This window comes from Onychomys torridus, chromosome 2 (genome assembly GCF_903995425.1).
Source record: "Onychomys torridus chromosome 2, mOncTor1.1, whole genome shotgun sequence".
Taxonomy (NCBI): domain Eukaryota; kingdom Metazoa; phylum Chordata; class Mammalia; order Rodentia; family Cricetidae; genus Onychomys; species Onychomys torridus.
In genome coordinates this window covers 149,196,326-149,267,784 of record NC_050444.1, presented here as the reverse complement: position 1 = coordinate 149,267,784, position 71,459 = coordinate 149,196,326, and the positions used below count along the sequence as shown (strand labels likewise).

General features: G+C 47.8%; 2 protein-coding genes across 2 annotated transcripts in view; both read right to left on the bottom strand.

The window, feature by feature from the left end:
- The window catches only part of Il22ra1 (interleukin 22 receptor subunit alpha 1), a 23,153-nt gene extending 9,939 nt beyond the window's left edge, over positions 1–13,214 (bottom strand). The window contains exons 1-4 of the mRNA XM_036177415.1: positions 13,172–13,214; positions 9,334–9,466; positions 8,252–8,430; positions 4,744–4,919 (exon numbers count right to left, since the gene is read on the bottom strand). Of these exons, the coding sequence (XP_036033308.1) occupies positions 4,744–4,919; positions 8,252–8,430; positions 9,334–9,466; positions 13,172–13,214 (531 nt within the window). The remainder of the gene's footprint in view (positions 1–4,743; positions 4,920–8,251; positions 8,431–9,333; positions 9,467–13,171) is intronic.
- Positions 13,215–31,434: 18,220 nt separating this feature from the next.
- Positions 31,435–57,915, bottom strand: Ifnlr1 (interferon lambda receptor 1). Its single transcript, XM_036177232.1, has 7 exons — positions 57,837–57,915; positions 54,144–54,267; positions 45,173–45,357; positions 42,659–42,801; positions 34,709–34,868; positions 34,302–34,432; positions 31,435–33,350 (listed from the first exon to the last, which is right to left on the bottom strand). The coding sequence occupies exons 1-7, from the start codon at positions 57,892–57,894 to the stop codon at positions 32,562–32,564; spliced, it is 1,590 nt and encodes a 529-aa protein (XP_036033125.1). The 5' UTR covers positions 57,895–57,915; the 3' UTR covers positions 31,435–32,561.
- Positions 57,916–71,459: the final 13,544 nt, after the last annotated feature.

Genomic DNA, 71,459 nt, shown 5'->3' with positions numbered 1-71,459 from the left:
CAAACAACAAAATCCACCCCCCCCCCAACAAAAACTAATCTATACCCTTGGAGGTGTTAACACAATCCAGAGTCGCTACAATATGGCATTCATAATACTTAGGATACATTATATAACACACAAGGAAAGCAAAAACTGTGACCCCCAACATGACCAGAATGTTGGGCTTAACATACAATACTTTTGAATCTGTCAAATTGTGTGCAAGGAAGTAAAAGAAAATATGTTCATAATGAATAAATGAGGGTAGGTGAGATGGCTCAGAGATAAAGGTTTGTTGCTAAGCTTGGGGATCTGAGTTCAATCCCGCACGGAGGAAGGAGAGAACTGACCCCTGCACGTCCTCTGACCTTGTCCTCTGACCTTGTGCCATGGCACCTGTGCCCCTTTACACACATACAAAATGCAGCGCATAAAGAAATCTCAAAGCTGGGCGGTGGTGGCACATGCCTTTAATCCCAGCACTTGGGAGGCAGAGGCAGGTGGATCTCTGTGAGTTCGAGGCCAGCCTGGTCTACAGAGTGAGATCCAAGACAGGCACCAAAACTACACAGAGAAATATTGTCTCGGAAAAAAGGAAGAAAGAAGTCTCAGTAGTGTCTGGTAAATAGAAATATTGGTAACCAGAACTGAACAATATCTTATTTTTAAAAAGTGCAGAGTGTCCTTAACAATGGGTTGGGAAGGAGAGAAGACAGAAACCGAAGACAAATTGACAGGATGAATCGCAGTAAGTAGGAGGGGTGGTGGGGCCCCTCTGTGGTGTGCTGAAAACCTCGGGACTCTGTACCTCAAAAGGGTGACTTTAGGTCTGGAAATGTGGCCAGGGTGTTCACCTAGCACTTACAAGGCTCTGAGTTCTAGTCCACATGTTACAAAAATGGTAAGAAGAATGTGTTTTTATGGCATATGAGTTGCCTGTCAGTGAAAAGGGCCTTCGAGGTGGCTCAGTGGGTAAAGGCACTTGTCGCCAGGGCTGATGGCCTGAGTTCAAACCTAAGTGGTAAAAGGAGAGAATCAGCTCCTGCAAGATGTCTTCTGACCTCCACACATGCACCGTGACACACACATGCTCCTACACGTGCACCAATGCACAAAATAAACCTCAAAAGGGAAACTGTCCGGATATTGTCTGCAAAGATGTATTTTAAATATAAAGACACAGACAAGAAATAAATGGTTATAGAAAGGCACCAGGGCTGAACAGATAGCTCAGACATTAAAGGCTACAGTTTACAACCAAAACTCCAAGAGTTAGGTTCCTAGTACCCATGTCAGAGCCCATCTCTCCAGCTTCTCTTTTGGAGCCTGAAGAGATGGCTCAGTGGTTAAGAGCATCCACTAACCTTTCAGGATCCAGGTTCAGTCCTCAACACCTATATAATTGCTTACAACCATCCATAACTCCAGTTCCAGGGGATCTGAGGCCTTCTTCTGATCTCTAGGGGCACTGATTATGCATGTGATACACAGACATATGTGCAGTCAGAACACTCATAAACATTAAATAAATCTTTAAATATATATGTATGTATATGCCATACACACTATAAGGAGACCAGAGTGGCAATATCCATGTCAGACAAAGGACTTCAACAGGAGATAAAAAGGGGGATGTCCGGGGCTGGAGAGACGGCTCAGAGGTTAAGAGCACTGGCTGCTTTTCCAGAGGTCCTGAGTTCAATTCCCAGCACCCACATGATGGCTCACAACCATGAGATCTAATGCCCTCTTCTGGTATGCAGGCAAACATGCAGACAGAGCACTGTATACATAGTAAATAAAATAAATCTTAAAAAAAAAACCCTGTTTAAAAAAAGGGGGATGTCATGGTGATTAGAGGCCAACTTATAGGGAGATGTGAGAATCATGCATGCATATGTTTAATAAGAGTTTCAAAATGCATGACAGAAAAATGCACAGAACTAAGGGGAGATAAATAAACTCAGATGCCTAGCTGAAGCGTTCAGTACTCTTATTAGCTGAAAGAACAATACAGGCGCTCCACCCCCACCCCAACCCCGCCCCCCACCCCGTCAGAAAAGATACAGATGGGAGAGCTCCATTGGGCCCCACTATCTAGTCGGTGTTTGTAGAGCACACTGCCCTGCACCTCCAAACACACTTACTCTCTGCAGAAGCCAAGCAGATGGCAGGCCATAAAACAAACCTTCATGAGTTTAAAACAAACAAACAAAAAGACTAATTCAGATAGAGCAGGCTCACCGACCACAGGTCAAATTAAATTAGAAATCAGGAATCATAAAATCTTTAGTCCAACGCAAATATTTATCAGAAGGAGCTTCTTTGATGACAGGCTAATCTCTAGCTGTTCCCATGACGACTGTGGAAATCCTCCACCACCGGCACCCCTGGCCTCTACAGCACAGTCCTAACAGGCTCCTCAAGCTTGTCTCCCACAGTCCTTGCACACCAGAGGTTCTCCAGCTTCAAGGCGAGGGAGGAGTCCCCATGGGATGGTCACTGCAGTCCAGGACTCAGACAGGCAGCTGCAAACATCTGAGCAGACTGGGAGGGGCCCTTGATGGTCAATCTCATCAGCTTGATTGAATTAAGAGCCACTTAGGGGACAGAGAGGCTGTCCCTGGGGGTGTCTGTGAGAGCGTGTTCAAAGAATTGCTGGGGTTCTGACCCGATGAATGGATCAATCGCTCAATGGATTGGCAATCTGGCGGTTCCACTAGGAAGCAGTGAGAGGTGGGAAGTGGTCTTCTGGGGAAGGAGGCCACTGGATGTGTGTCCTTGAAACCCAAGTCATGCCCTGGCCTCTTCTTGTGTCCTCTTTCTGTGTTTCCTGCTTCTGTGACCTGCAGCACTCAGCTCTGCCACACCCCTCCTGTGTTGCCAGCTGACACCTCTGAGACTCCTATTGTCCCTTAAGTTACTTCTGACAGGGCCCAGGAGCTGCGCTTTGACCAAGTTCCCTGGGAGGTTCTGACGCCACTGGTCCAAGGCGTGTGCCAGAAGACTGCCTCATGCGGCTTCACGCTCCAGCCAGAATAGCCAGCTTCGGGCTTTCCAAAACGTTGTGCATGGTCCTCCTTCTCTTTCTGATGGTGGTGCAACCACAGATGCAGGCCCTCCAGGGTAACGGCAGGCTTTGCTCGCATCTGTGACCCTGTCCAGTGAGTGGCTTAACCTCTCTGAGTCTGTCTTCTCATCTCAAAGATGGAGATGCGAGCTCCCATTCTCGGAGCTGTGATGAAGGTAAGTGACAGGCCTGCATGCCTCAGAAAGTGGCATGGACTCCCCAGAGTGTTCTGCAGCCTCTTCAGTCCTGCCGAGCTGACATGCAGCTTGGCCTGTTCCAATTCTTGTTTTAACCCCTCCCCCATCCACTAGGTCATTCACTCTTTGAGGGATTTTTTTTTTTTTTTTCCAGAACTGCAGAGAAGGAAATAAAGGTTCACCCAACTGAGTCATGGATTAATGGTACACAGGGGAGTGTACGAAGTTGGATCATTTGCATACGGTCTGCCACTTGTGGCATTTTGAACTCTTGTTAGGACCCATCTTTTTTTTTTTTTTTTTTTTTTTTCCAGAGCTAAGGACCAAACCCAGTGCTTTGCGTTTGCTAGGCAGGCACTCTACCACTGAGCTAAATCCCCAACCCCTAGGACCCATCTTAAGTCACTCCCGACACACAGTTTCCCCAAGTACTTCCGGGCTCACTCCAGGATTTTAATTTCCTTTCTCTCTTTTTTTTAGACACAGACTCACACAGGTCAAACCTGCTGCCTGAGAATGGTCCCGAACTCCTGATTCTCCTGCCTCCACCTCTGAGCTGTGATTATAAGCATACACCAGCACACTTTGTTTCTGTGGTTTTGGGAACCAAATCCAGAGCTTTGCACATGCTAGGCAAGGACTCTACTGACACAGGTGTGGCTGCTGCCCCTTGGCTCCAACATTTTCTAAAGAGACTGACCGGGCGGTGGTGGCCCACACCTTCAATCCCAGCACTCGGGAGGCAGAGGCAGGTGTATCTCTGTGAGTTCGAGGCCAGCCTGGTCTACAGAGTGAGTTCCAGGACAGCCAGGGCAACAAAGAGAAACCCTGTTTTGAAAAATAAATAAAATAAATTTAAAAACAAAAAGAGAAAAATAGAAAGAGAGAGAGGGAAACTGGAGATATTAATAGAATTCTATTGTTCTCTGGGATATTGAAGGACATTAGGCAAAATAAAATAAAATAAAATAAAATAAAATAAAATAAAATAAAGCTTTCTGAACGAGGCCCAGTGACACATGCCTATAATAGTAGCGCTGACGCAGAAGGATTGTTATGAATTTGTAGTGAGTTCAAGACCATCTTGGATTACAGAGTGATACTCTGCCACAAACAAACAAACAAACAAACAAACAAATAAACACCAATCAATGTACCAACCAAGCAAAGGAATCTGGTCCAATAGATATGAAGAGTTTACATGTTACAAAATTAAATCTGAGAAGTTTGCACGGTATAAAATTAAATATGAACAGTTTTCATGGAACAAAACTGAAGCCTTGGCTCTGGAGGACTTGCCTTGAGCATGCTACGGAATATGTGAGCCTACAGAGGTCGGTCGTGGCTCATGACCCCACTAGGATTCTAGGAACCCCACAAGGACATTTTTGGGGAAGTGCTGTTTTATATAATGTGTCACTTTTGCTGAAAGCAGACCAATATTCTTGGGAGGGAAGGGGGTTCAGGAAGGTCTGGGATATGACCTGTATTTACCATTTGGTAGGTGTGGTTGACACGGAGTTCTAAGCGGTAGAACAGGTCCTGGAAAATCTCCTCCAGGGTTAGTTGGTGGCCATCTTCCGAGAGGATGGGTGTGAGTGTGGGGTGGATCAGCACCTGGATGGACCGCACTTTGGGGATACAGGTCACATCCGGTGGTTTGAGGGTAGCTAGAAAGAGGGAGAGAGAAAAGCTCAGAATGATTTGTGGAGCAGCGATGAACTCAGCATGTGACAAGAAGCATTTGGGTGGCTGTTGTTCAAGAACGAGGCTGCCTGGGGGTGACAGAGGGTGATGGGGAGGTACCCAGACAGGAAGGGAACCAGCCCTGGTGGTGATGCCTTTAGTTCCGCCTCGATGCATCCTAGCCCTGGCATTCCCAATATGTGCCTGGAACTCCCTTCCCCTTAGTCTGCTGCAATGAGAACTTAGGGGGTATCAATGGCTGTTGGGTCCAGACAGAGTCCAAATAATACCCGGCCCAATGCTATCGCTCCTGCTCCCAAGACTCTGCTCTCTCAGGATGGAATTTTCCAAATGACCTTCTCTGTTTTACAATACCTTAAAAAAGTGTGTGTGTGTGTGTGTGTGTGTGTGTGTGTGTACATGTGGAGGGGATATTGGGTCTAGTCTATGTATATGGGTGGTGCACCTACATGCCTGTCTATGCACTACATGTGTACCTGGTGTCCAAGGAGACTGAGGAGAGTGTCAGGTCCCCTGGAACTGAGTTCGGATGGTTGTGAACTGCCATGTTGTTGCTGGGAATTGAACCTCTGCGAGAGCAGCCAGTGCTCTTAATTGCTGAGGTAGTTTGTCAGAGTGTTGGGTGTCTTGTGTTAGGCCTCTCACTGAATTGGAAGTCATCATTAGGCCACTGAGCTCCTAGGACCCACCTGTCTGCACCACAGTGATGGGGTTACAGGCCAGTACAACCATAGCTGACAATTTTTATATTTGCTTTTTACACGGGTGCTGGGGATTCAAACTCAAGTCCTCACAGCTATATATCAAGAGCTGACTGAGCCATGTGCTGGGGATTCAAACTCAAGTCCTCACAGCTATATATCAAGAGCTGACTGAGCCATGTCTCCAGCCCCTGCATATCTTTTTTAATAATATGATGATTGCTCTGGTGCTTTTATCCATGATAATGTCAGCACACAAAAATCTGTCATCCAATTTCAGGAGTTCATGCATCCCACTTGCCCTGAATCTGATCTGCCCAAGTCTAACAAGGATTTGTGTTCTTCAAGGTTTAGACCATTATAGCCAAAGAATGTTTACTCCAGTGAAATTGAGAAGCAGAGCTAGAGCTGGCAAGACGGCTCAGTGGGTAAGGGTGCTTGGCACCAAGTTTGATGGTTTGAGTTCAATCCCTGGAAACCACATGATGGAACAAAAGAACAAACTCCCAAAAGTTGTCTTCTGACCTCAACACACACAGACTCACAGACACAGACACAGACACAGAGACACACACACACACACACAGACACACACACAGATACACACATAGACACACACACACAGACACACAGACACAAAAACACACACAGACACAGACACATGCACACAGACACACACATACAGACACACACAGACACATACACACACAGACACACACACACACACACACGCAGACACACACAGACACACACAGACACACACATACACACACATACACACAGACACACACATACACAGACACACACACACACATACAGACACAGACACACACACATACACAGACACACACACACTGACACAGACAGATACGGACACACAGACAGATAGACAAACAAAACTAAATAACAAATGTAAAAAAGAAATCTTAAAAAAAGAAGGAAAATGGAGAGAAATGTCTTCAGAAAGGAAAAGGAATTAGGATTCCACTAGAACGTGTTGTTTCATACCTATGGGAAATCAGGTTGAGGAAAATGGTCCCTAGAAGGGGCAAAGTTCATGACTCTGTTATATAGAAAAAGGAGGTTCCAAAACAAGAATGTGACGCTAGATCAGAGGCCGAGGTGGAACCCCCATCAGATTGGCTCGTGTGCCTGTCTGTGGGAAACTTTCTTGATCGCAATTGCTGTAGGAGGGTCCAGCCCACTGTGGGTGGTGCCATCCCTAGGCAGGCAGGTCTGGGCTGTATGAGAAAATTAGCTGCATGTGAGCATGTCAGAAGGCAGCTTTCCTCCACGGTTTGTGCGGTGAGCCTGCCTTGTGTCCCTCAGTGATGACCTGTGATCTGGATGTGCAAGCCTTAGATAAGCCTGTGTCTCCCTTCCGGTCAGTATTTACGACAGCAATAGAAAGCAAACCAAGACATTGCTATTTTGAGGCTAGCCTGGGCTACAAAGTGATGTCCAAGCTAGGTAGGGCTACAGACTAAGAGTCTGTCTCAAAACACAGCGAACTGTGACTTTGTAAGCCAGTCAACATCACCACATGCTTAGTGTGTATAGGGTTTGGCACCTGGCATTCATTCACTCATTCGTTCATTCTTCCATTCCGTGGTCATATATGGAGTCTCTTCTATGTATTAGCAGGCACTCTGCTCATGGCATGGGACACAGTGGGTCCCATAGGCTGTCCTGGAGCTCCTGTCTTTGTGGGGGAGGTTGAGAATACACATATATAAGCAAATGCAGTCTTTGCCAGTTGTGGCCTGAGCTGTGAGGACCACATGAACAGTGCACAGGGGCTCTCAGTGTCTGTGGGGATTGCTTCTGGATTGCCTCACCAATGCACAAATCTGTAGTTCTTAGTTCATTGTGTAGAGTGGCCTAGTACTGTGCTCAGCCTAACACGGTCTCTGTATACCATTAACAGACAATGCCTAATACTACGTTAGTGCTACGTAAACAGTTGTGTATCACCCAGAGAGCAAAGGGAAGAAGAACGTGGACAGACTCTCTGTGCAGATGCAATATTTTCATTTGGAGCAGTGTAGGTGCTGAGGCAGGGAGGGACCAGCAGAGAATGAGACCTGCTGAAAACAGTGTTTTTACCTGTGTACTGGGCTAGGCAGGGCTGGCAGGGTCAAGGGAGGAATCGGATCTTATCTAAGACTCAGCAGCAAAGGAAGAGATGGTGGGCTTTACATCCCGAGAGGATGGGCAAGGGGTACCAAGAGAGTGGGGAAATGAATTAGGAGCCCCAGCTGTGGTGGTGGGGCCTCCTCTAACCTAGGAAGTTCTGAATAGAGGTAGAGAAAAGGAACAACCCCCTGGGATGTACCCTGGCCTGGAAATACCTTCTCTGAAAACCATATCCCTGAGTGCAGAGATCTGCTGGGTCCCCACCACTCCAGAAGGTCTGAGAACTCTCCCTTCGCTACCCTCCCTCCAGATGTGTGGCCAGCCTCTCCCCTCACCCTAGATGTACAGGCCAGCCTCTTCCCTCCCCCCAGATGTGTAGGCCAGCTTCTTCCCTTCCCCCAGATGTGTGGCCAGCCTCTCCCCTTCCTGAAGTTAGCAGGCACCCCCGCCTCACTCACTGTGTTGCAGTGAGTTGAAACGGTCAGTTCTCTTGGAGACTTCTTGCCCTCCTGAGCTGACAGCCGTGACATTGGCATAGTAAAATTCGGTGAAGTTGCCTGTCTCCATAGTCAGGTTGCAGGACTTCCTCGTGGTCCGCTGACAGCCTGCCTTGGCCAGCCACTTTGTCTCTCCGTACCTGTAGGTGAAGGCAGGGAATGAGGAGCCACACTGGGCCTGTGGCTTATTAATGGTGATAAGGACATCTGGTATTTACTGAGCATCAAAGCCGTCTGTGCGGGCGGTTGCTGAAGTCAGCCCTCACAATGGTCCTCACGGGTGTGTTTGTGTTGTTCTCAAGGGAGGAAGCTGCACTTTGAGGAGAGAGCTTTGACCAAGGGCTTGAAGTGGGCATCTGATGACGAGATGGAACCCTGCCAGCCTGAGTTAATCTGTGTTCCTTACCACCTAGCCTTTCACAAGCCCTATGAGCCCTAATTGACAGGTGAGGAGACAGAGGCTCAGAGATGGAGAGTGACTTGCCACATGTTAAAGTGGCAGGACCAAGAAGGGACCTGGGCTTTGTGGAGGCGCTAGAGCCAGATCCAGGTAGGAGGCATGGGTGCAGCTTCCGTGGACCCATATGCCCCCATGACAGTCAGTTGTTAGAACTTTATCACACAGAGGGCATGCGTGTTAGTGAGGCCATCTTATTCCACTTGAGATCGTGATGAGCATACTGTCATTACCCACCCTTGACAGATGGGGAAACTGAGGCTTCCCTGACTGTCCAAGGCTACATGGTTAGAGCTGGCTCTCACACTCAGTCTGACTCCACTGCCTGTTCTATTGCTGGTTATGGTGGCGCATGCTGGTAGGATATGCTGAAGGAAGCAGAGGCAGGTGGATCTCTGTGAGTTTGAGGCCAGTCTGGGCTACCAAGTGAGTTCCAGGAAAAAGGTGCAAAGCTACACAGGGAAACCCTGGCTCTGCTTCCCGAGTTATTAACTCTAATTGTGTCTTCCCTTTGTGAGGGATAGAGAAAGGAGCAGAGCTTTGTCTGTGTGGGGACATTTGGAGTTGGGGAGGATGAGATACCTGCCTCTTATACACCACGCTGTAGACCGTGTCTGGGGTGCTAGCTGGTCCACTGTCCCACATCAAGATGTTTTCAAAGTTGCTGGACTGGAATTTCACGTATCGAAGGAGACTAGACGCGTCGTCAGCAGTGTGAGCTGCGAGAAGAGGGAGCAGGGTGAGTCAGTGAGTTGGCACACTGAGGATCCCTCCCCTCAAGGAGAGGGGCACCCCATTCTCCAGCGCTGCTCCCTGCTCTCATCCTGGTTAGTGAGCCATGGTTTACACGCCAAGACATCCATCATTAAAGTGTTCAGGTCAATGTCTTCTGAGATCATCTCCACCCTGTGCAGCAGTCACTACTACCCAATTCTAGAATATTTTCTATAATCTATCTATCTATCTATCTATCTATCTATCTATCTATCTATCAACTATCTACCTATCTATAATCTATCTATTTATCTATAATCTATTATCTATCTATCATCTATATATCTATCAACTATCTACCTATCTATCTATAATCTATCTATCTATCAACTATCTATCATCTATCTATCTATCAACTATCTATCATCTATCTATCTACCTATCTATCATCTATCTACCTATCTATCTATATATAATCTATCTATCTATCTATCTATCTATCTATCTATCTATCTATAATCTATCTATCTATCTATCTACCTACCTACCTACCTACCTATCTATCTATCTATCTACCTACCTACCTACCTACCTATTCATTTATCTTCTGCATTGCTGAGGATGGAATCCAGGATCTGAGATGTTGATTGGCGAGCACTCTGCTGCTGAGCCTTGGCCTTTATTCTTAACTTTTGAGGGAATTACCAAGGGGTTTCCTAAAGCATTAAATTCTCCCCTTGCTCCCAGCAGGAACCAAGCTGTCAGACTTCTTTACACCTTGTGAATACTTACTGTCTCATTCACTTTTCAACACTGAAGTTGGCATCCTTAATCTTATTTTAGAGAGCTCTGGGAAAAAGCCCCAAGACAGCAGCACGTGTCTGAAGTCAATCCTTTCACACAGTGGTGAATAACGTACTGTGAATTCTTCCCATGTCAGTCCCCACCTACTAGCCATGTTGAATGGCAAAGGAGCCTTCTACACTGAGACCTTTCACGCAGGATGCTGACAAATGGACAGGGTCACCATGGGGAAGGACGTGCCAGCTGCTAGCCACCGGGCCCCGCCTCTCCCCTCACTGAACGCCCACCCTATGAGATGGTGACTACCATGTTTCCATTTCATGAATGAGCTAGTCATATCGACCAGTGCCACAGTTAGCATTTGACAGGGTCCCAGGGCTCCATGGACTGCTCAGCTGAGCAGTGGAGCGAGGAGGGTGACCAGCTCTCCATAGGACTCTGGCTGTCCCGAGTGTAAGGGAGGGGCTGGAAAGCAGGAGTGTGGGGGAAGGAGTGTCATCCTCCACCTCTGCTAAGTGGGGGTGTTAGTGATCTGAGTCCTGGGGAGGGGGCACCAGTTCAAGGAGGATGGAAGGAGAGAGAAGGACAAAAGACTGGCTAGGGAATTTGCTACACAGGCTGGGGGTGTAGGCTCTGAGACAGAGCAGAGCTTCAACCCCTAGTCCCCCAAACCCCAACCCCAAACCAAGACAGAACCTGTCTGTCAGCCATCGTTTCCAGCTCAGGCCTTTTGTTCAGCTTTAGACAAGGAAAGGGCCAGACAGGCCTGGGTTCCAGGGTGACCAGGGAGGGCCTCTGAAGCACCAGCCCCCACCCGTGGTGAGGAAGAAGGGGCAGATAATGGCGGCTGAGCTGCTCCAGCTCTGAACATACTTAGAACAGCCTGGTTGGCGAGGGTGAGTAAAGGAACAGGTGCAGAGCTTTGAGTGAAGGCCTTGAGTACATATGTCTTTGATGTGTACGTGCCTGCCTCCCTCACACCTGACTACAGCCACGAGCAGATGATGGGCTTGAGGGGAGGGTGGCCATTCCTACAGTTCAAGTCTACATGGCTCTCTCAAGAGGGGCCTGTGCGCTGCAGGGGTGAGGGTGGGCAGACGATCAGAAGAGCCTGTCCCTATTTCTGCAGGTCCCCTGGTTACACCTCCCCGAATCTGGGGCAGGCTGGGGCAGCAGCTGTGACAACCTTTGTTTTCCAGGCTTTCCCACAGCTCACACAGTGGGACCTTGGGGACAGGGTTGCAGAGTTCCCACTGCCACCCGGTGTGGTGGCTGTGCTGCTGAGCCTGAGATGTGTCTATCATTCTGCTCGGATCCCGGGCTGGGCAGATTTGGGGCCCGTTCTAGAATTCTCTATGGGGCTGGGTCTTAGGCTGGGGACAAGAGACCGGCAGAGGTAATACAGACTTCAGTAGAGGCTTCTAGGTGGACACGGGGGTGAGACCCACGCAGGAGAGAGTGGATTTGAGAGAAGGCTGGGGTCTCTCTGGGGTGAGTTTAATGTCCCCTCCGGGTGGATTAGACTCTGCTGCAGGGCAGGCTGCTACTAGGGACAGTCTTGGGGAGGATGTCTGGCTGGAAGAGGCTGGAAGCATCCCTAATTGAAGGGAATTAGGGTGGGGAGGACCCGAGTGGGCTTTCTTACGTGGGCAGAGCCCCTCCTAACTTAGGGGGTCAATGAGGCCTCTCTTTCCTCTTTCCCTCTTGAAATCCATCTGCTCTCCCCTTCCCGCCTGCGTCATCCCTACACTTCCTGGTTGAAAGTCTACATTGTGAAACCCGGGAACGGAGATGTATGCTGAGGAGTCTGGCTGTCCGGCCACTTTATAAAAGACAGGTTTCACATTTGTGTGGAAAAACCATGTATCAGCTGGTGTGGGAGCTAAGGAAAAACAAAACAAAACAAAAATGCATAGCCAACATCCACAGTGACCTGGAGCCAGCCTGAAAGCTGGGGTGGGAGCCTGTGTCTGAGGCTAATGTTAGAATCCTGTCACCCCAGGGCTCCTTTCTGTGTCCCCACCCCCTCTTAAAGTGTCAGGAGAGTCACAGCTCCACACCACAACTTGTGGGACATAAGAGAACACACTTTGGGGAATTGCGGAGGTGGTGGTGGGGGATCGTGGTTTCTAATCTCCACAGCCTGTCACAGGCTGGATTGTGAGGAAGTCCTGCTGATGCTAAGGGCCCCTCTGTATGTCTGGAGAGAGGAGCCGGAGCCCGTTTGTTTTTTTAGGGACAGAATTCTGCATTAAACAAGGAGGAGGTCCATGAGACGGCTGGACCACTTCCTTCCATCAGGCCTGAGCTCTGGCTTCTGAGAACCATTTCAGGAGAACAGGCCATGCCCACAGCTCATGTGAAGTTCTCATAGGTATGAACCCCCAAATTCACTTTATTGGACTTCACAGTGGTAGTCTCCTTTCTAGGGGCACCCGGGCATGTTAGTGCAGCCCATCTGGCCACTCTTGAAGGAAAGTGCTTTTACTGATCCAGCCAGAGTGGCCTGAGGAGACAAGGACAGAGGCAATGGATGGCCTGACTCCAGCTTTGTCTAGCCTGTCACCTTCTCTTTAGTCAGAAGCTGAACATGAAGTAGGTCCCCACCCCCAGGCTAAGACGCTACCTACTGTTCAGCACCCCCAGTTCAGACAGCTGGCCAATGCCTGCATACTGGAAGGTCAATTGAGTCCCTTCAAGAAGCTAGGTCTAGGGGTACTCTGGCATCCCCTCCAGCTACCTGGAGTAGGCCATCTCTGTCTCCAGAAAAAACCCGGCCCCCAGTCCAGTGCCAGCAAGGAAGAAAATGAAACTGGATGTTAGGAGGTTCTTGGGGCACGAGGAGGCAAATGTGCTCCTTGGCTGTTGGGGCAGGGGGATTTGAGGACAGGTTAGGAAGCACTCACCGGTTAGGGTTCCCACAGCTAAGATGGTCAATAGTATCTTCATTGGGTCCCGCCAGGGCCCCTTTGGACCTCGGCTCTGGACCCTGCAAGGAGGCTGGGCTGTGTGTGTGAAGTCCTGCCGCTTTGGCAGCTGGCTCCGCCTGGCATAGGGCGGGGAGAGGAGAGCAGACTAAGATCCAGGCCCGTGGGGGCAGGGGTACAAAGGTGCCTAGTCTGGTGCTGAGGAATTCCAGAGCCTGGGTGAGATCCAAGGGAGGTTCCCTTCTTGAGTGCAGATGAGGCACCTCAGCAGAAGGGCTTGTTTATCTGGTCTGGTGACTGATTCATCCTGAGGCCCCTGGTGGTGTATCAGCACACTGAGAGGGAACCGCAAAGCCCAAATACAGTCTTATCAGGTAGCAATCAGCACATATCAAAGCCTGCCCTAAGAATTCATTACAAGAAGTAAAGGATGGGGCAAGTGAGGGGGGAATCAGAACGTTCCTTCAGCAATGACTCCTTGGCTTGATTCTGGCTGAAGGAATGTCTGGGGCTTAAGGCACCTATCCCATCCCCCTAGGCTGAACAGTGCACTTGGAACAGCCTCCTCCTGGCAAGGCTGCTGAGGTGGGAAGCCCAGGCAATCTTAAACTTGAATCTTGGATGAAGAAACTATAAAAAGTGGGGGAAATTGGAGTGGGGAGGACTCTTTCAAGAACGCATGAAGGCCTGTGTTCAGACCCAGACCCTCAGTGGAGCTGGATGGACTTGTGGTTCCAATATCTGTGATCCCCAAACTCCTATAGGCAGGTGGGCGAGAGGCAGGAGGATCTGCGGACACTGGTGGTCTAGCTGGCCTGTGGATGCCACAGAGAGCAACAGAGATGCTGTCTCAAAGAATGTGGAAGCAGGTGCTGATGCTGAGGCTGTCCTCCAAGCTCCACACATATGTGCCTGCTCCTACTCACACAAACATGCACACGCACACACGCACAGAGAAAAAGGTAATAATAACCAAGGGAGTTCTTTCTGCTGCGTTATAGAGGCCAGAATCAGCAATACCATAGGACTTTAGATTGTGGTAGTGAAGATTGAAATTCCTCCCCCAGATCTTATTCCACGTCAAAGAGCACTCCTGGATAGCAGTGTCCATGGAGATGAAGTTGGACTTCATGGTATTGAAGGTGTGAGTGTTTAAGAAATGTTTTTCTTCTTCTTGCTGGGCCCCAGAGATGATGGGAGGAGTCTATTTGGGCTAGGTATAGGGTGCACATGATAAAGGACCTGTAGCCCTGTAGCACATTTGCCTGGCCCCATTGTCAGCTGCAGACCAAGGGGATCAAACTCATCTACCTCACATGAGAACATAGTAAGTTATATTGAGCTGTGCCCTCAGCCCTGGGATTGGCATTTTAGATGGAATGGGCTCTGATATATGGATTTCTCTCTCTCTCTCTCTCTCTCTCTCTCTCTCTCTCTGTCTCTCTCTCTCTCCCTCCCTCCCTCCCTCCCTTTTTCCCTTTCTTCCTGCCTTTTTCCCCCCAAGACAGGGTTTCTCTGTGTAGCTTTGGAGCCTGTTCTGGAACTTTGTAGACCAGGCTGGCCTTGAGTTCATAGAGATCCACCTGCCTCTGTCTCCTGAGTGCTGGAATTAAAGGCATATGCCACGCCCCCAGCTAATTTTCTTTTCTGTGTTAGAATTTAATATTGAAGCTCTGCTAAAGTTAACTAACCCGAGAACCAGATATACCCTATCTGTAATTTGTAGAAATTACTTGCCTCAAATTTGCCAGTGGCCTCCTGACAGGCTGAGCCCATGGGAGGCACTGGAGGCACACTGGAGAACCAGGCACTTCTCACTCACTGGGACCCCATTTGGGTGGCACCCTAGCAGTGGCTGTGTGGCCTCTGGGGCTCTTCCAGCTTCGCCTTTCCAGCTCTGTCATGTGACTAGCCCTGGCACTGCCCTGATCTGTCTTCTATGCTGTGATAACACCATGGCTAAAAGCACCTCAAGAAGGAAAGATTTATTTAGCTTACAGGTTACAGTCCGTCGCTGAGGAAAGCCAAGGCAGGAACTCACACAGGTCAGGAATCTGGAGGCAGGAGCTGAGAGAGGCCATGGGGGAGTGCTGCTTATTGGCTTGCCCTCCATGCCTTGCTTTCTTACAGACCCAGGACCATCCTGCTGTCCAGGACTGGCACTGCCCACAATGAGCTGGGCCCTCTCATGCCAACTGTTAATGAAGAAATGGTTCTTCAGGACAATCTGATGGGGTTATTTCCCTCTTCTCAACCTTACTTTATGTCAAGTTGGCAAAAGCAAGCAAGCAAGCAAACAAACAACAACAAGTACCCAAAATCACAAAACCCCAAAACAACTGAGCAGCACAGGTACCACAGTCCCTTCTGTATTCCTTATATATGGAAGTGTAGAATAGTACTCTGTGGGATGCTGGCTGCTTCCCAGTTCTGACTGGACCCATAGTCTCTCGCCCCTTAGGAACCAACCTTTTTGTAGTGAAGACCCTCAGGAATGGACCCTGGTGGAGAAGGGGGCTTTAATGACTTTAAAGACACGCTGGAGTGGGAAGACTATGTCTAGAGGGTTAGGCTACAAAGCACCAAGAAGGGACCCATGGTGTGAGGAGACAGTGGTGGGTCAAGGCAACCGGCCATTAGGACAAGCGGCAGCCACACCTGATCTGTGGAGCAGGAAGGCTTTCCTTGGGGCTCCTGGAGTACAGGAGAGGAAGGAAACTTGTTGTGGGATATTTGTACACTGTGTGTATTGCTGTGATCAGTGTAATAAAAAGCTGAATGGTCAATAGCTAGGCAGGAGAGATAGGTGGGGCTTCCAGACAGAGAGACCTCTGGGAGAAGAAAGGTGGAATGGCTAGCCAACCTGATTTTTACTGATAAGATTAATCAGATTTACTCTTCAATGGACAGTACAGAGATGAGGTAATGAGCCTTGTGAAAGAACATAGATTTAAAAATGTGGGTTAATTTAAGTTAAAAGAACTAGTTAGGAACAAGCTAAGCTAAGGCTGAGTTTTTATAATTTTTAATAAGTCTATATGTCATTATTTACAGGCTGGCAATCCTGACAAGAAAGTATAACTACAGAACCTGATGAGGTCCATAGCTGTGACTGTCTAGGTCACACAGGAATGAAGGGGACATGTCCTAGTTAGCACCAGCTGTGGGCTTGCCATAGCCTAGATTCATTTGAGGGAGTTGCCATTGAAGGACTGCCTAGGTCAGATTGGCCTGCAGCCATGTCTGTGAAAGATTGTTTCGGTTGATCATTGATATGGGAGAGCCCAGCCCACTGTGGGCAGTACCATTCCTAGGCAGATGGGCCTGGGCTGCATGTGAAAGCTAGCTGAGAATGAGCTGGAGAGTAAGCAAGTACTCAGCACTCAATCACGACTTCAGCCATGGACAGTGTGACCTGGAAGTGCAAGCTGAAATAAATGCTTTCTTCCCAGTTTTTATTTATTTATTTATTTATTTATTTATTTATTTATTTATTTATTTATTCATTTATTTATTTGCTTATTTATTTATATTTTATGTATGAGGGCTCTTCATGTGTGCCTGCACACCAGAAGAGGGCATCAGATCCTATTATGGATGGTTGTGATCCACCATGTAGTTGCTGGGAATTGAACTCAGGTCCTCAGGTCCTCTGGAAGAGCAGCCAGTGCTCTTAACCACTGAGCCATCTCCCCAGGTTGTTTTTGGTCATGGTAATGGAAGGCAAACTAGAACAGAAAATAAGATGTTAAAGAATTTGGGGACTAGCAAACTGATTCTGCAGGTAAAGGCACTTGCTGCCTAGCCAGACAGCCTGAGTTGGATTCCTGGGACTTACAGGGTGGAAGGAAAGAACCAGCTCCTCCAAATTGTCTACTGAACTCCACACTCAGGTGCCACATCACTCACAGCCCCCACAAACAAACAAATAATATAATTTAAAAATAAATTGGAAACACTATTTTGTCTGTGTGAAAGAGATACAGAAAAAGACAGAGAAACACACAGACACAGAGACGACAAACACAGACAGACAGACAGACAGACACACACACACACACACAGACACACACACACACACACACACACACACACACACACACAGCCCACAAGAGCAAGAGGGCACTCTATGTCTCAGGCTTTGGTTAAATGAATAACAATGTTTTCATCCAAGGTAAGATGTGGTGATTAATCTTGATCGTCCACTTGATTGGATTCAGACTCACTGAAATGGCTGGAGAAGAATGGCCCCCATAGGCTCATCTATTTGAATGCTTAGTCACCAGGGAGTGGAACTCTTTGATAGGACATTAGAAGGTTTAGGAGGTGTGGCTGGTTGGAGGAAAGTGTGCCATTGGAGTGGGCTTTTGTAGGGAGCTGCCATTCTAAGATGGTGCCGACTTCCTGACAGCTTTGCTGTAAACAACTCCATATTTGGCTGTGCTTGCTGGGCTGCGTGCCTCAAGGTTTGCGCATGCGTGTATATGGTAATTTGGCCTTATGTCCTCAGCCTATCCCGTGGCTCCCCGTGCTTGCATTCTGGCGGGATCCAATCACAGATTGACCCGTTCGCTTGGTTCCCTATATAAGCAGCTGCCTTTTGGTTCTTGGAGCCCCTCACCTCCCGCTCTCCCTTAATCAAGAGGCGCTCCAATAAAGTGTGATCTGAGAAGAATCCTCGAATGGTGGTCGTTCTTCCTCGCTGGTCGAGGAGCTCGCCGCAGGCTTTGAGCTTTCAAAAACCCATGCCAGACCCAGACTCTGACTCTGACTCTCTCTCTCTGCTTGTGGACCAGGATGTAGCTCTCAGCTACTCTTCTAGTGCCATGCTCACTGTCATGATGATAATGAACTAACCCTCTGAAGCTGTAAACCAGCCCCCAATTAAATGCTTTCTTTTATAAAAGCTGCCTTGGTCATGGTGTCTTTTCACAGTAGCGATAGACAGTGATTGGTCTATAGCTCACGGTGGAAACAAAACTCTGGACACATCTGTGAGGGAGTGTCTAGATTAATTGAGTTGGAAAGATCCACACTAAGTTTGGGCAGTACCTTTTTGCAGTTTGGGGTCCCACTGAGTGAAAAATGGAAAGTGAGCTGACCCCATCTTTCACTGTTCTCTGCTTCCAGACTGCAGATACAATGTAAGCAGTCACCCACACTCTTACCACCATGCCTTCCCTGCCACGATGGACTACACTGTCAACCATGAGCCACAGTAAGTCCTTCCTTCCTTAGGTGGCTTTTGTGGGGTCTGTGGTTTGAGCCATGGGTAAAGTAACAGATACACAAAATAAACATAGGCTTTGCAATAACAATGGTGGAAACATTATGTCCTGGTAAAGATTCGCTGAGCACTCTGAAATAAGAAACAGCACAGATAACCCACAGACAACACCAGTAAAACTCATCCCACCATCAACAGAGATGAAGCCTTGAAGAGTGTGAAAACAAGAATGGAACCATCTCTGGGTGGTAGTGGATTTAGAAGCCATTTTATTTTCTTCCTGTGGCATAACTGCATTTTCTAAGATGATTATTGGAGTGTATTACTTACTTTTCTGTTGCTGTGATAAACACCATGACCAGAAGCAACTTACAAAAGAGTTTGTTTTTTGTTCATAGTTTATGGTGGTTTGAAAAAAATGGCCCCAAAAGGAGTTGCTCTAATTGGAGGTGTGGCCTTGTTAGAGTGAAGCTGCCATCCCCTCTTATAACAGGAAGGACCCTAACAGGGCTAGTTGGTTTTTTGTTGTTGCTTTTCCAAGGGGCAGTTTGCTAAGATCTCTGCCCCACATTACCCCACCATCCTATGTTGTCTCATGTCTGGCTTCAACCAGACCCTCAGGAAGTATGTCTAGTCTAGTAGCCAGTCAGGGTCCTACCCAGCCACAAGCAGGAACTGTTCTTGTTATTTTCAGTCAAACAGACCCTTGACACAGCACACAGACCCCAGACACTACAACCTTTGTTGCTGACCAGATGTCATGAGGCAATCATAAAATGACATTCCTGTACCAGTAAGGGTCTATATCCAATCACTTCAAAGTACACTTAGCCACAGCTGGAGTTCCCCTAGCGATGCTTGAAAGGGGCCTGCCAGCTTCTCTCAGGGTCGCCATCTTGTTACATGGCTGACCCCTGCATGCTGGAAATTTTACTCTCAAGAAATAAATGCTCTTGTTGATTGTATGCGTGAATGGTGGTCTTTTGTGGGATGACTCTCGGACCCTATCAGGAGTAGGTGTGGTCTTGTTGGAGGAAGTGTGTCACTGTGAAGGCAGGCTTTGAGGTCTTGTATATCCTCAAGCTACACCCAGTGAGACAGTTTACTTCCTCTTACCTGTGAGTCAAGATCCACAAGGAGAAAGAGAGGGGGGGGGTTGGGCCTGGCATGGGTTTTTGAAAGCCCAAAGCCTACCTCTCAGCTCCTTCTCCAACACCTGCATGCCACCATGTTGCACCATGATTATAATAATGAAACCTCTGAAACTGTAAGCCACCCCAATTAAATGTTTTCCTTTATAAGAGTTGCTGTGGTCATGGTGTCTCTTCACAGCAGTAGAAACCCTGACTATGACACAGTTCCAGAGGCGTAAGAGTCCATCACAGTGAGGAGATGCAGCACAAACAGCAGGCACAGTGGCAGGAGCAGGAAGCTGAAGACTCACATCTTGACTGTGAACATGAAGCAGAGAGAGCAAACTGGAAGTATGATTAGGCTATGAACTCTGTTTTTTTTGGGGGGGGTGAGGGTTGAGACAGGATTTCTCTGTGTAGCCTTGTCTGTCCTGGAACTCGCTCTGTAGACCAGGCTGGCCTCGAACTCACAAGATCTACCTGCATGTGCCACCACTGCCCAGCAGAGGTTAAGAACTTTTAGAGCCCACCCCCAGTGATGTACTTCCTCCAGTGAGGCCACACCTCTTAATCCCCCTCCCATCTAATAGTGCCGCCAATTGGGGAACAAGTGTTCAAATGAGCCTGCGGGGGGCATTTCTCACTCAGATCACTACAAGGAGCCCTATTAACTTCTGCAAGGAAAAGACAAGGTTGATAGACAAACAGGTAGCAAAGATGGGCCTTTGCCAGTGCTAAGCCCTTCCTGGAATGCTATTTCCTCTTCCTTGGCCAAATTCTCACTTCTCCAGAGCCACCTGGGATTGTTTCTCCTCCCAAAATGTGCATGTGATTGGCAATTCCAGCTCATAATAATTTCCAAAAACCCTTTAAGAGAGATAAATTAGTGGTTAAAAGCTTTATTGCCTTTACAGAGGACCTGGGTTCAGTTCTCTGCACCCACATGATGGCTCACAACCATCTGTAACTTCAGTTCCAGGGGAATCTGATGCCCTCTTCTGGCCTCTGCTGGAACTGCAGGAACATGGTGCACACATAAAATAAATCTTTAAAAACTCCTACCAGAACTGTAGTCTACCCATACTTGGCATTGTCCAGTGTAACTTGCCAACGTGATATAGTCATGATTGAAGAAAGATGCCTGGGTTGGGGTGGTGGAGAGATACAAGAACCATTTACAAACATTTGGAGGGTGCTGAATGCAGGAGAACCTAGACCCTTTCTGCATAACGAATTTTAGAGAGGAAGCGAAGGTGTTGGGTCAGGGAGACGTGCTCTCTCACTTACAGAGATAGCTCTCCCTAACAAACCTGTGTAGGTTGTACTGGTGAGTGTGGTAAACATCTCTCCCTGTAGAGTGTCAAGTGAGGTTTGGCCTGATATGAGGTCTCTGGATTCCTGGGTGTCTAGAAGCAGGTAGCTCTTTAATTCCTGGTGAGGAAGTGTCCTGAGAGCAATGAACATCCTTTGGCGGAATTCTAGAGGGGCAGTCATCTAACTAACATCAGCTAGCAGGGCCATGTAGCATCAGATTCTCCTCGCTGATTCCAGCTCAGGCCATGAGAAAAGCCCTTGTTTTCTGTCTGACGTCTCCATCACTCCTCCCTTTAGCTTACCTCTGGGCTTTGGCACAAGATGTTCCCATTGCCTAGAACATCCTTCCCATCCCCTTTCCCTTGTTCATTGTTCAAATCTTCCTCCCGGAAAGGCACACTGTGTGAGCCTCCTGTCTGCTGTAAGTTAAGTGCTGTAGCCTGAGCCCAGAGAGCATGCCACTGTTTTCTGTTCCCTTAGTGCTGACTTGGGGTCGAGACCTGAAATGTGCTGCCCAGCACACCTTTGTGTGTGGGCTGACACACAGAGCAGATACTGGGTAATATTTGTTGGTTGACTGAGTGTGCATGGGAGCAAGCCCATGGCTAGTCCCCTTTGAAACATGACCCCTAAGCTATAGAAAAACTGATTCTATAGATGTCAGGTTCCTGCCCTGTTTGGGTTCCTGTCCTGACTTCCCTCAGTGATGGACTGTGACCTGGAAGTGTAAGTCAAATAAACCTTTTCCTCCCAAGTTGCTTTGGTCATGATGTTTCATCACAGCAACAGTAATACTAACCCCGTTACAAAATGAGGAACCAAGAGCATGGTGGTATCTGTTCACTCAGGAGGTCAAGTTGGCATGTTTCTGAGGCCAAGTTCAGGGGGACATTCACACCAAGTACTGCTGATGAGGCCTCCATTTGGTTCATTACTTAGGACATAGCTTCTTCAATTTTTCCCACTTAAGACCCTTTTCCTCCTAAGAAATCTTTACATAACCCTGTGTGTGTGTGTGTGTGTGTGTGTGTGTGTGTGCATGCGCATGTATACAAATTAAATGTTTACTGATATAAAATCAGAGACATTTTTAAAGCAATTACTTGTATGCAGACTTTTGCCATTCATTAGTATACAAAGGCAAATGTGCATACTAATGAGATGAATGTGCTTGATTATTTTTATAGAAATAATTAAATCTTGGCTGAGTGTTTGCTACTGTAGGGCCCAGAGCACCTTCAAGATTAGTCAGGGTTGATTATAATTTTATAGTCATCAATGCTGAGAACATAGCCTTTCATAAACATGTAGGACAAAATGGCAGACCATTTTTAGGGCTATTTGAGGAAGTTTTGGAAATTGTGTCCTAATCCCAAGACAAAATTTCTTTAACAATTTTTTATGACTTTTTTAAAAATGAGGCTTAAGCCAGCAATTCAAACACAAATCTTTAAAACCGAGTAGTCTGGGGCTGGAGAGCTGGCTCAGTGCTGAAGAGCTTGCTGCTCTTGCAGAGGACCTGAGTTCAGCTCCCAACAATCACTCATGGTGGGCAGCTCACAACTGCCTAGAACTCTGACTCCAGGGGATCATATGCACTTTTCTGGCTCTGTGGGCACCTGCACTTACATGCGCATATCCACCCCCACATATTACATATAAGTAAAATCAAATCAAATCAATCTTAATATCAAGTATTCCAACACAATATAACCCAGAGATGTGCTGATTTCATACCCACTGAGGAATGATGATAGGAAAATACTGAAAGTCTTTGTTTCTCCTAATTAAGCCGGGGCTGGAGAGATGGCTCAGTGGTTAAGAGCACTGGCTGCTCTTACAGAAAACCTGGGTTCAATTCCCAGCAACCATGTGAAGGCTCACAACCATCTGTAACTCCAGTCACAGGTAGTCAGATGCCTTCCTGGCTTCTGTGGGCTCTGCATGCATGTGGTACAAAGACATACAGTCAGGTACTTCTACACATAAAATAAAAATATATAAGATATCATAATTAAGCCATTATGTTTCTATAAGAGTAGAAACTAGTGCACAATAAAAACCCTGTTCTATGGGGCTAGTGAGAGGGCTCAGCAGGTGAAGGCACTTGCCACGAAGCTTGACAACCTGAGTTCAAGTCCTGGACCCATGTGGTGGAAGGAGAGAACTGACTCCCTCAAGTGGTCCTTTGACCTTCACATTTCTGTCACAGCTATACAAATAAATATTAATAAAAATAAAACCCACAATCTGTAAGTTATATCTGACCTGATGTGTTTCAGGCAGTGACCACTGGCATCGTGTGGCATGACAGCATGTGTGGAGCCAGGTGCCAAGGCAGCAACACATGCAGTACCAAGACAGCAACACATGCAGCATGGTGAACATTGCTGGAAACACCCCAGATCCACTACATGATGCATGTCAGAAATTTTACTGTTGCCAATTTTTTTTTTTTTGCAACTCCCTTCATTCAGTTATGTGACTCCCCCATGCAGGGTTATGTGACTCCCCCATGCAGGGTTATGTGACTCCCCCATGCAGGGTTATGTGATGCCCCCATGCAGGGTTATGTGACTCCCCCAAATGGGGTCGTAACACAGTTTAAGATGCTGAAATATAGAAGAGGGGGAACTTGGCCTAAGGTTCAGAGGTGGGAATGTGGGGCCCCAAAGCCCTATGGGAATTTGGCTTCCCAGAGAAACTGAGGCTGGAATATTATCAGATAATATCAGGGAGGACACTCCCATCTGCTGATGGTTTTATGCACCAGGACAGGGCTGACCCATGCTTTCCTCCTCTAGAGTTCACATAAAGCAGTAAGGGGGGAACGGATAGACACTCCTGACTCTGCACTTTATGCAAACTGCTCTTCACACTTGGAGTGCTTGTCACCTCATGCTCAGGAGCCTGCTTCCTGGGCTGGACTGGGTCCTAAGTGTCTTTGTGCAGTGACTCATAGGGCTGACTCATGTAGATATAGACAGAACTGTGGGTCTGTGTTCTTTAAAGCAGATGAGATCACTTTGTACACTCGGGAATGAACCCAGGGAAGATGGTAGTGCAGTCATCGATGGAGCCATAGGCCATATAGACAATGTGATGTTACAGGTCACTATAGTGATATTTTATTTGTATTGAAATGTGATTTTATTTGTATGTCAATAAAGTTGCCTTGAGGTCAGAGCAAGCCAGAGCAGAAGCTGAGCAGTAGTGGGGCACGCCTTTAATCCCAGCACTTGGGAGGCAGAGCTAGGCGGATCTCTGTGTGTTCAAGGACACAGCCAGCATGGCAGACACACGCCTTTAATCTCAATACCAACCATAGAAGACCTGGAGGTCTGTACAAACAAGCAGTGACGAGGAGGTCATGTGGCTGGGTTTACAACCAATGAGAGAGGAGAACAGAAAGTTTTTAAATAGACAGGACGCAGAGAAGTAGTTCTCTTGCAGAGAGGAAGAACGGCAGAAGCAGTGAAGGGTAAGGTTTTCCGCTCTTGCTCTGACCTCGTGGTTTTTAACTCTGCAATCGGTTCTGTGTTTCTTATTTAACAAGCCGGATACATCTACAGGTCACAGTCTGGGAACTATGGTCCTGATTTGTCTTGTGGCACACCCACCTGTGCTGTGGTCACTGAGCAGTACTGACAGCCCCCACCCCAACCCCTGCTGCCCAGAGAGCAAGTGTGTGAGACAAAGCATACTCACCTATATGAAGCAGGACTTGGGGATCTCTGCCTGTCTCACATGTAAGTCACCCCCAGATACTGGCCTCCCACTCCCTTCATTTATTCACTTACTTTGGCATGTGTATGTGGTGTGTGTGCTTGTATGCCCATTTACATAACTTCATTTGTATGTGTGTACGTGTGGAGGCTTGAAGTTGACCTCCAGGTGCCATCCTCGGTCTCTGTTTATTGAAGCGGGGTCTCTCAGCACAGAGCTCTCTGACTCAGTGAGTGTCGCTGTCCAGCTTACCCAGGAAATCCTCCATTTCCACCTCCTGAGTGCAGAGGGGCCTCCATGTCTGCCTGGCTTCTAATGTGGGTGCTGGGACCCAAACTCTGGTCCTCATGCTATTGTGGCAAATGCCTTATCCACTGAGCCCTCTCACCAGCCCCTCCGTTTGCAAGAATCCTTTGCCTAGTCTGGAAGTCAGTCTGGAGTCATGTTTCTTTGTTGTCAACAAAATGAATGAGCAAGTCAACAACCTGGAAGAAAAAGTCAGCAAGAAAATTGAGATCTGGGGTGAAAATAGAAGTGATTCAAATAATAATAAACCCGTGGGAATCGTTGATACATTGGGTGAAGCAGAAGGGAAATGTCAGGGTTGGTGGTGTTGACTTTCCTGGGAGCTGGATGGACTACGTCTGCATATAATATCCTCTTTCATCGTTTTTACCAGGAAACACTTGACCTAATTCAGTAGATCATCTGCTGTGGAGCGAGGAGCTCCTGGGGGAACCCAGATGTCTTGCATTTCTTCAGTCTTGTGTTTCTGCATTGGGGATTTGCATCCAACACTTTGGCTAGCCCGGTTTGGGGAGGGAAGGATCTCACCAAGCTGTCTCTTCTTCGAGGCTTAACCCCCAGCATCTCTTGGCAAGGAGAAAACAAACTGTTGGAACAGCAGCAATGCCAAACCGTGTGAAACATAGAAACAGGCTTAAAGCTGGTCACAGCCCACCAGTGACATCGCCAGTGCCTGTGGGAAACTGTAGAGTGTGCTGCAGAGTCAAAGGTCAGTGGGGTTAGCACAGGTGAGATCAATGATGAGGCAGGGGATGGAGAGAAAGAAGAGACAAAGGGTTAAATGAACCCGAGGAGAAAGGAGAAGGCGTTTGCAGGAAAGAGCAGAGGGTGCCAGGTTGGAAACAGTAGGAGAAAAGGGAGAAGACAAGAAGGTTGTTCAGTAAATGAGGATGTTCAAAATAAAAATTAGATAAGTACAAGAAGGGTATAAAAATAATAGCTAAAACATTAAAAAGAGTAACAAGGGCTGGAGAGACGGCTCAGTGGTTCAGAATGATTACTGCTCTTGTGGAGGGCCTGAGTTCGGTTCCCAGCACCCACTCAGTGGCTCACATCTTCCTGCAACTCTATTCGAGGGGGTCTGACGCCCTTTCTGATCTCCCCGGGCCTGTACACACACATGGTGCACAGATACACATTCAGATACATACCCATAAAGTAAGTATATTTGTTTGTTTGTTTTGAGAAAGGGCTTTTCTGTGTAACAGCCCTGGCTGCTCTGGATCTCACTGTAGACCAGGCTGGCCCCAAACTCACAGAGATCCTCCTGCCTCTGCCTCCCAAGTGCTGGGGTTATAGGTGTGCACCATCATGTCTGGCTTTTTAATTATTTACATTTTTAAAAAGATTAAGAAGGTAAATAAAAAAGACATGAGGATGAGGGACTAAGGGGAAAATATTGCTGCCGATGGGGAAAAGTGCATGAAAAACTGAGATGCACACACGAAGGGGAATAACAATAAACACGTAACATTTCATTTTCATATATGCTAAAATCAAAGTCCTACTAAACTTCAAGGGGCAAGAAGGAATGAAAAGGAGGAAATCAAGAATTTAAAAAATGACGTGCTGGACCAGCATCTTAGTCAGGGTTGCTCTTGCTGGTCAAACCCCTTGAGCAAAAGCAACTTGAGGAGGAGAGGGTTGACCTGTCTCACTTATCTGGAGTCACAGTCTATTAAGGGAAACCAAGGCAGGAACTCAAACCCTGTGGGAACTTGGAGGCAGGAACTGATGCAGAGGCCATAGAGGGGTGCTGCTTATTGGCTTGCTCCTCATGGCTTGCCCAGCTTGCTTTCTTACAGAACCTAGGACCTCCAGTCCAGGGATGGCTGCATCTATAATGGGCTGTGCTCTTCCCCATCGATCACTAATTAAAAAAAAAAAAAAAGCCCTACACCTGGACCTTATGGCTACATTTTCTCAGTTGAGGTTTCTTTCTTTCAGATGACTATAACTTGTGTCAAGATGACATAAAACTAGCCAGCATAGTCAGTTTCTCTCTGGGTTTTCAAAGATCAGAAGTGCCAGGGAGAGTCAGCTGAAATTTTGGGCTCCCACCTTTTAAAAGAGTTCCTATGAGGAGGGGAGAGGGCTAAGAAACTCTTAGAAAGATAACAAGAGGAGAAAGACAGAAACACAGGATAGCTTCAGGAGGGCCTGGATCACTATCCAACGGCCCCTCTGTTTATTCAAAAGAGCTTTTTATAACAATGTCTAGGGATGGGGCAAAAGACTCCATCCTTGCAAGATCAAAGCACACTGCACAGCCAAGTGTAGACCCTTCCAAACACCTGGTAACCACACCCGTGGTCAAATCATCCCCTTATGCAGCCCTGCTGGGTAAAGCAAGCTCATATTCTGGGACCCTGAGTAAGTTCTCACTAGGAAACCTCTGTGGGTCTCTACATAAATTTTTCTTTCTTCCTTCCTTCCTTCCTTCCTTTCTTTCTTTCTTTCCTTCTTCCTTCCTTCCTTCTTCCTTTCTTCCTTCCTTCCTTCCTTCCTTTCTTTCTTTCTTTCTTTCTTTCTTTCTTTCTTTCTTTCTTTCTTTCCTTCTTCCTTCCTTCCTTCCTTCTTCCTTCCTTCCTTCCATCCTTCCTTCCATCCTTCCTTCCTTCCTTCCTTCCTCCCTCCCTCTCCCTCCCTCCCTCTCCCTCCCTCCCTCCCTCCCTCCCTCCCCCCTCTCTCTTCCTTTCTTTCAACATAGAATAACTTTTATTTATTCTTTGGCAGTTTCACACATGTAAACAGTGTGTCTTGATCATATGCATCCCCTCCACACTCATCTTGTTCCCCAGGTCCTCCCAACTGTCCCTCTGCTCCCTTCATGTCATCTCTTTCTTCTTCTTTTTTAAAAAAGGTCATTTATTTAATTTTATTTTACGTGTATTGGTGTGAAGGTGTCAGAACCCCTGGAACTGGAGTTACAGACAGGTGTGAGCTGCCATGTGGGTGCTGGGACTTGAACCAGAGTCTTCTGGAAGGGCAGCCAGTGCTCTTATCCCCTGAGCCATCTCTCCATCCTGTCATCTCCTTTTCCTGCTAATAACTCAGTTATAACTCGCTGCCTGCTGGGGTGGTGACCGGTCTTTCTGTCTTCATCTTGTGCAGGCAACCATAGCTGCAGTGAGTCTGTGAGCACAATGGCCTTGTCATGTCCTAAAGACAGAATCATGCAATGCTCCTCCCACCCTCCGGCTCCTAACATTCTTTCTACATCTCTTTGTAGATGTTCCCTGAGCCGGGGTGGGGAGGTGGGGGGGGTGTTTGGGTTTTGACACAGGTGTCTCATTTAGGATTTAGTGCTCAAGAGACGTGTAGTCTCAGCACTTTGACAGTTAAGTGGACTCTTACTTTCTTGTGGTTTATGTTGTTGCTGAGTCTGAGCTGAGGTCCACTGGCGCTGTACTCATATTTGTTCATCCATGGGTCCATGTTTTTGCTGTCTCCCAAGTGTGTTGGGAGAGTGAGAAGCTGACATTGGCCTGGGCAAAGGACCTATCTTAGAATTTTCAAAGCTTCCTTTAAAACCACCACTGTAGAGGAATGCTGCCTTGGATATCATGTATACCCCAAAACTTCAGAGTTCTTGGGCTAGAGGAAAGAGAGACAAATTAACATGCCCAGGACTCAGGACCCATGCATCCACTGGTCTCAATATCAGAGCTATCAAACTCAGGGTAATTCTCAGTTGATTTGATTTGTTCCCAGCGGCAGGGGGAAGTTCTCTGTGGGTTTCCTAGCCTGAGCCCCATCAGTATCCTGTCCTCCTGCCTCGAACAGCTCTCTCTCCCAGGAGCCATGGCAGGCCAGGTTGATGCGCCTGGACCTGTGAGTTATCTTAATAAGGATTCTTTCCAGAGTTGGCAGAGAGAAAAGCTGAGATGGATTTCAAGTGGAATGCCTTTTAGTAATGCCTCGGGTAATCTGAAATAGGAGATTCAACAGAAACTCATAGAGCACAGGGCATCCCATAATTTTATAGACTTGAGATGGGCGGGGTCTCTGAGTTTAGCAGTTGGAAGGTACCGGATAGGACAGAAGGTAGAAACTCAGGAGTTAATCCCATGGCTCTAGTCCACCTTGGGGATGCTTCTGATTAGGAGTTGAGCAGCTTCGGGAAGGTACCAGTTAGGACATAGGCTGTCCCTCTCCTGGGGTGGGGATGCTCTGTTCTCTATAATCATGTTCTCTATAATCCCTGATCTCAGGTGCCTGGAGTAGGTCTGTTTTTGTTTTGTTTTGTTTGTTTGTTTTAACAATAGGTTCTCTCTGAGGATGGTGTGGCCAATGGGATTTCTTTCTACCACTGATTCATAGGCCACACCAATCATTGTCTCATCAGACTGCTAAGCTGGTAGCTGGATTTGAGGCTTGAGGGTTGTGGACATGCCCAGCTCTCAGGTCGCTTGCTTTTAGAAGTGGCTTGTTCCCCGTCTCCTGGCCAGAGACGGCATGGCTGAGGCTGTGTTCAGCTCACTTCTCCCTGTCACCCTGCTCTTTTGCCAGCTTTCCCGTATCACTTCCGGTGACTCTCGGAAGCTCTTCCTCTATTTCTGTTTAGGATAATTTCTTTTTCCCTCTAGTCAGCCATCTTACCTAGGGTCTTATTATTTCTTTAATTTATTCATTCAGTGTCAAGTGTCCACCCTGGGCCTTGATGTACTGTCCATTTCATCCCTTCTTTGTCTCAGCAGGGTTGAAAGGGGGTGGTTGAGACTCCTCAGGCAGTCCTGCCATCCCACCACTGTCCAGAAGGTGGCAGCACACAGGCCCAGGTGCTCAGAATGGAATCTTGCTGAGCTAGGGTTGGAAGTGGTTGAGGGTCATCAGAAAAGGAGGATCCGCCCTGCTTTCTGGAATGATCATCTCATTGCACAGCAGTCCAGCGGGCCACAGATGCCTGCATCTGCCCACAAGCTGTTCACTGCCTGTACCTGTGAATTGGAAAGCCATGGGTTAAAAGTGACAGCTGACACTGGCCTAAAACTGGGACGCAAGGAGGTGGCTCAGCGGTTAAGAGCATCAACTGCTCTTCCAGAGGACCCAGGTTCAACTCCCAGCACCCACATGGCAGCTCCAGTTCCAGGGGATCTGATGCCTTCTGCTGGCCTCTGTGGCTTCTCACTCCAATGACCCCATTCTTGCTGGGGACTGAGCATCCCACCACTCAGAGCAGGAATCATATACTCTAAGGAGCACATACTCATTATAGAGGGAGGGGTCATAGCACCTGCTCCTGGCCTTGCTGGTCAGCTCTGCCCGTGTCTGGGGTCTGATCGGCAGCAGCCTACAGTGACACCTGCAGGTGCAATGCCACGTAATCACTGTGTGTCCCCAGGACACCTCCCTAGTGGAGAGCTGCTGCAGTGAGGTTAAGGTCGGGAGGCTGGGACTGTTCTATGTCTTTCTGTGAACCACTGTCTCCACTGGGTGAGCTCCCAGGGCAGTGAGCAAACTCCAGCCCCATTGTAGCGGGTGGCCCCAGGACTCAGTGCCACAGCTGGCACTCAGCCTGCTCACGCCACGTCTGTGGATCCCTACACCACATGCATGAGAGGCTGGGGCCGGTTCAGGCTTGTCACTCCAACTACTTGGGAAGCTGAGGCAGGAAGATATAAGAACAAGACCAGCCTTGGCAGTAGGGTGAACTCAAGATCAGCACAGTCAACTTAGAGAGACCCCGTCTCAAAAACAAGAAGGGGTCAGATGCACTCACTATGCAAACCTGCAGACCTGAGTTCAATCCCTGAGGCCCACATGGTGGAGTCCGCCATACCCCACTGATGGGGATACAGCTCCGAGGTACGATACCTACCTAGCACCTGTCAGACCTGTGGGGCAGCTACCCACCAACCCCACAGCTTCCCAGAGTTTTCTTGAGAGCAGCAGGAAATATTAGATAGAAGGGTTTAGATTGTGGAGATAAACAGAAAATACAGGATAACCTCAAGAGGGCCTGGAACTTATTCCAATGGGCCATGAGTGTCTCTGCCCTAGGGTATTTATAGAAACGCCAAGGGGTAGAGCAAAAGATCTCCCTCCCCCACCCCAGCACAGCTAAGTACAGACCATCTCAGACACCTGTACTCAGGTCCGTGGTCCAATCATCTTCTCTATGCAGACCTGCTGGGTAAAGCCACTAAGAACCTGAAAATGGGCTCCCACAAAGACCGTAGGTTCAAAACCAAACACAGCCTCCACGTAGCAGGAGTGTTGCTCAGTGCTGAGTCCTTCAGCTCCTGTCCTTGGCAGAGGATCAAATCTGGTGGGCCAGGAACTGACATCAGATGCTCCCCAGGGGCATGGAGGCCTCATCTCCAGCTTCAGGGACCTGCTTAACCTTGTACCTCGACTGGCTGCTCTTCACCCCACCTCAGTTCCCCACTTTCTTATGGTGTCATATGGAATCTGTATCCTCCAGACCCCGTTCTCTGGGTCTCATTTCAGGGATTCTCCCTGTATCCCAAACAGCTGAGTGTACATTAGTTTCCACCAATTCCAGCTTTTTCTCTAAAAATAGATTTCTTTATTTAAGGTTCTGGACATTATACCAACAGATATATTAAAGTATTATTTAAATAGGATATAAAACACAGTGCAAAATTCGACAAGAATACAAATATGTAAGAAAGGTGTTTAGCCTTCAAGTGCCGAAGCCACACACCAAGGCAGTCACTTTGACCTCGATGTCCTTGCGGTCCCCAGATGCCCTGTACAGGGCTATCATGCAAGTTAAGTGCTGAGCACACAGTATGAACATTTGTGTTGATCCTCATGCCCTTTCTGGGGCTTTCCACAGGCTTTTCGTCAATGACCTAAGGGTTGAAAGGAGCTGGAATTTAGAATGACTAAAAGGCTCAGGCTAGACCAGAAAGTTAGCTTTGGGAACTGCTCTTTTAAACAATGAAGTAGAAGCAGAGTTGGTTGGGCTCTGGTTTCAGAGAGCCCCAGACTAGAAGGTGTGATGGTGACAAGGAAGGAATGGGGTGACCCACAGGGTAGACAGGTTGGAAGGTAGGTATTCTTGTCACTCTTGACTTAGGGGTCTCTGGTGAGAGACGCCTGGGGTCTGCCAGGAGTCTGAACAGATGGAGGGTTCTAGTGCATAGACAGTATGTGTGGCCCCATGCCACCCATACCTGAAAACTCCCTGAAGCCTCACCATACCCGTGTAACAGCTGCACAAGAGGGAACTGAGGCACAGAGATTGAGAGTGGCTTGCTCACATGACTACTGGTAAGTGGCAGAGCCGGGATTTGAACTGAGATCTGTTTCATACTATACATGACTTATGGACGAGGGTGTGTCTGTTCTTGGGGTCCACAGACACGTGGCTTCACCTGTTTCATTTTGACCAAGGATGATTTTCCATAAGGGCTGTCATCCCTGGGACAATGGGCAGACTGGAACTTGGCTAGTCTCTGACCACAGCTCCATCCCTCACAGGTTACCTACAGCAGCTGGGTCACTGGAAATGTTGACTTCTTACAGCTCAGTCCAAATGACAAAGAGCCTGTGAGTAATCCGCAAATAGTGGCTAGGACCTTGATTACCTCAGGAAGGGACGTGACTCTTGAGACCTGGAGGTGTCTCTGGTCCCTGGGAAGTGCAGTAGAGGTAGCAATACCAGACTGGAAGCAATACCACCAGGGCCAACTCACCTGGCCATATAATCTCCCAGCATCCCCTCCCTGACCTCTGTCCTCTGCAGGCTGGAAGTGTCCCAGCAGCTGGCGATGCTGCCCTTGGGTTCTGATTCCCACTCATTCTCCTCTCCCTCCTCCTCTTCCTCCTCCTCTCCCTCCTCCTCTCCCTCCCCCTCTTCTTCCTCAGGGTGGCTGTCCCAGGAGAAAGTCAGTGTTTGAAGAGAAACTGGGGGTTCTCCAGGAACCAGATCTCTCTTTGGGGATAAGGAATCCCAAATTCTCCACCTGGAGAAGTCATCTTTCAGCAGCTCTTCCAAGGTGCCCGAGTCCTCAGAAAATTCCAGACGTGGGAACGCCTCCTGGTGCTCATCCCCACCAGGCTCTTGATCTGGCTCCTTCTTGTCCAAACAGCTGGAAGATCCAGTTTCATCCTTAAGTGAAGAGCCCACTGTGCTGGGCCAGCTTCTGTCTGAAGAGTCCCAGGTGGATGAATTTTGACTCCCCCCTGAATCTACCCCAGACTCATCTGTCTCTGAGTACCCCATAATCTGTAGCTTCTCCTTCATGAAGAGGGGCGGTTCCAGGTAGGGCTGGATGCTGTCACTGTCATCTTCGTCCTCATCTTCATCCTCGGTGCTGTCCTCTTCTGGTCCTGCTTGTAGTGTGCCTGGGTCTCTGGCTTGAGGGACTGGTCTGATCCTTATGGTCAGCTCTTTCTGGGGACAGAGGATCAGGTCATCTGGGAACTCAGGTCTACTGGGCTGAAAGGTTGCCATCGGATATCTGTATTCAGAGAAGTCCTGATGTAGGAAGGGAAGGGGAGAGAAAGTGATTTGGGGTTCTTGAAACAGGACTGGCTGAATCTGGAGCCCCAGGCAATAGTCCAGATGGTTTCAAGTGGAAGTTGTTTCTTTGGGAGGTGTTTCCAGAAAACACCAGAACCAAGCACAGTTGAGGAAGGAATGTTGCTGTAAGGGGGGCAGTTCTCTAGCAAAAACCTTAGTTGTCCTGAGGAGCCATTGCACAGATGCACCTCAGAGCTACCCCACCGATGGGGGAGGCACGTGGGCTATTAAGGGAGATACAAATGGTGTGGGAGAGAAATCCTGCTGGTGTGGGAGATCTGCTGACTGCCATGAATAGGCGGCCTCAGGGCTGGGCCAATGCACTGCTCACTACTCTCTGCTATGACACAGGGACACAAAGCATTCTGTCTTCAAAGCCTGTCACTCCCTGAGTATCTAGAGAGTCCCACCTGGTTCAGCTCTCCTTTGACCTCTCTAGGCCTCTCCCTTCCCCCAGCCAGCTCCTGGATTCTGACAGAGTATCTAGCACCCCAATATTGGCCTGGTGATGCTCAGCCTTGGTCAAGTTGTAAGCTAAGCATTTAGAGCTGTAAACGATGCCCGCATCTGTACTACCTCCCACCCCACACACTTCTGACCCTCTCTCCTGGGTCTCAGGTCTGGGTGCTTCTCTTTGCACCCGAGAAATTCTTACAGAGGTGAGTGATTCCCAGAGAGGGGCTTAGGCATCTCTCCCTGGGGGGCAGATTGCTGTTGGATCTAGGGTTAAAGGAATGCACTGCCAGAGGGGGAATTTAGACTCTGAGACAAGATGGCCAACGTTACAGTCTGGGCCAGTTGGATATTCTGTGTGAAGCATTCGAAACTCAGCCCCACTTTCTGTTTCTCAATGCCCCACTTCTACATACCCCTCCATGCCCTCTATACACCCCAGATGTGGCATACCATTGCTTGAGGCCTCTTCACCCACTGAAACCAGGGGTCCCCTTCCAGTTTCTTCCAGATCACACCTGCTGCAGCAGCGGCTAGCAGTAGAGGCAGGAGTAGGGGCAGTGCCAGGACAGCCCAGCTGGTCCCTAGGGAGGAGAGATCACAGAAACGGCAGACGGATCAATGGTCCAGCCCCTCAGTGTGCCCGACACTTCCAGTGACCATCCTCCTCATGCCTCAGGAGGATAAGCCCATTCCGGTGGAAGCCAAGGCTCAGAGAGGCTATGTAAACTACCCAAAGACATACAGTCAGTGTGGCAGAGCTGGAATTTCCATAAGTGAATACATCTCTCAGTTTATAGTTTCAACAATCCTCTCATGAGACTTCTGAAGTCCCTGCTCTAATGCCATTTTGCACTCACCTGGGGCCTCAAGGGAGATGCAGCTGGGCTCAGAGAAGTGGCTAGATTTGTGGACAATGAGGGTATAGATGGTTCTGGCACTGAGGCAGTGACGTCCACTAGCACCTGGCTGGAGAGGGATCTGCATGGGTTGGCCACGTGGAGTGGCAGGAAACAGGGTCTGTTTGGAGAAGCAAGCAGCAATGAGCATATGCCCAGCTAACAGGTACATGTGGTGGGGTCGCCAGTGTAGAGAGCTGCCTGTAGCCACACCCTAAAGATGGCGCTGGCTTCTACCCTCTGCCTTCCCGATGGCAAACACTCCTTATGGTAAACAGCTCCTTATTTGGCTATGGCTGGATTCGTGTGCTGCTGGCATATTCGTGAACCTGTGGACAGTGCCCACGTGGCTGCTTGGGGTTGGCAGCCCAGCCCTACTTAGGTGCTGGGAGAGGCTTGCCCCAGGGGAGAGAGAGACAATGCAACTAACCAAGGTTCTGATTAAACTGTATTAAGAAGAATCCCGGTGTTGTGTCATCCTTGCTGGTCAAGGCGGGCGCGACAAGTGGTGGCCTCGTACGGGGACAATTACCACGTCTCTCTCCGGATTCAGAACTTATTACAGTCAGGCGGTACCGGTAAGTTCTCAGAAAAAAAAAAACTGAGGATCCGCGACAAAAGCGGGTTTTTAAGTTCACCTGTAGACAAAAGGGGAGCGGGATAGCAGAGCTGCGACAAAAGCAGACGGGTAATTCAATAGAGCCGCGATAAGAGCGGACGGGTAATTAGAATCGCAAAGTCAACAAGGGAAGCCTGCTGTGTGGCTGTAGTGGACGGGTAATTTGCATAACAAAACAAGCAGGTAAAGCAAAACCAGCAGGTGAAACAAAACAAACAGGGAAACCGGAGGGCTGGAGCAGTTCTGCAGAGGCTCCGAGAAACCTCCGAAAAACTTCTCAAATTGAGGAAAGAAAAAAAAAAGTATACTAACATGGGCGCTTCCTCCTCGCACCCAATTTTTCTGGCTCTTAACGAGCTGCTTCTCTCTAAGAAATTAAAAACACACCCTACAGCGATTTCTGGAACAGTGTGATGTAATTGCTTCTTGGTTTGCAATTTCAGGAAGCCTCACAGTGCCTTCCTGGGAGAAATTGGGAAGGGACCTAGATTTGGATACTGGAGCAGATTGCAGGTGCAGATCGCAGTATCATAGCTAGCAAAGATTGGCCTCGAGGTTGGCCTATACAGGCTTCCTCACAAACATTGTAGGGATTGGGTTATGCCAGTGTTCCAAATGTTAGTGCAAATTTGTTAAATTGGCAAGATTCAGAAGGTCACTCTGGCGTTATGCAACCCTATGTCCTTGAGCTTCCAGTGTCCCTCTGGGGGAGGGATCTTATGAAATCCATGGGCTTTCAGTTGAGTAATGTATACTCCAAAAAATCTAAAAAATATTATGAAAAACATGGGGTGTCATCCTGATTTTGGCCTGGGAAAATTTTTACAAGGCAAAAAGGAGCCAATACAAACAGTACCTAGGAAACCCAAACAAGGGTTGGGTTTTTCCTAGGGGCCGCTGAGGAGGGCATTCCCATATCCTTGGTAATGGAGGAGCCAGTTTGGGTTCCTCAGTGGCCACTCTCCTCTGAAAAATTACATGCTGCATATCAATTAGTGAAAGAGCAATTGGAGGAAGGGCACATTAAACCCTCCCTTTCTCCCTGGAATACACCCATATTTGTCATCAAGAAGAAATCAGGAAAATGGAGATTGTCACATGATCTTAGAGCTATAAATGAACAAATGAGAATTATGGGACCTGTACAGCATGGTCTTCCATTGCTGTCAGCCTTGCCTGAAAATTGGCCTATTATTGTGGTAGATATTAAGGACTGCTTCTTTTCCATTCTACTGAATAGCAAAGACAGTGAGAGATTCGCTTTCACTTTACCGTCCACTAATCTTGAGGAACCTGATAAAAGATATCAGTGGGTTGTATTGCCACAAGGCATGGCCAACAGTCCTACAATGTGTCAATTATTTGTAGCAACTGCTTTAGAACCCCTGAGAGCACGTTTTCCTGGCTTGAGATGCCTCCATTATATGGATGATATACTGTTAGCAGCTAAAGAGGAGAGCATTCTTCAAGAAGCATATAGCTCACTTGTAGAACTGCTAAAGCAAAAGGGACTCTGTATTGCCCCTGAGAAGGTGCAACAGAGCAAAGTTGTCAATTATCTTGGCTCTAAAATAACTAATCATCATATCATGCCACAAAAGGTAGAGTTAAGGAAGGATCATCTTTGCACATTGAATGATTTTCAAAAATTATTAGGAGATATAAATTGGATAAGAGGAAATTTAGGAATGGCCAATTATGAGTTAAAACCATTATATGATATTTTAATTGGAGATGCAGCCTTGGATTCACCGAGGCAATTAACCAATGCAGCCCGAGAAGCCTTAACAAAATTAGAGGATAGGCTACAAAGAGCTTTCCTTCAAAGAGTGCAAAATAATGATGATATTACCCTGTGCATTCTGCCTACCCAGTTACAACCTACGGGAATTTTATGGCAAAAAGGACCCTTGTTATGGATTTATACTAAAATCTCACCTGCAAAATCAATTGAGTATTATCCTACTGCTGTAGCATTACTTGCGCAACAGGGTATTCAGCAATGTTTACAATATTTTGGGACATCACCACAAACGCTAGTTGTTCCTTATGATTCTACTCAAGTCAAGGTATTATGTGCTGCCATAGATGATTGGGCAATACTGCGTTGTACCTATTCAGGACATATAGATTGCCATTATCCTAAACATCCACTATTAACTTTCTTTAAAGAACATCCTGTAGTTTTCCCTAAAGTAACTGCTTCGCAGCCCATTCCAGGAGCAAGTGTTATATTTACAGATGGGTCTAAGACAGGCTGTGGTGCTTATATGGTGGATTCTAATGAACCTGTAAAGCATCAGTTCTTGCCAGGTGCACCTCAACAGGTGGAGCTTTCAATAGTTCTTGAAGTTTTCAAGGCTTGTCCATTTGCATTTAATTTAGTGTCAGATTCTAGTTACGTTGTTAATGCTTTGAAAAGCCTTGAATGTGCAGGGCCCATCAAATCTTCTAGCCCTGTTAGCTCATTGTTTGGCCAATTACAGAAACTGATCTGGCAACGTAAAAATCCCTTTTTTGTGCAACACATCCGTGCACATACTAGTCTGCCAGGTCCATTGGCTAAAGGCAATGATATAGTGGACCAGTGTACTAGACAGGAATGGATGTTTGTGGCTTCTGCCATACAACGAGCACATGCTTTCCACAAGGAATTTCATGTTAATGCAAGGACATTACAACAAAAGTTTTCTATCTCACGTGCGGATTGTCCCCAATGTGTCATTTTTCATCATCCTTCTAGATTAGGAGTTAACCCTCGTGGTTTGCTCCCCCTAAAAATATGGCAAATGGATGTTACACACATCTCTGAATTTGGACATATCAAATATGTACATGTATCTGTTGATACCTGTTCTGGAATCATTCATGCCACCCCAATGGCAGGAGAAAAAGCCTCTCATGTCATTGCTCATTGCTTAGAAGCTTGGGCAGCATGGGGTAAGCCTCAACAGTTAAAGACAGACAATGGTCCTGCATATACCGGACAGAAGTTCGCTTCCTTCTGTCAGCAGATGAATGTGCAACTTATACATGGCCTACCATATAATCCACAAGGTCAAGGCATTGTGGAGCGTGCTCATCGCTCCTTGAAGGAGTTGCTTCAAAAACAAAAAGGGGGAATAGGCTATGGTCGTACCCCTAAGGACAGACTCTCTCTTGCATTATTTACTCTGAATTTTTTGAATTTGGATGCTTCCAATTGTTCTGCTGCAGATTTATCTAAAAGGTTGTCTAGTTATCTTTCAGGCAATTGGACCGGAGAGTTTGATAACCTGATGGACCAGCTGAGAGTGGCTATTGTCACGGTGAATTCGACCCGAGTGGATACCGGACTGGTGGAGGGACTGTCTTTCTGGATTGCTACAGCCATGGATCACATGAAGGAGTGGGCGGGAATAGGAGCCCTAGTAGGTTTACTGGTGCTCACCTCCCTAGTATGCTTGTGGTGCATTTGTCACATTAGGATCTCACAGCGTCGCCATGCAGCCATGATTGTCCAAGCCTTTATGGCCATTGAAGCAGGACAGTCCCCCCAAGCCTGGCTGGCTACTTTAAAAGATATTTAGGCACAGGATGCGAGGCCTGCGCACTGCACTTGAGGCTAAGATACGCTGACCTCAAGAAGAGCAAGTCTGATTGCATGTGGGTTGGTACCCTAACTCCCACCTCTGTGAAAAGGGTATTGGACGGGTCTAGTGTTCTCTGGGTGGACGACGCCTGGACAAACATTAGTACATGTTCCATTTTAGCAGAGATCAGACCTCTACTCTTGCCTGTTGCTTTGTAAAACAAAAAGGGGGAACTGTAGAGAGCCGCGTGTAGCCGCACCCTAAAGATGGCGCTGGCTTCTACCCTCTGCCTTCCCGATGGCAAACACTCCTTATGGTAAACAGCTACTTATTTGGCTATGGCTGGATTCGTGTGCTGCTGGCATATGCGTGAACCTGTGGACAGTGCCCACGTGGCTGCTTGGGGTTGGCAGCCCAGCCCTACTTAGGTGCTGGGAGAGGCTTGCCCCAGGGGAGAGAGAGACAGTGCAACTAACCAAGGTTCTGATTAAACTGTATTAAGAAGAATCCCGGTGTTGCGTCATCCTTGCTGGTTGAGGCGGGCGCGACAGGCCAGGTGAGATAGGGCGGCACCCAGGAGCTTTCATTTCCCTTCTTACATTAAAGTGTAAGCATAGGGCTGGAGAGACGGCTCAGCAGTTAAGAGCATTGGCTGTTCTTCCAGAGGTCCCGGAGTTCAATTCCCAGCACCCATGTGAGGGCTCACTACTGTCTATAACTGTAGTCTCATGAGATCAGGTACCCTCTTCTGGTATGCAAATGAACATGCAGACAGAACACCCACATAAATTGAAAAAAAAAGGAAGTGTAAGCACCAAGGGTAATTTCTATTTCCTGGTTTCTTCTCAGCTGAATTTCCTTTTGCAGACCATTGGGGTTCAAAATCAGCCTGCTACTCGGGGTCACTCCTATGTAGCTCACCAAGGTCTGGAGGGACCCTCATTTCCACTGGGGATGGGGGCTATTCAATCAGTAGCTGCCCCAGTTGCCCAGTGCAGTTCAAGGCAGGGGCAGGTGGCTTGTGAGAAGGAGATACGCCCTGAATACAAAATGCCCATCAGTTTCCAAAGACAGAGGAGACAAAGAAGGCAAAAGAGCAATATTAATTCCGTGTTGACATGGCAGTATGCTGTGGGATAAAAGGTAGGCAGATCTGTTGTAGAATGTTAAAGATGAGTTACATTCGTTTATGTTGAGGAACATTTGTTTAATGATGCAAAGATGTGTTGCATTTGTTTAACTCTGTGAAGCTGTGTTACTTTGCCTGTCTAAAACATCTGATTGGTCTAATAAAGAGCTGAACAGCCAATAGCTAGGCAGGAGGAAGGAGAAGGGCTGACAGGCAGAGAGAATAAATAGAAGAAATCTGGGAGAAAAAAGGATTGAGGTACAAAAGAAAGGAGGACTCCAGGGGCCAGCCACCCAGCCACACAACAAGCCACAGAGTAAGAAGAAAGGTATACAGGAATACAAAAAGGTAAAAGCCCAGAGGGATAAGGTAGATGGGATAATTTAAGTTAAGAAAGCTGGCTAGAGCCGGGCAGTGGTGGCGCATGCCTTTAATCCCAGCACTTGGGAGGCAGAGGCAGGGGGATCTTTGTGAGTTCAAGGCCAGCCTGGTCTACCAAGCGAGATCCAGGAAAGGTGCAAAGCTACACAGAGAAACCCTGTCTCGAAAAACCAAAAAAAAAAAAAAAAAAAAGAAAAGCTGGCTAGAAACAAGCCAATCTAAGGCCAGGCATTCATAAAAAAATAAAATAAAATTAAGTCTCCACATATTTATTTGGGAGCTGGGTGGCAGGCCCCCCAAAAGAGCCAAAGAGTTAAAACAACCAACTACACAGATCTTTGTAAGTTTGAGGCCAGCCTGAGCTACATAGGTGAGTTCTAGGACAGCTAGGACTATGTAGAGACCCTGGCTCAAAACACCAAAGTCAGGCCAGGCATGGCTGTGCATGCCTGTAATACCAACACTTAGGAGGTGGAGGCAGGAGGTCAGGGGTTCAAGATTATCTTTGGCTACATAGCAAGTTCAAGGCCAGCCTGGACTATGGGAAATCCTGTCTCAACCATCTCCCTTCCCTCAAACCTAGCTACCTGTTTCCTTTAACTTAATGAGGAACATTTTAAATGACTTGGGGCCAGTCACTTGCTGTCAAGCTTAATGACCTGAGCTCAATCCCTAAGAACCAGGAAGTGGAAAGAGAGAACCAACTTCACAAAGTTGTACTCTGACCTCCAGACACATGCTGTGGCATACACACCTGCTCTGCCCCCACAGAGTCACTCACACAAAATAACTATATGCAACAAAAAAATTTTAAATGAGGTATATGGCTCATAGTATGTTCCTGTTGGGCAATGGTAGGTAGGATGTTGATTTAACTGACTTACAAATATTTAATGTAAGCATGGTGGCATGTACCTGTAATCCCAGTATTCATTCAGGAGGTTGAGGCAGGAGGATTGAGTTTGGGCTAACCTGAACTACACAATGAGATCCAGATTTGAACAAAATGTATATGTTGATGGGGTATGGGTTAATGTTTTACTATCCATGAGATTCTGGAAGGCAGAAGCCACCTCATATTCACATCCCTAGGCTCACAGGTGTGAATGTTAGAAGAGCGAATAAGAGCCAGGGTCATCAAGCTACCTACCGCCTTGCCAACTCTACCCCACCACCTAACTTCACAAGTAAGAACCCAGCAACACACACTTACTTCCATATTGTCTACAAGCGGCGACGTTTGAGTTACAGCCACAGAGCCCAGACTCTGAGGCCATAGTGGCAAACATTGACTCTCTGGTCTTGTATAGAAAAAGGTTTTCTAATCTGTTGTAAATGAACATTCAGGCCTGTTCCAGGTACATGCTGGAAACAGGTCTGAAGCTGGATATGCAAAGAGCAATTCACGGTCCTCTCTGGGGGCCTCTGCTTTGCTTGCAGCTCACCCCGATTTTTCTGGGCTTTCTGTAACAAATCTGGTGACTTGGAGAATCAATCTCCTTCAGTCAAACTTTTATGGGTGTTAGGGAGGGAGAACTGGGGAGAGACTCAGTCAATAAGGTGCTCTCTGTACAAGTGGGAGGACCTGAGTTTGATCCCTGGGACCTGAATAAAACTCTGGACATGCCTGGAATCCCAGAGCTGTCGAGGCAGAGACAGGATCATCTTTGGACTTGCTGGCCAGTTAGCCTAGCTTACTCTGGAGTGCCTGGTTCACCGAGAGGCCCTGTCTCAAAAAATAAGGTGGTGCATTAATGCTAGCATTCAGATCTTTGTGAGTCTGGTTTACATAACAAGTTCCAGGCCAGCCAGGACTACATGGTAAGACCCTGTCTGAAAAAAAAAAAAAGAGTGGAAAGTGACTGATGGAGATACTTTGGGGCTGCCATATGAACACACACTCGTGGATATGCACTAGCACACTCAAGTGTACACATGCTTGTGCACCACCCTGCTCAGAGGCAAGGCCCACAACTTCCAAGATGAGGTTGAAAACTATGGTGCAGATGAGGCCTGTCCCATGAAGGGCAAAGTACCCTGTGCTTGATCTCCAGGGTAGAACATTCCTGTCACACAGGCCATGGGTATTGCACACCATGAAGGGCTGACTGGAGTCAGGGAGCCTTGGGAGGCTTCCTGGAGGAAAGTGTAGGAAACAGTGTGAGAAGTGAGGTGGAGACCCCATTTGTGACAGCACAGGTTCCCCCTACCTTGCGTCCCACATCCTCCTTCCAGAATTCCACCTCATACTTCAGGTCCAGCGAAGGCATGCAAGGTGGCAGTTGGTAGGTGGCGTTGACCCTTAGGATCTTCTCCATCTGGGTGAGCACAAGGGTAGGAGGGGCTGGCTCCACTGTCAGAAACAGAATAGAACCCATCAAAAACCTCGGGGGCCCAGTCTCCATTCTCCTATCTGTCCTGCCCAGACAGCAGTCACATTAGCATTTTTTCCCCCCAAATATCTACTGTGCCACAAGCTCCTCACAGCCCTTTTATTTACTTCTCACTGGCCCTGGGAGGGAAGCATCACAGCCCGACTGTGTGTGGATGTTTTACGCATGTGTGTGCATGTTTTACGCATGTGTGTGCATGTGTCTGTGAGTGCATGTGCAGAGGCCAGAGGTCCATGTGTGTCTTCCTCTGCTGAACTCTACTTATCCTTTGAATCAGGGTCTCTCACTGAACCTGGGGCTCACTGAAGCATTTGACCATTGAGCTCTCTCCCCAGTCTTCACCAACTCAATTTTTAAAAATAAAGCAAGACCCTAGAAGCTGTAACTTGCCAGAATACACTACTAGTAGTGGGTGGGTACTGGATGGGCGTCGGGATCCTTCTGACTTTCGATAAGTCTGGATGAGGAAGGGTGGTCACGGGGGTTGCAGATGGGGGCTGTGAACACCAAACAGTTACCTCACAAAACTCAGCTCTGTCTCTTGCTGTCCCAGAAAGATGAAAGGTGGGGGCAGGAAGGTGAATTAGTCAAAGATGTCCAGGGAAAGCAAACAAACACAATGTGCCTAGATATAACATTAGATGTACCATGGGGTGGCTCTTCAAGCAGCCACAGGAACTCTGTAATTTCTGAGATTCTTCTATCCACAGAAATATTACCATCTGGTCTTTAATGTATGAAACCAAAGAAAGCTGTTCACTTCATTTCTGCTCACAAGATGGAGTGTGGCCAACCCCCTTGGCTGCAGGTACCTGGGGCCCACAGTGGAGAAGGAACCCTGTCTTGGAAGCAGAAGCTGGAGCTCAAAGGTCTTCTCTGGGAGTCAGGGAGAATTGCCCCAGACTGTCAACCTGAATGGCATTTGTTTACCTGGCTGGATTTTACAGCTGCTTTGGACCAGTGCCCTCATTTCCCTGTCTCCTCTGTTTTTGTTAGTGTTACCTTCCTCTTCCACATTTTATTTAGGGAACAGAGATTGTATACCTTGGCCTTGCCAACTCAGAGGTGGAGAGGAACTGTGCCCATAAGTTGTACTGAGTGGATCACATCCAAGCCATCATCTGACGCTCTGGTTCAGACATCACCCGGGAGATCTTGGAATTTTAGTTAATGTTGTAATAAGAGGCAACTTTGGGGACCTTGATGTGGCATGAATGAATTCTGCATTTGCAAAAGATGTGAATTTGGGGGCCAGAAGGAAAGCCCATGGCAGCAGATCCACCCTGACCCCTGGGTGCAGCCGGTCTGCTGTGCCATTGTGGAGTGGTAAAAGGAATTTCTTTTTAATATATTTCATTTTATTTTTATGTGCATTTGTGTTTTTGCCATGGGTGTGGGGCTCCCCTGAAACTGGAGTTACAGACAGGTGTGAGCTGCCATGTGGCTGCTGGGAATTAAACTCAGGACCTCTGGAAGAAGTGTCAGCGCTCTTAACCCCTGAGCCATCTCTCCAGCCCAAGGAATTTCAATTAAGGTTCAGAGCCTTAAAATGGTGAGTTTATCGTTGGGCCATGCAGATAGGCCCAGAGCCTTCAAGAGCAGAGGACTTCCTGCTGTTGGCAACAGAAAAGCCAGAGAGGAGGGGGAGGAGTAGAGATGACTGGGACACTGGGACACAGTTGTGCCACCTCCGGTTAGAAGACGAGGTGGTGGGAGTGTGAGGAGAAATGCGGGCATCTTAGCAGCTTGCTCCTAGCTGGTGAGCAGTGAAGGACCGGGGACTCAGCCAGGCAACCGGAATGGGCTCAGAAGTTCATTCTGCCCTCAGCGTCTATGGGGAGACCCGGGCAGAGGGATGGTTGAGCTCCCTGGACCTCTGACCCAGAGAAGCCAGTCTGGCCTACATGGCAAGTTCTTGGTCAGTCACTATCTGGAAAACAAAGATAGGATTGTGCCTGAGGAATTGTGACACTAGAGGTCGCCCTATGACCCCTACATGCACACATGCCTACATGCGCGCACATAGGAACACATATTCAAACATATTAATACATACACAAACACATACAAGATGTTGTGCTGGACAGTGTTCTTAGAAGGGATAGCTGCTGCCCACTCAGTATTTTCATTGAAAGGACCTACCTTCAATATTTATGTTATTTGTATGAATGTATGCATGTATGTATATGTGGGGGGGGGGCAAAGGAGGCCAGAAGATGACGTCAAGTCCCCTAGAACTGGAGTTACAGTCTGTTGTGAGCCACCTGTGGTACTGGGAAGCAAACTGGTCCTCTGCAAGAACAGCAATGCTTGTTCGGCCTTGGGACTCACCGTCAAAAAGGTACTCCAGGTACCCCGACTCCACCTGTGGGGACCTGCCGCGTGCAGAAGCCGCCTGCACTCGCCCCCTGAACTTGTTGTACAGATCTTGTCTCTTGAGGCACATCAGGGGACACACCAGAGCCCTGGTGCCGGCACACTGCTCCACTTTTCGCCAACGTTGGTAGCTGGGATAGCTGAGAGGGAGAGAGAAGAGGGTGGGCCATGGACTCACCAAATATACATCCCATCCTTCAGCCAGATGCCGCCGTTACATCTGCCTGTCCGTCTGCTCAGCCGGGCAGCCACTGGCAGACAAGTGTGCATGGGAATCCTGTCTCTGCCATGGATGTCTCTGGGTCCTTCCACGGGGCACTGGCCCTCAGTCCCGGTCTACAAATCTGCAGTGCCTCCTCACAAGGCTATGGGAGCCCTATCACTAATGTTGGCGGGTACTTTCTGTGTGGTGATTTGCTCAGGCATCTGTAGACCACCAGCTATAGGCCAGGGGCCATGTTGGGATGAGTGAATGTCAGAGGCAAACCCATAAGGCTTTATATGACTGCAACATCCTCAGAACACAGGGGTCAAAAAAGTGACTTATGCCCAGGCATTATTTCAGATACCAATGACTCAATAAAGCATGGCAGATGAGGTCCCGCTTTCCCAAAGTTCACAGCAGATGGGAAGGAACAGCAGACAATCATCACACCCACAAGGTGCAGTAGTAACAGCAGTAGGTACAGTGATAACATGTTAAAAACACAGTGACTGCTTTCAAAGGGTGGCTCCGAAGAGGCCAGGGAGACAGTGCTCTCCAGTGAGGAGGAAGAGGAGACCAGGTGATGGAGAGAGAGCAAGAGTCAGAACAAAGGCCTGAGATGGTGTGCTGGGTAGTTCTTGCCATCTCAGTGCAAGGCAGGATCATCCAGGAAGAGGGAACTTAACTGAGAAGATGCCTCCATCAGACTGGCCTGCAGGCAAGTCTGTGGGGCATTTTCTTGACCATTGATTGATGTAGGAGGGCAAAGACCACTGTGGACAGTACCACTCACTCCTGAGCAGGTGGTCCTGGACTGTATAAGAAAGCAGACCGAGCTGGGCGGCGGTGGTGGTGCACGCCCTTAATCCCAGCACTCGGGAGGCAGAGGCAGGTGGAGCTCTGTGAGTTCAAGGTCAGCCTGTGCTACAGAGTGAGTTCCAGGAAAGGCACCAAAGCTATAGAGAAACCCTGTCGCAAAAAACAAAACAAACAAACCAAAACAACAACAACAACAACAACAAAAAGCAGACTGAGCAAACCGTGAAGGGCAAGCCAGTAAGCAGTGCTCCTCCATGGTCTCTGCTTCAGTTCCTGCCTCCAGGTTTCTGTCCTGCTTTGAGTTCCTGTCCTGAACTAGAATGCATGGGGAAGAGTTTGGTACAACCAGAGAGATGCAAGGCCAGAGCCCTCGAGTCCAGTGGGGAAGGGATGGTGAGGCCCAGGTGGATGCGGAAGAGGGGGGACAGGGAGGTGGCAGGTCAGGGGCAGTCCAGGTCTGGGTTAGGAGTGTGAATGTATCCTAAGCATGATGGGAAGCTACTTAAACGGGATCTGCTATGGTTTGAAGGCCCGTGTTCCTCCAAATGAATGTTGGAGTTTAAACTCCAAAGTGATGCCTTCTGGGCATTAGATCATGAGGACAGTATGGCTAGCAAGGATGGCCTTCTAAACATGGCTTCAGGGAGCTGCTGGACACTCTGCCTCTTTCCCATGTGAGGACACAGGGTTGCCATATCTGCTGTGTAAGGATGCAGTGAGCAGGCATGATCTTAGAAGTGTCCCTCTCCAGATACCAGGCCAGCTAGTGACTTGCCCTTGGGCTCCTTAGCTTCCAGAAATATGGGAGCTAGATAGTAACTGTCTCTAACTTACACAGACTAAGATACTTCGTTAGGACACCATGAACAGGCTGAGGCACACTGAAGTGATCTAACGTATTCTTAAAAGGTCACCCTTGGAGCTGGTAGGACAGTCCCACGGGTGCAGGTGCTTGTCAGGACACTGGCCACCTGAGTTTGACCCCCCCGAACTCATGTAAAGATGGAAGTAGAGACTGGGTAGGGTGCCTTTGATCCCAGCATGCACACAGACCAATCTCTGTGAGTTCGAGGTCAACCTGGTCTACACAGAGAGTGTCAAGCCAGCCAGGGTTAAATAGTGAGGCCTTGTCTCAAAAATCAATCAATAAATTAATTAAACAAAACAATGTGCACACACATACACACACAATGGAAAGAAAACTGACTCTACAAAGTTGTCCTCTGATCTCCACACACACACTGTGACATGCACACACGCGTGCACACACATGATAACAATACATTAAAATGTCTTTTCAAAAGTGACCCTGAAAGCAGAGTGCAGTGCCAGAGAGAGCAGGGGTGGAGAGCAGGGGTGGAGAGCAGGGGTGGAGAGCAAGCAGATCCAGGATATACTCTGGAGGTAAAGCCAGTCAGATGTGCTCTGAACTTGTTCAGTGTGGAGTGTGGAGTGTGAGGACAGACAGGAAGTCAGGATGTTCAGTGTGGAGTGTGAAGACAGGAAGTCAGGATGTTCAGTGTGAGGACAGGAAGTCAGGATGTTCAGTGTGGAGTGTGAGGACAGGAAGTCAGGATGTTCCTGGGTTTGACAAGGACCCATGGAGAAAATGGAGGAGACAAGTAAGGATGCTCTGGAGAACACCAACTGGGAACAGATGTTCAACACCTGGGCGTATGGGGCTATCTCTCAAAGTGCCGCAGAGGGTGATCTGGTGAGGTCCCAGACAGAAAGGACACCCGCTACGTTATTGTCACCAGAGGAAAGGCAGCCTTTGTTATAACATATATATTATACTATACTATATATATAGTAGCTAAGCAGTTGGCTGAATTGTGTTCCAGTGTTTTGTTGAAAATAAACATTAAGAGACCCAAACTTGAATATTTAGCTGAAGAAATTCCTAAGCAAAGTGTTGAGAGTGTGGCCTGATTTTTAGCTTACTGTAAAATGTGAGTGTCTGTTAAAGAAAGAAGGAACCAGAGCCCGAAGACTTGGAAAAGTCTCAAGTCTCAGCATACCCATACAGCAAAATAAATAAATAAATAGTTGGATGTGGCGGTGAATGCCTGTAATCCCAGCACTTGGGAAGTAGAGGAAAGAGGATCAGGAGTTCAAGGTCACCCTCCACTACTTAGTGAGATCAAGGCTAGCCTGGGCTACATGAAATCCTGTTTCAAAACAAGTATTCTGGAGAGAACATCAACATTGTGGTTGGAAGATCCTTTGATAATGAATTCATGGGGCTGGAGAGATGTCTCAGTGGTTATGAGCACTTGCTACTCTTGCAGAGGACCTGAGTTCGGTTCCCAGCACCTACATGGCGGCTCATAACCATCTGTAACCCCAGTTCCAGAGGCTCCAAAGCCGTTTTATGGCCTCTGAGGACACTGCACTGGAGCACTAACATATATGCAGTCAAAACTCCTACACACACGGAAATAAAGCTTAAAAAAAAAAATTCATGGGTGTAGTGAATGGATGCAGTCAGCTCCCTCAGCAGAAGCCAGGAGTGGGTGTGGAGTTACTCCAGTAAAGCTGCCAGCCTTGACTGAAGGGGACAGAGACTAGAGAAAATGAAGTAAGTTGGCCAGATGGGACAAAGAGTTATTCATATGCTAGTTTGCATTATCTTTTGGGACAAAGGGGGATGGAGCCTGAAGAGGATTGAGAGATCAGCAGGGGTGGTGAAGACGAGGCTGTTTTCCCAACTGCTGGGATGCAAGTTCTCTCGGGGATAGGGCTGCCTTACAGGAAAAAGGGGGAGAGTCTTCCTATGTTGATTCAAAATTCACAACTGCCAGCCCAGCGGGCCCAAGGCCAGAACCTTGAGCTAAAAAGGATTGTTTCTGGGGCCTTCAGTGGAGCCAGGCCTGGAGGGGTGTATCTATAGTCCCAGCACTTGACAGGCAGAGACAGGAGGGTCATGAGGCCAGCCTGGGCTACATCGTGAATTCTAAGTCAGTTTAGGCTACATAGGGAGATCCTGTCTAAAAAATATCAACAAAGCTGCGCAGGGTGGCAGAGACCTGTAATTCCAGTATTTGAGAGGTAGAAGAAGCTTGAGGCCACCCAGCGCTACCTGGTGAAATCTTGTCTCAAGACTCAAACAATTGAGGGAGCTGGAGAGATGGCTCAGCAGTAATGAGAGCTTGTAGAGGACCTGAGTTCAGTTACCAGCACCCACATCAGACAGCTACAGTAACCCCATCTTCAAGGTATCCAGCGCCCTCTTCTGGCTTCTGTGAGTACCTGAACCCACATGTGTACACACACACACACACACACACACACACACACACACACACACACTACAATTCATTTTTTGTTTTTTAGACAGGGTCTCACTCTGTATAGTCCTGGTTGTCCTGAGGCTAATTGTGTAGACCAGGCTGGCCTCAAACTCACAGTGATTCAACTGCCTCTGCCTCCTTGAGTGCAGGATTAAAGGCACATGTCACCATGCCCAGCAATAAATCTTTTTAAAACAATCAAACAAAGAAAAAAAAAACCTCACTGGAGGTTGCCTCACCAGGTGTGACTGGCATCCGTCACCCTTCTGATTTTCCCTCTGAGAATGGACATGCCTATCTCATACCTGTTCCACCATTTCAATTTAGAAGCTCATGACTTCATCTGGTTTCTGAAGTCCACTGATGAAGAGTAGTTCTGCCTCAGCATGAGTCATGTTCTAAGTCACGCCCACATATGCTTTGGATAATATTTAGAGGGAACTTTGGACTGACAGTGTATGCTGGAGTGAGTGAGGTAAGACGTTTGGGGCTGTTGAGACACATGTGAATGCATCTTGTAGATGAGGAGAACGTGAGTTTTGGGGAGCACTGACAAGCAACAGCCATAGCAAACTGATACACACCCCAAACTGGGAGCAACCCAAAAACCCATTGAGGGGAAAAATGGAGAAACAAGTACAGCTACAGTCGAGACTGGAATACTACACAGTAGTGAAAAAGAAATGGGGTGGTGGTGCATGTAACCATGCCGGCAAACTCCAGAACACTGTGAAGTAAAGCCAGGCAGGCACAAAAGGGGGCACAATGCACAAACCCATTTTCTATCTGGGGAACAGGATGTTACACTGTAGTTCAGTCTGGGCTGGAATTCACCTCACACTCAGAGCAATTCTCCTGCTTCAGCCTCCTTAGTTCTGGGATTACAGGCATGGAACACCGCACCTGGCCACGAATCCATTGATATGAACTTTGGGAACATATGAGGTTAATCCACAGTGTCAGAGGCAGATGGGTAGCTGCTTTCCAGACCTGGGAGTGGGTGGAGACCGAAATGCTAAGTGGTCTTTGAGAGCCTCTGCTGCTAGTGGAGAAGTTTCATACCTTCATCATGGGGGTGGTTACATGCGTACATCTATGGGGAGTATTTTGTTCTATGAGTATGCCAATTTTAACCAAAAGGTGCTGATTTAAACAGAAAACTTGAACTCAACCAGAAAACAATAAAAATGACACCAACAGTTACAATGTCAGATAGACCTTAAGGAAAACTAGGTACAACCAAGATGGAGTAGCCGGTAAAGTGCTTCCTGTACACACCCGGCGACTCCAGTTCAATCCCTAAAACCCACATGGAAGGAGAGAACCAACCCAACAAAATTGTTTTCTGACCTCCATGCACACCCACAAATACCATGTACACCCCAATATACACATACACACTAATAAATAAACATTTAAAATGGTGAATAACCTAGACTATGAAAGCACACGGAATCCTTTGGAGAACAGCATAAACAAACAAAACGTAGATGCATAAATATATAGAATGTTCTAGAAAAAGACACCTAAGGCAGCAAAAACCATCAAACATAGAAATGATAGGAGTCCCTGAAGAAGAAAAACAAAAGCAAGAGGACAATATGAACGACTACGAAAACTTTCCTGAAATAAAAAAACAAACTTGGAACCAGCTATTACTAGAGACTTTGATTACCTAAAGATGTCAGCCCAGAACCAGTGATAGACATCAGCACAATTCTACAAAATTGACAGATTCTAGAGCAGTAGTTCTCAACCTGTGGGTCGAGTTGGGACCCTCGTGGGTCTAAGACCACTGGAAAACACAGATATTTACATTATGATTCATTAACAGTAGCAAAATCTCAGTTATAAAGTAGCAACAAAAATAATTTTATGGTCGGGGGTCACCACTACATGAGGAACTGTATTAAAGGGTTGCAGCATTAGGAAGGCTGAGAACCACTGCTCTAGAACAAAGAAAACATGTATAGGAGGCTGTCTGACAAACTTTGGGATAAAGTAAATTGAGTAATGAGCGATTATAAGTTCTTTAAAAGCTATCTTCTCTCATGGCCATGACAACTAAGGCTGTAGTATAAAAGCAAGAAACACAGTCAACACGAGAAGTTGAGCAGAAATCCCAAAGAACCAAACTTAGGTGGAAGGTGTCAGGATGAATGAATGCACCAGTCATTCTGTCTGAACAACTGCACATAGGTGTGTTGTGATCAATATCACTGTTCACTGCAAAGACCTAAAGCAACAGCTTGGTGGAGCCCAGCTACAGCTACAACACAGAATCTGGTCTTTAAAACCTGGCTCTGGGTTGGGTGTCTCAGTGGTCATGTGCTTGCCCAACATGCATGTGATTCCCAACTGAAATAAGGAAGGGAGGAAGGAGGGAGGGAAAGAGAAAGGAGGGAGGAGAAGAGGGAGGAGGGAAGGAGGGATGAAAGAAGATGGATTTCAGTTGGCTGTGGTGGTTCATGACTGAAAGATGGCACACAAGCTTGCCTTTTCAGATTCCTCCAGACTAATAGTGACAGCTTGGACTTCCAAGAAGATAAGGACCCTGTCACCCTGTCCACCTTGATGACCAGGCTCTACAGGGAGCGGGACCAGACCCTTGGTCACTTGTTTGGCTAGAACGACCTTTTAGTGGTTTGATGAAAAATGTCTTTCATAGGCCCAGGCACTTGAACACTTGGCCCCCAGTCGGTGGCACTGTTTGGGGACATGGTGCAGTCTTGCTGGCATAAGTACATCACTGGGGGAGGGCTTTGCAAGCATATAGCTAGCTTCTCTTTACTTCTGTTTGCTCTCTCAGCTTTGTGCTTGCAGTTGAAGATTGTCAGTGGCCAGGTCAGAAGCAGCAGGTGGCAATTGAAGTCAGCCCACCAGGAGGCAAATCCCAGATAGGTGATTCTCCAATAGGCAAGGCCTGGAGACACAGACCACAGAGTGTCTTTTGCTTCTGCTGTGCCTGCACATGTTTGCCACTGCCGTCTTTCTCTGATAATCTGTCATGGTGTAATGGATGTGGGGAGATTCCTCACTGCCTATAATGTAGTGTGTTTATCTCATGGAAATATCCCATTCTCCTGGGCATTTTTATCTGTGGATTGTTATGAAGAGGATTTCTTCCTAAGCTGTACTGTCTAATTGATAATAATAATGTTAGTTTAAATAGTTTTGAAAATTGAAAATAAATATAAGGAAATGCCATACAGCTAGGGCCTATGAGTTTCACCTAAAGAGCTGCATAGATCATAGTTCAGGTTAAAAATTAAGGAAAACAATTGAGTCCCAGGAGCTAGGCTGGCTGAAATTCTTTTAATCTTGATGTTAAAAGATGCAGTCACAGGTTTTTGTGTGCATTATAGCCAAAACAAAGCTTTGGAATGACCTCAGGTTAGATTATGATATTTTGATAATAGCTTTGAGGTTGGGGAACAAAAAATAAAGCAGCCCAATTATTACTAGCTGATGTCTTTTTCCTTGTGAGGATTGGTTGGTGATGAAAGATGATTAATTCCTTGTAGCTATTTCTTCCCTTAATCTCCTGATATAAAAATCTATTGATGAGTGTGTATGCACCCTGAAAATTTAAAGTAGAAATGACTGATGGTTTTTCATATATAAAAGTTCAGGTTTATGATTCCTTATAAGATTACCTTTCAAGATAACTAATAAAACGATTTGTCCTTTCTTTTGTAACTACAAAACACAGCCTGCCAGTAAAAGACCTGGCTGGGAAAAATAGCTTCCTTGCTCACACTCTGTTGATCTATAACAAGATGGTTGGGTATGAATGTATGTGGGTTCTTGGGAATAATTTGTTTTTCACCTGTAATAGTTAAAATGTTAAAACATGTGAAGGATATGGAAAACCTGTTTCTTACTTGTAGTCACTGTAATCATTCACTTGAAAAATAGAATGTAACCACATTGGAATTTCTACATTTCCTGAAAGATTTTGTTGGAGTATAGAAGCTGTAGAGGAAAAAATAAAGAATCAGAATATAGAGGAAGAACAAAGAAGGAGACCATCAAGAGAGTGTGAGGTCCTCTCCCTTACCCCCTCAGATAACAACGTCATAGTACGCCAACTCGGTGGATTCCCTTTGAGCCCTGAGCTGCTGGAAACTGCTCCCCCAGGCAGCAAAAGAAGATGGAATCTTTCAGCTTCCTGCTCCTGCTGCTATGCCTCCTACACCATCATGGACTTGTCCTCTGGAACCCTGGCCTGAAATAAACTCTCTCTTCCATACGTTGCCTTGGTTGTGGCGTTTTATCACAGCGACAGAAAAGTGACTAATACAAACCCAAGTACTTCCGTCCCCTGGTGTCTGGGCCTTCACAGCTCCACTCAAGCCCTACTCCAGCTTTACATAAAGCCCCACCCCATCTCCAGCAAGCCTATCATCTGCTGTTCTCCACTGACTATCTCTCCTACCAACTCTAACCTCTAGCAAGAGCCCTTCTTCAAGAACCTGCCACAGGTTCCCAGAGACCCAGAGAACTTCTGGGTGCTGACACATGGAATGCAAAGAGCCCAGGGCAGCCCCCTCCATCCCTCACACACCCCTCCATCTTCCCACCCACCAGCATGGGGGTGCCCCTATACCCTTGGTAGGTCACGAAATAGGTCACGTTCGGGGGGCTACCAAGCCCTGGAAGCCATGTCAGGTACACAGTGAAGTTCTGGGAGAACAGTGTCACGTTTCTGGGTGGGGCTAGACGGGACCTTCCTGTGGAAGAGAAAGAGGTCATAAAGCCTGGAGCTCTTGGCTAGGCTTGGCACAGGTTCCCATGGCTGAAGAATGAGATGTGATAGGTGTTCAGTGAGGGCAGGCACCTGCCAGCTACTGTATTTCAGCCCTTGCCCTGTCAAATCCTTAGTGCCCCTCTGTGCCGAGAGAGCTGGCTCTGTGTACTCTGGCACCCGAGGGTGGGTTCTACCTGGTTGCCACAGGGCAAGAGCCAATGAATGGCCTCATACCCCTCCTAAACTCCACATGATTCTTGGGGCAAGCATTGTTTTTATTGTTATCTTTTGTTTGTTTGTTGTTTTTCGAGACAGGGTTTCTCTGTGTAGTTTTGGTGCCTGTCCTGGATCTGTAGACCAGGCTGGCCTTGAACTCAGAGTTCTGCCTGGCTCTGCCTCCCGAATGCTGGGATTAAAGACATGTGCCACCACTATCCAGCTGTTGTTCTCTTTTTAAACTTTTAATTTATTACTAGTATATGTGTGTGCACGCGCATGTACGTGTGTGTGTGTGTGTGTGTGTGTGTGTGTGTGTGCGTGTGTGTGTGTGTGTGTGTGTGTGTGTGTGTGTGTGTGACATGTATGTACGAGTATGGGTATGTGCATGCCATGGCACACATGTAGAGGTCAGAGGACAAATTTGGGGAGCTGATACTCTCCTCCCATCATGGGTCTTGAGGACTAAACTCAAGTCATCAGGCTTGGACACTATTACCCACCGAGTCATCTCTATTACATTGACCCCGTGACCCCAGTGCCTGTCTGGAATGCTCCTGAGATTGCACATATGATACATGTGTGTGAGTGAATAGATACTACTATAATCTTAAAAGGCCCCTCATGGGTCTCCCTGCTGATGGAGCAGGCCGGATACAGTGAAGCTTGCTGCCTAGGTGGTAGGGACAGAGCTGTCATCCCCAGGGACCCAGCCAGAGCTGACCCTACTCAAACCTTGCCACCTAGCAGTACCCTCCCGACGGCTTGCTCTGCCTGTGAACGTGGGGGGTGGGAGTATCCCTCCTACTGGAACCCTGGTTACCTGAGGGTTCTCAGAACATCCGTGTCTTCTTCAGTCTACCCTCTGCACAATCTCAAGGGTTAAAATGAAAGTTACACCATGTCTGCTCCTGCTTAACCCTTTCAGGGTTTCCATCTATCTGACTCCAAGGAAACTCCACAGCCTTTCCTGGAACCTCCCAGGGGCCTCCCAGTGTGACCTGTAGCCCTCCTTGCTCCCGTCTCTCCAGTCCTGCTGGCTGGTGACTTCCAGGAGCACGCTGGCCTGCTCCCTACTCTGAGCCTTTGCACATGGTGTTCCCAACATCTAGACACCCAGTGACTTCTGTCCTATTCCTTTGGTGACACTCTCTGTGACATGGTCCCTGGCTGCCTTTTATTGGCCTCTACCTACCTCCTCTTTCACAGATAATTAGTTATACTAATTACCCTCAGATGATTACTCCATGCCTGGACTTCCTGTCCTTCTCCTGCCTAGAATAAAGTCCATACTCCTCAACTGGGTGACAAGGACTGTCTGGGTGGCCTGGCGATCTGGTTGAAGTCTCGGGCAGCTCCCCACAGGCTCACAAAGCTGCAGGTCCCGAGTTTAGATGTCTTTGAACTTTGGTGTCTTGGGTTACCTGGAGTTCACCATCCAGTCTCTGGAAAATTCTATTCAAATGTCTCTTCCTCTAGGTAGCCTGCTTTGCCATCTCTAAGAAGAGACTGTGACGGTGACCACAGAAGAAGAACAGCCTCTTTTGTACTGAGGTGTCACTTCCAGCTATCTGAGCTGAGCTCTTTGGGAGTGACCCAGGAGTGTTATAGACCAGGTGGGGGAACCAGGGCCCTCTCGGATACTTAAATCTAGATCAAGCCAAATCTCAGGTCTGTGCTCTGGGCTTACCTCCTCTTCCAGTATATCCTGGGCTCAGTCTTATTCATTCTATTGATCTCTTTTTAGACTGTGTGTATGTGTGTGTGTGTGTGTGTGTGTGTGTGTGTGTGTGTGTGTGTATGTGTGTATATATGTGTGTGTATGTGTGTGTGTGCGTGCACGCGCATGCAGGGGTATACATGTCTCACTCTGTAGCCTAGGCTAGAACAAATCTGTGGTGACCCTCTTGACTCAGCGCCTAGAGTGCTAGGATTACAGGAATGAGCAACCACACCTATTTACCACTTTTAACCCACATTTCCCACGTTCCTCGGTGTGCCAGGAAACAGAAGGAAATTGCTCCATCTACTGCCCCGGGGGAGTTCATGGTCCCAGGGAGAATTCTGTCATGTGCATCACTATGGAGACCCATACATTTTTAGGCACCAGGCAAGAGAATCCCGGCTCTACATGATGTCTCTCAGCTCAGGCCCAAGCCTGGGCTGCCTCCTCACTTCAGGTATTTCAGACCCAGATGTGGGAGTCTGTTTCTATCCTGTCCAATGCCCTGAAGCTGCATCAATGAGCCTCTGCCGGTGTCATTAAACCTAGCTCCTGGCCTGCCAGGCAGGCACCTAGCAAGAGGCCAGTCTGTGCATAAGCCCCTTAGTTTTAAGCCATTCATGAGCAGGCCGGCTCCAAAGTTTGAGCTTGACCACATAGGAGAAAAGTCACAGCTTTCAAACCACCACTCACACCCTTCATGGAAGAGGTACTGGGCTCAGAGACGAAGTTTGTGTTGGGGATAGAAAGTACCCCACCCCCAAGACCCTCATTAACTTATAAACACCGCTGCAGAGCTGTGAAGGTGCTCAGGGACAGCACTGATCATGAGCGCAGCAAGGCTCAGGCTAGCTTCCTCTGCTCTGCATCCCCCTTCTAAGGCAACCTCTTAAGTGCTCTGAGACTCAATTTCCCTCACCTCAAAATGATGCCTATCTGCCTCACAGGACAACTGGGCTGCAAACCTTAATAAGAACACAGTGCCCGGCACAAAGAAGCAACTAAAAATAATGCGGACTTTTATGATTGTTTACTTAGTCTAAGAACCTTTCCAGCCCTTTCTATTTTGAGTCTAAGACTCCGAGGTATGCCTATTGCTATCAAGAGAGGTTCTCCTCCCTCCGACAGATGTCAGTGGAAAGTTGGGGTTCTGTGCCTGGGTCCTGGCCTCGGGTATTTTGTGCCCTGGTGTCTTATTTACCAGCTGAGAGACCGAGAGAGAAAACGCCCTGTTGAGAGTCTCATAGGAGGGACCACATCATCCAGAACTGGGTCCCCGGGGGCCCAGGTGGGGCATCTGATCCGCAGCCAGGGGACGAGGAGGGCAGGAAGAGGTCTGTCCCCTATTTATAAGGGTCAATCAGGTACGCACTCCAGGATTCGGTAAACATACAGTGAACGCTCGTAGATATCCTCTGCCTCGGTCTCCGGAAACCCAGCTCCTTTCCTCCCGGAAAGGACGTCCAAGCTCAGAATTGCTTCATTCTGGGACCAAGCAAACCCGCGGCAGGAGCATAGGGTCCCTGAGTTCCCCGGGTGGCCGAGCACCCACATCCCGTCTCGGGATCTCGGGTGAGTGGCCCACCCACCCCGCCCCCGAGGCCCGTGCTTACCTGGGACGCTCTGCAGCAGGCACAGGAGCAGGGGCGCCCACCAGCCAGCCCGCCACATCTCGGTCCCGGGGGTCCCCGCCGCCCGCCGCCCGCGGCCCGCCACCCGGCGCCAGGCCCGAGGGCCGCAGGTGACCAAGGCGGCGGCCCAGGGAGGCGGAGCCTCGGGCGGTACTAAAGGTGGGGATTCACCTAGGGCCGTCCCGCCTGCTGTCCCCGCCGTAGGTGGGGGCAGGGATATCAGTAACATTTTCTGTAAATCAAGCAAGAAATCCAGTTCTGGGGTTCCGATGAGGACTAAGTAATCAGCACTCAGAACAAAGTTCGCAGTCACTGGCACGTCTGTTCTGCAGGCGGAGCCGGGGAAGGCACCTAGCGCATCCTGCCTTTCCTACCCGAGTTTCTGCAGGAATTGGAGGCCTGTTTGTTATTGCCCGCCTACTTCGCTCTAGGGACTTTGAGGAGGCTGTCCTTCCAAATCGGGACACAAGCCACAAGGCAGGCCATTCAGTCACTAACCAGAAAGGAAGTCGCAAAAAGCTTTGTTTTCTGTATTGGAACAGGGGACGCGCCATTCCATTTCTAACTAGCCAAGCGGAGACTGGTTTCGCAAACAGAATGGCTGAAAACCGTGGCGGCACCGGAGGGAAAGCCGGCGGCTCTTTCAAAGTTACTCTCCCAGTAGGCGGAGTGGGGCAGAGATAGGACAACATCCGGGGGGTCCTTGTGTGTGTTAGGATTAAGGCTGTGCAAACTTCATTTTCTACCTTTTGCTTGGGGCGGTGGGGGGTGGGGGTGGGAATGGGGAGTTGGGGGGTGGATACCACCATGATCCACTGATACTTGTACGGAGTTGTTGGAGAATAAATACAAGACAGAAAAACAACAAAAGCCAGGCCTTGGGGAAACCAAGCCATTAGCTCACGTTTTTCTTGATCTCCCAGGAGGTCAGTAAACAGCTTAGTTTCTTTCTGGGGACCAGAATTTAACATGAGTGGATCTACCTTGATTTTTTTTTTTTTTTTTTTTTTTAAATATGCTCTGTTCAGGCCCAGTCAACAAGGGGCTCCAGGTGGACTCAACCTTGGCTCTGTAAGAAATCAAATCATTATGGTCCATTTTCAGCATGAGGTGTGTTAAGCGTTCATCAGAGATAAGCAGGGGGCACCAGGCTCCTGTCTCCTTTGCCTGGCAGCTTATCTAGGGATCCTTACTGGGTTCTAGGGTTGGAAAGTTGCAGGTAGTCCAGTCACGACTGAGCTCACATACCAGAAAAGGAGGGGCCTGTGTCCTGACCCACTAAGGTTCAGGAATTTGGGAAGAGGGCAATACTAGCCAATAGGTATGTTGTGGAATATTATTTTAAAGTGTGTGGCATTTTTTCCTACTCCTTTTGTTAACGATGCAAAGATGTGTTACGTTTGTTTGATTAAATAAAATTAACCTTTGAGCAGGAGGCTGAGTCAGCAAGTAGCTGACAGGAAGTGGTAGGGAGGAACCATGTGTAGCCAGGGTTCTTAGGTGGGGGCCGAGCAGAAGGAGGGTTGGTTTTTTTGGAAGACACCAGCAAAGGGAGAAGATTAGCTACTTGCTGTTCAGCCTCTCAGAGCAGAATTTCACCTCATTCCCTTACTAGCTTTGAGAGAGTCGGTGCCTGAGGAACAGAATTCCCTCAGGCTGCAGCTCCTGCAGCTGAGCTGATGCTGGTAGTGGAGGAGTTGCAGTCTCTGACCTGGACAGCAGTTGCTTAAGGGGCAGCCACTGTAAATAAAATAAAATAAAAAAACAACAAAAAACAGTGAACAACACAGGTAGATTGTAACTCCCTGAAGAATCCAGCCAATGAGAACTAAAGGAGGCAGAAAGATACGCTCAGGGGCATAAAATCCAGTTTTGTGCCAAATTTGGTGCATCAACCACTTTTGCCTTTTCTCTGGGCTGACGCCGACACTCTACAAGTTCAGGAAACAAACTGATTCGCTGTTGAGTCTCCAGGGCTCTTATTGTGAAGTGAAGACCACTGCTTCTCTCAGCTCATGTTGAGCTGAGGCTAGCCTGGTCTGAATCAAAACAAAACAACCAAAAGCTAGATAAAGCTATGTCTTCATAGACACCATAGGAAGGAATACCTAGACATCTGTCACTATGGCGATGGCTATTATTTTTGGGATTCTTTCTTTACATTTTTAAAAGCTAATGATTTGTGTGTGTATGTTCTGCCTATATACCACGTGCATGCAGTGCCTACAGAATCCAGAAGAGGGCATCAGATCCCCCGGAACGGGAGGGAGGTACAGATGGTTGTGAGCTGCCGTGTAGGTGCTGGGAATTGAACCTGGGTCCTCTGGAAAAGCAGCTGCTGTGCCCAGGTCACTGAAAGGATGAACGGCACTGGTGAATGGCGCCGGTTGGTCGGCAGAAGAGTCACGGGCCATGGCTACCAGAGTTAGAATAGGCTTTATTAGAAAGAAGAGGGGACAGGAGAGAGAAACCAGGCCTGGCAGGGGAACAGAGCAGGAACAGAGAGAGGAAACACAGGAAGAGAAGCACAGAGAGAGAGAGTGTAGGAGTCCGTGTGTGACCTTTTAAGGAGGGGTGCAGTCGCCTGGGCCCCCTTGATGACATAAGACATTAGACCCAGAGGAGTGAGAGCAGGATCCTAACAGTCACAAGACCCCCAAGCAAGACCACCACAGAGCCATATCTGATGCAAGCACACAGGGGTTTATTAATAACAAAGCAAGCCCAGGCTTTGTCCGTGTCCAACACTCGACACAGTGGGTGGAGGAGGACGCCCCCCCCCCCCCAGCACTCTCTTCAAGGGGTTTATATAGGAGAGGTATCTGGGGATTGGACGAGTGAGGTAGCTCTTTGAAGTTACTGGCTGAACTATAAGCACGAAGTTACTGTGGCTAACAGGATGCAGGATATCTACAGAGACATAAATTATTTTACTCCCTATGTCCTGCTTTTGCTGAACCCAGGATAGATACATTCAGATGTATTGTTCCAGTCCTGTTGTCCCATAAGTTCAATTTCTGGTCAGTTGAGTCCATTACTCCCCATATCATGTTTTACCAAGTTCAGGATATATAGATTTATTGTTCCAGCCTTATCTTCCCATGAGTTCAACTTCTGGTCAGTTCTAAAACTGCTGGTCAGCAAATACCTTCAGAGGAAGAGGGGGAAGGGATCGTCTCTCAAGAGGGCCACTGATTTCCCCTTCAGAGCCAGTGCTCTTAACACCTGAGCTATCCCTCCAGCCCCAAGAGGATTTGTTTTTCTTCTTTGTTTGGCAGTACTGAAGATTGAATCCAAGGCCCAGGCATGTTAGGCAAGCACTCTGTGACCCTGCTGGCTGCAACTCCAGACCTCTTTTTACCTTTTGAGTCTACGTCTCACTAAGGAGCCCAGGTTGACCTTGAACTCACCAGCTTTGTCCCTGAGATCACCTAGCCTCACCCTCCCAAGTAGCTTCAATCACTGGTCTGTGTCCCCACCCCAAGAGTGTTTTCTTTTAACAGCCTCTTCTCTCTGATCATGCTTTTAAATTTTAATTAAAAAAAAAATCACATCAATATAGAAAGTGGCAGCTCCTACTTTCCAACAAGATAAGTCACTTTAATTCTAAAATTAGTCATAGCTGTGTTAATCCAACACTGCTGAGGTGGAGGGATTTCTGAAATAAAGGGGTTTGTTTACTGAGTCCAACTGGGCATTGGCTAGAAAATGCACAAGTACTTCATCGGAACCCACGGAGCTACATACGAGAGGGTAGGAAGCTTTGGGAGGGAGAGTCCACAGAGGAGGGCTGCGGCTGTTGGCTATGGGGTCAAGTCTAGAAAATTCCCAAGGAGACACGTCTTGGTTCTCTTCAGAGGTGGAACAGGACATCTTTGCTAAGTTCTGCCTGAAGATGTTCCCATTCGCTCCATCTCATGACCCTTGTCATAATGGAGGATTCAGAATTTTCTCTTCCTTTCCCTACCGAATCCCCTTCTCCCCTTCCTTTCCCTCCCCCTTACCCATCCCTCCCCGTTTCTTCCTTTTATTTCTCTCTCCCCTCTACAGATAAGGAAACTGTCATCTATGTGCCCAGTGAGCTGATGCAGCTGGAAGGCGCAAGATTCAGACTCAGCACCATTGGGAAGCTGGCCTGCCTGACTTGGTGGTCACACTGCCCCTGTGGCACTACTCTGTTCCCTGCCGGGGCATTGGTGATAGATAGCTGGTCAGGTGAGACGGGCGGAGGAAAGAGGAGCAGGCGAAGCAGAGGAACTCCTGAGCTTCAGTCCTAACACAGAGCTGGCTCTCTCTCAGTCTGGGTCCTACCTGGCTCTCAGCTCAGGTCTCACCAGCTTCGGGGAGAGATGCATCTTCACAGAATTTCCTTGCCCTGAATTTGGCAGGGCAGCAGACATTTGGAAGGTCCAAACTGTTGTGGAATTTGTGCCTTCACCTCCAGCAGCCCTTCTTCACAGATGAGGCTTTGGTGGGGAGAGGTCGTTGGTTTACCCCTCAGGAGAGTTGACGTCACTTCTGTTGGTTTTAAATGTGGCGCTTTTATTATGTGAGGGAAGGTCACTCTAGGCACGACAAAACCCAGTATCGGAGCTTTATTAGGAGGGAGGGAGTCACAGAAGAGAGTGACCAGGCCTGTGAAAGAAGAGAGAGTGGGGGAAGGGAGAGCAGAAGAGAGGGGAGGAGTCTGTGACCAGCTTTTTAAGGATTTCCCTGCACACGCACATGTGGGCTTACAGAGCTAAGCCACGTGTGCGCAGATTGTGAGACCACGCTGTGTGCATTTGCGTAATCACACAGCACACTGATAGCATAAGACCTAAGACCCCTTGCTTAACTACTGAACTGCACATGTGCGGACATGCTGCTGGAGAAGTGGCAGGATCCTCAACACTGCCACCCTTTCAGACCCGGAAGCCCACTGAGCAGGGACACTGGAACAGTGGGGCCACGGGTGTCTTCACTCTCTCCTTTGAGTGCCCCGCCTCTGCTTCTGGCTCTTTCCCCACAAATCTGCCTTGTGTGTTATCCCATGGGCCCCTGCCCTCAAACTCATCATTTCAATGAGGAAACTGTGTCCAGATATCTTGGTCTTTGAAAGGACATTTTGTGACCACAGTTTGGATAAGTTAGAGTTCTCAAAAATTTTTTAGCTGAGGGTGACCTTGAACTTCCAGTGCTCCTGGAATGGAATGGAATCTGGAAAGCTGTGATTACAAGCGTGTGCCATCATACCATATTTATGCACTCTACCAAGTGAGCCACGTTCCCAGCCCCTCTAGTGATCACTTTATTGATAAGCATTGGTGACACTTTTTTATTGGCCCTTGTTGCCCTGAGGCACTGTAGAATGCCCGCAGGACAGAGGTTCTACCTTTTGCTCCTGTAAACCCACACAGAGAGTGCTGTTAATATTTTCCTTTAGCAGTGAAACTCATGGCTTGTATATAACACAGCTAATTATAGTGACAGCTGAATTCAGACCCCGTCTGTCCTCCAAGCCTGTGGTTTTTAGACTTCTGCTATTCATTCTCTAGATGGTTAAGGGCGAGAGAGAGAAGGAAACCCCCGGTCCCAACATCTTCCTGATTTGCAAAGATCACAGCCCCTGTAACTAGAGGCCCCATGGGTACCAACCAATATCAGCCCTCTGAGAGGGTCGGACTATTAAGAGGAAGCAACTGTGTTGAGAAGTCAGTGTCTGGGGCAGGGGACTCACAGGCCTGTGTGACTGGGGCAGCCAGACCAGGGTATGAATGGCCACAGTGGCTTCCTTGCTACACTAGGACAGTGGGCACACGCTGCTTCTGGGCACTGTGAGCTGCCCACACACATCACTGGGTCACAGAAGCACCTTCATCTGTGACACCATCCCCGAGCTTGTCCATTGAGAGCAGACCATATCCCGAGCCTCGAGGCCTATGAGGCTTATGTGGAACGTCTCCAGTCTACAAAGAGATTCAAGGTCACTTTCCAGTAGCCAAAGGCTTCAGTCTGCCCGACAAGTTCCCCTCTGGGTCTCTGTGTTCTAGCCACAGGCACAAAGGCCCTTCTCTGTCACTTCTTTGGGATTGTCTATGACTAGTCTCTGTGCCCAGCATCCCCTCCTTGGCTTCCCTTCTCCTCATAGACAATGCCTACTCTTCCTTCCGGTCTCAGATTTATCCTTGAGGAGCCTTCCCTGAGCTTGGCTTTTGTTTGCTCTCTGTTGTCCTCTGCTTTGTTCAGTGAGAGCAGAATCCCACATTCCAGGTGTGTTACTTTTCTAATCCCCAGGGCAAAATATTTTATAAAAGCAATTTAAGGAGGTGCCAGTGGCCATGTCAGAGGACAGCAGGTGGCAATTGAAGTTTGGAAGCTTGGTCCACTGGGAAGCAAAGCATTGATGGGTGAATCTCATATAGGCAAGGCCCGAGGGCTTCAGTTCCAGAATGTCTCTTGCTCCTGCTGTGTCTTTACATGTTTGCTGCTGCTGTCTTTCTCTGGTATCTGGCAGGGTGTGAATGGGTGTGGGGGGATCCCCACTGCCCTTAATGTAGTGTGATTATTTCATGGAAATATCTCATTCTACTGGGCATTTTTACCTGTGGATTATTATGAAGATGATTTCCTCTTAAGCTATACTGTTTAACTGAAGCAATGATTTTATATAATAGTAGCGTTAATTTAAATATAAATTTGATGATTAAGGGTTTTTAACAAACGTGTAAAGGATTATGATAGAGGTTAGTTTAGTGGGAAAATTAACGTAGATAAAGGTAGGATATAGCATTGCCCTGCCTCTGGTAAAGCAGGGGCTGCCGAGGACAGACAATAAGAACAAGAAAGTGTCATGCAGCTGGGACTTAGGAGTTTCTCTTGAGGAGCTGGCTTGGGTTAATGAATAAGGAAAACAACTGAGTCCCAGAAGCTAGCTAGTTCAAATTCTTTTTCTCTTAATGTTGGGAGACATGTTCATGGGTTTTGATGTGCATCCTAGCTAAAACAAAGCTTTAACTAACGACGAGGTTTGGTTAAGATGTTTTTATTAATGACTCTGAGGTAGAACAATGTGAAGTTTAAACTTTGGAGAACAACTGAAAGTTTAGAAAGACACATTTTTTATTTTTTGATTTTTTGAGACAGGGTTTCCCTGTGTAGTTTTGGTGCCTGTCCTGGATCTCGCTCTGTAGACCAGGCTGGCCTCGAACTCAGAGATTCACCTGGCTCTGTCTCCTGAGATTAAATGTGTGCACCACCACCGCCCGGTTAGAAGAAGTCTATTCTTCATATTTGAGCAAGGGACTCGTTGAGGTCAGGGAACAAAAACAACACAGCCTGGCTATTGCTATTTGAAATACCTTTCTTGCTAGGATGGGTTGGTGATTAAGGGTGATGATTAATTCCTTGTACCCATTTCTGCTCTCAGCTTCCTCATATGATTTAATAAAAATACTATTGATGAGTGTGTATGCACCCTGAGGGTTTAAAGTAGAAATGACTGTTTTTATATGTAAAAGTTTAGATTTATGATTCTTTTAAGATTTCTTATAAGATTTCCTTTTGAGATAAATAATAAAATGATTGGTCCTTTCTTTGTAACCACAAAAATGCAGCCTGCCAATAAAGAACTGGCTGAGAAAAATACCTTGCTTGCTTACACTTTGTTAATCTATAACAAGTTGCTTGGACATGAATGCATGTGGGTTCTTGGGGATAATGTGTAATATGTGAAATGTTTAATTATAAGGGAAATGGGAAGGTATTGTTTTCTGCTTGTATTCATTGTGATCGTTCACTTAAAAATAGAATATAACCACATTGTAATTTTATATTGCTTGAAAGATTTTGCTGGGGTATATAAGCTATAAGAGAAGAAAATAAAGTAGAAGGAAGACATCAGGAAAGATGTGGAAGGAGAGAAGGAGACACCAGGAAAGATGTGGAAGGAGAGAAGGAGACACCAGGCTAGAAAGACAGAACAGAAAAGAATAGAGCAGAAAAAACCAGCAGAAAGCAAAGCAAAATGAAGAACTAAGCTTTTAGCCCTAAAAAAGAAGTCTGTGTTTTTCTTGATGATTCTGCATCTTGTTCCCAGTCTCTCTGACCTGCGGAAGGCTGGACCCTCTGTGATGGGGAAGGGTTTATCTGGGCTCCAGGTTTTTGAGGCACCCCAGTCCAGCTTAGGGGGAGGTGTGGTAGAGGCTCCATCTGTGTTATCAGGAGTGTGACCAGGTCTGTTCACGGCAGTGGGAGCATGTGCTGGGGACAAGGGGCTGTTCACACAGTGGCATCCCAGGAAGCCGAATGGGTCAAAACCAGGGATGGGCATCACTTTCAAAGGCCCATTCCCAGTGAGCTATTTCTTCCAGCCAGGCCTCACCTCCTGAAGGCTCCACAGCCTCCAGAACAGCACCACCAACTGGGGACTGAACATTCAAAACCTGAACCTGGGGCCTGGGACTGGGGCTCAGGTAGTAGAGCTCTTGCCTAGTGTGCATGAAATGCTGGGTTCGATTCCCCAGCACCCCGTGAGACAGGCACAGCGACTCATGCCTGTAACCCCAGACTCCAGCAATGAAGGCAGAAGGATCAGGAGTTTAAGGTTATCTGTAGTTACATAGTGAGTTAGAGGCCAGCCTGGGCTACATGAAACCATGACTCTATAACAACTACTACCACCCAGACAAACCCAAACCAAGCTAAAAGAGCATGAGGTTGAGGGCTCAGGGACATTTCAGATTCAAACTGTAATACTTGGTAACTCTAAGTAACAGAGATTTGTCCCCCAGTTCTGGAGGCTGGGAAGTCCAAAATCCTGTATGCCAGCATCTTGCATTAAGGAGGAGGAAGAGCAGGGATGAGCCTAATTCATAAAAGCCGTTTTTATGATGATATGAAACCCATTCGTGAGGGCTGAGCCCACACAACCCAAACACTACCTCCCATTTAACCCCCAAAGCTGTTGCATTCAGGGTTACGTGAGTTTGGGGGTACATTTGAAGAGTCTCTTTGATGGCACTTAGTCATAATTTGTAGGAATTCCTTTTGTGTGTGCTGCCGTGATGCAGCATCAACCACAGGCCCCACACATAGCAGCAGTCCAATGGGCAGTTCGATGTCCGGGGCTCGGTCCAGAACATTCCATACACCGCAAACAACTCAGCCCTCCTCCTGGCTCCTAGCTGGCTCCCTCAAAGCCACCCAATATTTACTGAGCTGAACTTGGCGTATGACTCACTCTGAATAGACCTCCGTATCTGAAAGTATGACTTCATGGTCCTGCTGCCTTCCATAGCTGGGATTTTACAGGCTCTCATTTGAGATCGGGTGGAACTATACATGAGACACCCAGGGAACTGCAGCTGGGTCAGAGGGTGGGTAAATATCTGTGAAGCTGCAGGTTGGTTGCCCCTGCTATAGCAGAAACTACAGCAAGGGGCGTTGCCCAGCTGCCACACACCTGCATGAATACTGAGTCAGTGTCTCAGTTTCTTTCCCTGCTTCGGTGATATAGGCCCCCTGACAAAAAAGCGGCTTACAGGAGAAAGGGTTTGCTTTGGCTCACAGTCCCAGATGAGTCCCTGTGGCTGGCAAGGCTGCCAGAGCTTACAGCCTCGCGGCACACGGCATCCACAGCCAGGAAGCAGAGAGGGACAGAAGCACCCATGCCAGAGTTCTGCTCTCCTTCTCCTCTGTGTGCAGTCCAGGATCCCCTGTCCAGAGGCCAGCCCACACACAATAAAGGTGTGCCTTCCCACGTCAATTACTGTAGTCAAAATAATCCTCTCTGGGAATGCCCAGAGCCACTAAAATCTCCCAGGTGATTTTAGATTCAGTCAAGTAGACAGTTTGTCCCAGCCATCACAGTCTGTGTCTCCAAAAGACCTTGGCTTCAGGGTACTAGGCCTTCCATTGGTGTCTGCCCCCTCCCACCCATGCACTTTTCTAGGGGATCTTGGGAAGACACACCCTAACAGGAAGATCTGGTCCACTATGATTTGGGAGGGAAAGGAGGCCACTTTACCCTGTGAAATACCTCCCACCTAATAATCAGTCATAAAAACTTGACTTCAACTGTCTCTTCTCTTGGCAGTCTGGTCAGTCAGTGAGCCCCAGGGTCAGTGAGAGACTCTGTCTCAAAAATAAAGTGGAAAACAGTTGAGGACGACGTTGGACCTCTCTATGTGGCTTCCATATGTACTCACTGTCACCTGCACATATGCCAGTACACACATGAACACATATACCACACACACACACACACACACACTCACACACACACACACACACACACACACACACACACACACACACACACAGATAGATGGCTTTGGGTTTAGGAGAACAAGTTTAGGGGGCAGCTTGTGAGGTACATGAAGAAGGGTGGACCCCAAACTAGCCTAAGCAAAACATAAATTTTACGGTCCACCACATTGGGAATTTCAAAGTTGGATGTGGCTGAGGTGAGGGTGAGTTTGTTCTAGCAGAGAAAATTGCTGATGGCTGATTTTGATCACGTGCCTCTGACCTAGTCTTGTGGACTGAAGGATGGGTTGCCCTCACGGATCAGTCTGGGTAGTAGCCCTAGCAGGAAGGAGGGTGTTGTGTGGACAGACAGACAGCTGCTATCTTAGAGGAGACCTCAGAGACCATCCACACCAACCTCCCCCAAAACCTACTCTGGTGACCTGATGCCACCACATTTGGGGCTCACCAAGTATCTCAAGAATTTTCCTTAGGAACTGCCCTCGGCAACTTGAGGCTAGACCAATCCACACTTTGAGAGCACTTAGTATTTGATTCTGAATACTGCATTTCTGTTCTCATGTACCATGAGGGGTGGGATGGTGTTGTGGTGTGTGTGTGTCCAGGTGGCAGGAATTTTGTTCCAAAAGTAACAATCATCTAGAGAAATTCAAGTTTAGGCAAATAAAGGAAAAACAAAGCGTAGGTGTCTGTTTAGGCTGTGAAGGAGCAGACAGGAAGAGGTCAGGTGTCCTACAGACCCAGTGAGCCTAACACCCGCCTCTGCTTTCTGGGTAGCTCCTGAGTAACCACCGCTTTCCCGACATTCTCTGTTCACTCTGCACAGCCAGGCTGAAGGTAAATCTGTACACTGAGGCTTTGCCAGGGATAGTTGGGGCTCAGAGGGATTAAGAGATATATCCACTCCTCTGAAAAATGAAGAGAATTACCACTTAACCTGGCCATTGTGTTCTTAGTTGTGATCTGTTCCAGGGATTCCTGTGTGAATATTCATAGCCTCGTTATCCACATAGCTGGCATGGGGAAACAACCAAACTCCCACTCACTAATGAGCAGGTAAGCAGGTTGTGTTGTATCCAGTCAATGGAATCCTATTCGACAATAAACAGAATGAAGTCCTGACATAAGCCACAGCGTGGGCGAGCTGCGAGAACACTGTGCCAAGGGGAAAAAGCCAGTACAGAAGGCTGTGTGGTGCGTGCCTCTGGTTCCATGTGTGACTTGTGGTGAGTGGGCAGGTCTATGGGGATACTAAGAATGTCATCATCAGTTGCTAGGGGCTGGGGCAGGGAAGGAAACCTGTCTGTGGCTGTTCCTGGGTACACAGTTTCCTTCCTGACTGAGAAAAGTTGAATTGTTGAATTCACTACCTATTGAATTAGATGGTAGTAATGGGTTGATATACACATCAGTGTGAATGTATTGGAACTGTACATGTTAAAAGGGTAACTTATGGGGCAGAGAGATGGCTTAGTGGTTAAGAGCACTGGCTCTTCTTGCAGAGGACCCAGGTTCAGCTCCCAGCACTCATATGACAGCACACAATTCCAGTCCCAGGGGACCTGACACCCTCTTCTGGCTCCTTGGGCACCAGGCACACATATGATGCATATAAACACATGGAGGCAAAACACTCATATGCATAAAAATAAAATTCTAAGGGTGACTTATTTGGCGTATGAATTCTCTCAGTTAGCTGGGTCCTGTGGGTAGACAGCTTGAGCATGAGGGAAGTAGGACCCGAAACTTCAGGCACGTGGCTGCTTGAGAAAGAGCCTGGGATTTCTCATCTTGTCTTGGATCTGACCTTGTGCCGATATCTGGCCTCAGCCTGCTCTTCAGTGGAGTGGGATGGGACTTCCTAGGCCCTGGGATATGGAGGACTCTGTGATACTGGTACTGAGATGGTGGGAGAGGAGGGGGCGGCCATTCTCATCAGAACCCCCCCTCCTCTCTCTCCTGTAAGAACAGCCAGGCTCTTCCAAATTATCTGTCCTTCCAGGATCTTGACAGAGCTCCCAGATCCGCAGGTCACAGCATGGGCTTGCCGAGGCAGATACCCACATGCCAAGACTCAGCTCAAGGTGCAAAGGCCTGCCAGAACCTTCTGGAAAAGCAGAGTCTGTTCCAGAACCTGTTTCCCACAGCTGATGTTTTGGACCTATTGTGTGCCTCAGCCCCCTGAGGACCTCCTCTCTGCTCCCCTTTTCTTTCTTCTTCCTCTACCTCTTAGTCCTCCTACCTTCCCAAAATGAAGTTTAAATTACACAGTCCTTGTACCAATACAATTTCTTTGAGACTTATTAAAATACCTCCGATTCACCATTTTCCTCCCCCACGGCAAGAAGGCTCTCTATTCTGCCTAGTGTCTTCCCTGGTTCCCATAACTGAACCATCCCCATGGATGAATAGTTGAATACGTCTAGCCCCCCCCCCCCACACCACTACCCCAGTGATCTTTCTACTCAGCTCTTGTGTACCTGGGCACATGTTTCTCCAGGGCAGATAATGCCCAGACATTGATCTGCTAGGTCACCAGGTGTGGACATTTAAACTTCCAACCAACACAGCTAACTGATCTCCACCAGGGCTTAACTAGATTAACTCCCACCAGCAGAACACACGAGACCGTTTCACCAACTTCCAGGCCAAATTTGGAACTCATCAGATTACAAACGTCTTGTCAGTAGGTTTTGTGAATTATACTTCCATTGCTGTTCTGTGGAGGCTCTAGGTTGCTGGTGTTAGAGAACTCAGAAATTGGGGTTTGATGACTGGAACACTAAACCCAACTGTATTATCATCTGTTGTATGGCCTGGGAAGAGCATCTAGTGACCTCTCTGGTCCTGGGCATGTTCTTCTAATATAATCTCTCAGTGTCCTACATATTAGTCTAAGAAACTTGGTCATGAACATTCTTTTGGCTTCTGTTCAGTTCCCTTGTCTGTTTCTCCTGCCCCCTTTATGAAAGCAGAATGCCTGGGTAAAGTGGGGCTCTCAGAAGCTCCCCTCTTGCAACACACACACACACACACACACACACACACACACACACACACACACACTTGTGCTGCAAGTGAACACATTCACAACTGAACATCCCTCTGGAGGGGACACTCTGGCTTACAGAGTTACAACAGATACCATGTAGGCTGGGCACCAGAGGGAAGGACTCTTTCTTTTGAGACATGGCCTCACCCTGTAGCCCAGGTTGGCCTGGTACTTGATAAATAGCTAGGCTTTCTTTGAATGAGTGATAACCTTTCTGCCTCAGCCTCCCTGGTGCTGGGATTATAGATGTATGTCACTGTGGCTGGCTGGAGGGGCGTTGTGATCGCCTTTTTGCCTGTACAAAG

Bases quoted from the DNA above. Each gene is read 5' to 3' on its own strand.
- Ifnlr1 (XM_036177232.1), bottom strand. From the start codon at position 57,894: ATGTGGCGGGCTGGCTGGTGGGCGCCCCTGCTCCTGTGCCTGCTGCAG. The intron at 42,802-45,172 runs GTGAGTCCCAAG...TGTTTCTGACAG, and splicing joins CCTGGAGTACCTTTTTGACG to TGGAGCCAGCCCCTCCTACC. The intron at 34,433-34,708 runs GTGAGTGCAAAA...TCTCCTCCCTAG, and splicing joins CATCTCCCTTGAGGCCCCAG to GGACCAGCTGGGCTGTCCTG.